The sequence below is a fragment of the Mugil cephalus genome, chromosome 8, assembly GCF_022458985.1.
Source record: "Mugil cephalus isolate CIBA_MC_2020 chromosome 8, CIBA_Mcephalus_1.1, whole genome shotgun sequence".
NCBI classification, from domain to species: domain Eukaryota; kingdom Metazoa; phylum Chordata; class Actinopteri; order Mugiliformes; family Mugilidae; genus Mugil; species Mugil cephalus.
In genome coordinates this window covers 25,273,845-25,345,364 of record NC_061777.1, presented here as the reverse complement: position 1 = coordinate 25,345,364, position 71,520 = coordinate 25,273,845, and the positions used below count along the sequence as shown (strand labels likewise).

At 41.6% G+C, this 71,520-nt stretch overlaps 4 protein-coding genes across 5 annotated transcripts; 3 read left to right on the top strand and 1 right to left on the bottom strand.

Moving 5' to 3' along the window:
• The first annotated feature begins 7,082 nt into the window (after positions 1-7,082).
• On the top strand, positions 7,083-10,938 carry si:dkey-90l8.3 (LIM domain transcription factor LMO4-B). Its single transcript, XM_047592711.1, has 5 exons — positions 7,083-7,447; positions 8,132-8,373; positions 8,505-8,601; positions 8,916-9,074; positions 9,731-10,938. The coding sequence occupies exons 2-5, from the start codon at positions 8,156-8,158 to the stop codon at positions 9,737-9,739; spliced, it is 483 nt and encodes a 160-aa protein (XP_047448667.1). The 5' UTR covers positions 7,083-7,447; positions 8,132-8,155; the 3' UTR covers positions 9,740-10,938.
• Positions 10,939-40,083: 29,145 nt separating this feature from the next.
• Positions 40,084-42,738, top strand: bcl2l16 (BCL2 like 16). The gene is made up of 3 exons (XM_047591524.1): positions 40,084-40,215; positions 40,304-40,902; positions 41,940-42,738. The coding sequence occupies exons 2-3, from the start codon at positions 40,420-40,422 to the stop codon at positions 42,066-42,068; spliced, it is 612 nt and encodes a 203-aa protein (XP_047447480.1). The 5' UTR covers positions 40,084-40,215; positions 40,304-40,419; the 3' UTR covers positions 42,069-42,738.
• tubb2b (tubulin, beta 2b) lies at positions 42,592-45,234 on the bottom strand. Its single transcript, XM_047591522.1, has 4 exons — positions 45,076-45,234; positions 44,071-44,179; positions 43,871-43,981; positions 42,592-43,741 (listed from the first exon to the last, which is right to left on the bottom strand). Exons 1-4 carry the CDS (start codon positions 45,130-45,132, stop codon positions 42,678-42,680), a joined length of 1,341 nt encoding a protein of 446 aa, XP_047447478.1. The 5' UTR covers positions 45,133-45,234; the 3' UTR covers positions 42,592-42,677.
• Positions 45,235-54,056: 8,822 nt separating this feature from the next.
• On the top strand, positions 54,057-62,856 carry LOC125012358 (folylpolyglutamate synthase, mitochondrial-like). Of its 2 annotated transcripts, none has more exons than XM_047592276.1 (15): positions 54,057-54,287; positions 54,405-54,533; positions 55,837-55,890; positions 55,983-56,047; positions 56,954-57,068; positions 57,799-57,876; positions 57,953-58,014; positions 58,099-58,201; positions 58,399-58,476; positions 58,891-59,047; positions 59,270-59,350; positions 60,380-60,527; positions 61,253-61,325; positions 61,413-61,467; positions 62,237-62,856. In XM_047592276.1, exons 1-15 carry the CDS (start codon positions 54,240-54,242, stop codon positions 62,563-62,565), a joined length of 1,575 nt encoding a protein of 524 aa, XP_047448232.1. In that variant the 5' UTR covers positions 54,057-54,239; the 3' UTR covers positions 62,566-62,856. The 2 variants fall into 2 exon arrangements, with proteins under 2 accessions (XP_047448232.1, XP_047448231.1); XM_047592275.1 differs by having other exon boundaries at positions 54,061-54,287; positions 61,250-61,325.
• Positions 62,857-71,520: the final 8,664 nt, after the last annotated feature.

Sequence of the window (71,520 nt, the reverse complement as noted above, 5' to 3'; positions counted from 1 at the left end):
TATTAGTGATATCAAGTATTTATTTATAAGGACTAATTCCTAAGCCCTGAGGTGCATACACTAAAGACAGAGAATAAATCACTTCAAACGGAATGATTGCTGCACATCACAGTGAGGGGGCTTTGTTGTAAATGTGACTCTCTTGGCATCCTGCGGTGCTCTGATGCTCCACAGAGGTTTATATTGGCCGGTAACCCAGACTGGAAGGTACAGGTGTTGTCCAGCCTCGCAGTGAGCTGTGACTTTCAGCATGGCCTTGACGGAGGAACAGGAAATATGTCGGAAATCAACAGGGCCTCAGAGAGAGCTGGAGGTCGGCCCAGTCCTCCACTCCAACCTCGGCAGAGGAAACCCCCCCAGCCTGAATCACACTGCAGAGCACTTTGAAAAGGGATGTGCTGAAGTGGGTTCTTCTCAACACAATGTGGGATAATAACACTTATAATAACACTTGTCTCCATGTGAGTTGTTATCAAATTGTTGTGCTCAGGGTGACGGTGTGGAACATGACTCATCCTATTTTAAGAGTGTCACAGCAACATCTTCTATGGAACTAAAGTCAACATTTCCACAAAGGATTGTTGAGGGTTCACAGTCGAGCAAACACTGTGACGTCAAAGGGTCGCCTCTGTTAAAACTACTTCTACAACTGTGTCTGGTTCTGCTGCTGGTATAGTAGTGGTGACAGATCTTCAAAAGGTTGGCCGCAATACTGGGCACAAACATTATGATGGGTTTAATTAATATAATTTAAAGGTATACATACCTCAGATAACACTATATTATTTTAATTATTTGTTTGTACACAAAAAATAATAATAATAAAACAATATTATTTTATTTAAAGGAATCCAGCCAATATATAGAGGAATTTGTTAGTTTTCGGGGACCGGAGCTCAGATTATAATATTCAGTGTCTCTGTAAAAGTGGGAGACCAACAGGGTTTCCTGGATATGTAATGTCATCAAATATTGTAGTTTCAAATTAAAAGATGCATTTTTTTCAATTAAGCAGTAAAAGCATGGATTTTATATCACTGCATTTCAATTAAAAAAAATAGATAAATGAATTGTTGCCATATGGCAACACCGTGCAATATAGAGTGTTAAATGTATGACGCCCCCCTTTAAAGGCCTCACCTGGAGGATTTGTGGGCTCTTTATGTGCTGCCTTATGGTGATACCAAAAAGACACATGATTGTTTCTTTATCTGACACTGGCGCCCTCCTGTGGTTAAATTGATGGATTGTAAAACCTTCAACCTGGACATGGACACAGAACATTGTATCCAGACCAGTCTAACCTGTGTCAGTGCTCATACAACCACATGCTAAACCTTCATCAACATACAAGTAACAGACTCAATCAAACTGTTTGAATTATATAGTGGAAATAGATAATGAATGAACTTGTTATATCATCCCTCCCTTCATTCTGTTTCCTGTGCTACCTGTGTGTTTGTCTAACCTCTCTCTCTCTGTTGCAGTTCTCAAGCTGTTTCTTGCCTTCTTCTTGGGTCTTTCATTGCAGGAACCAGAGGAGCCATCTACATTTATACATGTCCTTCTCATCCTCCCTCTATTTCCTCAACCAATAAACTACCTTGGTTAATAAGGTGTGCGTTAATGTCATGGACATGTGATTTAGAAAAGAAAATCAAAAGATAATATGACACATACACCAATCAGCCACAACATTAAAATCAGAGGTACCTGAAGCATGTCTAGAAGTTCCACCTACCTGCCATATCTGGTGGACATCAGACCTGAACTGCAAACTCAGACTGATAGAAGGGCAACAACGCCAGCAGGAGGAGGAAATGCTCCATTACATCCCTAAGACCATGGCGACAACATCCACAATGAAGGCTGCAGCAAACAAGATGCAGGAGCCAGGAAACATCAGACCTGGAGCAATGTTTACGTGAAGGAGGCCCTCGAGGAGAAGGTGGAGCAGGAGGAAAAATTAACAAATGGGTTAATGGACAGACTGGAACATCTGGAGAAGCAGCTGGAGGAGTAACAGAAAGAAAAGAAAAACATCTCTGAAGAAGTGATTCCTCAGCATGTTCAAGAGAACTGGAAGGACCCAGCCCCCGTCTGACCTCTGACCTCTGCTACACCTACAGTCCAACCCAACCTTCCTCCTCCAACCCATCCCTCCCTCCCCTTTAAATCCTCCATCTCTCTTCCCCTAACCCAAACCCCTCTTATGCTTTTTGTTGTTGTTTTTGTTTTGTTGTTGTGTTTTTTGTTTGTTTGTTGTTTAAAAAGTGGCATGGCGGTATAGTGGCAGACATTGTGTCAAGGACATACATGTCACCACTTACCCTATTCCAAGTTCCCCCTGTCTTGGTTTTGTTTTGTTTTTTCTTGTTTTTTGTTGTGGTCTTGTGTTGTAGTATGAATATGAGTATGCATGGTGTAAAAATGTAATATATATACAAAATATAAATATATAAAATATGTTTTGTTCTTTTTCTGAATCAGCAATGAAAAATATATATGTAACACATTCATGGTTTATTATACCTTTACATAGTATATATCTTACTTATTATATTATTATATATGTATGGAATTATTTGTTTTGTTATTTTTTTGATTTTGTGCCTCTTCAATCATATGTCTAAAACCAGTAAGAAGGGCATAGAATACCAAAAATATGCACTAATCTGTGAGTGTGTGTCTCAAACTTCCATCGTGTGTGATCAGCTTGTCACCCTACTGTACTTCTAGCTGAGTTCCAGTAGAGGACAGTGTCCTGTAACGGTAAAAGGAGTAGACACTGTACATATGTAGGATCAGTTTGTCTTTCGGAATTGTAGCCAAAATGTACTTACATCAACCAAGCATAACATTATGACCATGTTCCTAATATTGTGTAGGTGTCTTTTGTGCCTCCAAAACAGTTGTGAGTCATCAGAGAATGGACATGGGTCTTCTGAGGGTGTCCTGTGGTGTCTGGAAACACAATGTTGTTAGTGGGGGGCCTTTGGTCCTATGGGTTGAGGGGAGGGTCCTCTGTGGATCATCCCACAGATACTTGATCAGTTTGGGATCTAGTGAGTTTGGAGGCCAGGTCAACGCTTTGTGCTGTTTTTTTTGAGTTGTTCTTGTTTTTTTGTGTGTGTGTGTGTGTGTGTCAGGCTGCATCCTGTTGGGGATGGCTGATGCCATCAAGGAGTGCCATTGCTATAGGGTGGAGGTGTCCGGTCTGGTCTAGGTGGGTGGTCTAAGTCAGGGGTTCTCAAACTTTTTGGAGCCAGGGACCCCTTACAAGGGAGAAAACCTTTGAGGACCCCCTCATACTCCTCACGCCAATTAAACATATGTTTAGTACCATTTGTGACTCCAGATGCCATGGGAATTGTTTGTTTTACGACATTTTGTCCTCACAACATTTATCATTTTCAAGTTATAGATCTTGAAGGTTTTCAGAAATTGAACAGCGTCAAAACTGGCACAGTCAAAATGGGCACAGTCAAAATGGATCAGTTCATTTCAAACTACTTTAAAGCACACTTAAGTGCTCCAGCTTCAACATAATGTATTGCTCCTTATTCAAATTATTGGAAGATAACTGAACAACAACATTCCTCACCCTTTCGTGAGGAATAAAAATCTTTAGTTTTGTCTTTGCCCTCTAGATACTTTGTAATGAGATGTGGTTTTAGCTTGGCAGGCTGGAGTGAAGCGACACATACAGGAAAGTGACGTTTGACAGATTAACGTGGTGTCACAATCATATCAGACTTTTTATTGACCCAAAGCTGATGTAGGAGGGAGTAGTTGGTTTGATAGTTTTGTTTTATTGGTTGCGGCGGTCCACACATGTAATTATGCACTTCTTTAATGAAACGGCATAACAGGAAGAATTTATTACAAATGATTTTCTGGACCCCCAAGCTATGGGTCAGGGACCCCAGTTCGAGAACAATGGGTCTAAGTAACATCTACACAAATGAATGCCAGGTCCAAAAGTTTCCCAGCAAAACGCTGAATTGTCACAAGATGGTCAGTGTCGGCTGAGAAGGCTCAGGAAGCTTTGGTCCCTGCCTCTGGTTCCTTTAAAGAAAGGTTTTAGAAGAAGGCAAGAAACAGCTTGAGAACTGCAACAGAGAGAGAGGGGTTAGACAAACCTTTGTAGGTAGCACAGGAAACAGAATGAAATGAGGAATGATATAACAAGTTCATTCATTGTCTATTTCTACTATACAATTCAAACAGTTTGTTTTATTGAGTCTGTTACTTGTATGTTGATGAAGGTTTAGCATGTGGTTGTATGAGCACTGACACAGGTTAGACTGCTCTGGATACAATGTTCTGTGTCCATGTCCAGGTTGAAGGTTTTACAATCCATCAATTTAACCACAGGAGGGCGCCAGTGTCAGATAAAGAAACAATCATCATTTTCAATTGTAAGGTTGGAAAATATAATCCTCTGAGAGCTGGTTGAAGCTCATTCTGCTACAGAGGCAGTGTCTTTTTGGTATCACCATAAGGCAGCACATAAAGAGCCCACAAATCCTCCAGATGAGGCCTTTAAAGGGGGGCATGATACATTTAACACTCTATTGCATGGTGTCGCCATATGGCAACAATTCATTTATCTATGTTTTTTTTTTTTTTTTAATTGAAAGGCAGTGATATAAAATCCATGCTTTTACTGTTTAATTGAGAAAATTTTAAACTACAAATATCTGATGACATTACATATTCAGGAAATCCTGTTGATCCCCCACTTTTCAAGAGACACTGAATATTATAATCTGAGCTCAGGTCCCTGAAAACTGACAAATAAAAAATAATCTTTTTTTTCCTTTAAAGCGTTGCCGGGGGTACGCTACCTTTTATTTTTTTTTAATCAATTCCAGTTATGAAGTGTAATTGATTATTCACAGTACTCTACTTCAGTCTACTTTCATTTAAAAGGGAAATCTGTTTTATCATTTCACACACATTTAAGACAGTTAACACCGTTATGCATATGGATTAAATACTGTGACAGTATATAGAGTATATCTAGTAAAGAAAATACAATGTTATTAATGACATTGTCACCGTTTCAACATCTAGCTCTGCAAGTTCGATTCATTTAGTGTTGTTTTCAGCAAAAGCATGTTTTTAAAGAAAAAAAATGTTTTTTGGCACTTTCTTTTGTCTTATTTACCAACCAACCACCAAGATTACAAGAAGTAATAAAATATCATATAACCAATGGTTGATGCAGTAGTTGCAATAGTTCCATTTGCAGGTGCTGCAGCAGCAGGGTTAACAGTAAAGTCAAAATCAAAAGATACAGATTTATATGTGAAATATAAAGACATTATTTAAGAAATACATTTTTTTTTTTCAACAACAGAACAGCAACTCACTCACTGATCCTAGAGGATCCTAAACTGACAGTTGGAGAGGAATCCGAAGAACCTGTCACAGCTCAGTAAAAACAGGTTGGACCTGAATGCATGACTCTTATCTTCAAATATTTCACAATTAGTTAAAACAAGGCAGGCAGAAAATGGCAGGAAGGTTCTCTCTCGGGCTAACAGGGAACAAGGAAATAAAAGACGCCTAAAAGGGGCTTTATAGTGTAGAAACCCAAACAGCTAGGTGGCAATCTGGCTGGGACTGAATGAAATTGGACTAGAATAAATAGTGCAGAGTTAATGGGACAATGGGGAACGGGTGTGAGGGAGGCCAAACATGTGTGCAGTACAGGTTTGGGTTGTGGTCAGGCTTCAGTTTAGGAATTCAAACGTGAACTAATGCAATGAGTTTTTGGCAGTATAATCTTTAGCTCTTGTTGTGCTGCCTGTGGCTTATGGAACAGGAGTTCAGTAAAGTGATTAAAATGCTTTGGTGAAATGTACCTTGAGAGTGATACTAAGTACTGATTTCTACCTCAGAGATTTAATGCACGCAAAATTGAAGTTGACATGATCATCATGCAGTGGTTTAATATGACTGAAAACCGTCCATAGTTTTCTACTCTGTGGGCCCAAAAAGCATGAAAAAACCTGCAGAAACTAATGTGATTTGTGTTTTCAGAATGTGCCACAGTGACCAAGAGATGATGTGAGCCCATCCAGTGTCAAACATTCAGTTCTCTCAGAGCACATAACGGTCGGCTCAAAGTCTTTTTAGTTGATGATGGAACACGTTCACACGGTTTGTTCAAAATGTCTATTTGTACTATGGACTGTCTTATTGATGTGTTATCACACGGATTTAAGGAGAAACACATTTGCACAACAAAATTCATCTTGAATTTTATTCTTCAACAGAAATGATGCTGTAAAGATTATTTCTCCAGCCAGACATGTAACAACTGAGAAAAAAAAAAAAAAAAACTGTTGTAATGCACAGAATTAATTCATCTAAAATGCTAAAATGTCATATTTGAATCATCATGAACATCTTTTAAATATAAACTAAAACAACACATTGTATTTGTATCATATGTTACTTTTTCATCAGTCCTGCTGTCAGGCTGCAAGTGATGAGCATCCCAGCACAAATCAAATATATTTAAATTGGAATAACTGGAGAATTTAAATTGGCCCTCCTTAAAATTCAGGTGCAGAAATGCAAATGGCTCATTGGTGAGAAATAAAATAGTTCATTTACATCTGACTTAAAATGACAGGGTTGAAACAACTTAACAAACTTTTGTTGGATTAATCCTAATTCAGTTGTTTGTTAAAATTTGAATCAATTCATTTTTTTTTATTGAATCTCAGAGTATTCTACATGACAAGTAACATGCACGTTATTAATGTCTTGCAGTGACTGAAGCGGATTTGAAGTGAAATTTATTTCTGAGTAATGACACGAATATTTCCGAACACAGTAGTAGTATTTTTTTTCTCCCCAGCCATTTCAATGGCAGTATTTAGACTCTCAGTGAAATCCTGTGGCGAGCTTAAGGAATGTGAATGTGCATATTAATAAGCCACTATAAACTCATAAATCATTTTGACTGCGGACACGCCCCCTCTCTTCTCCTATTGGCTGCCGACCGCCTCTTGTCGGCTGCGCCCCCCTCCCCCTTTCCTCCTCCTCTCTGTAATTTAAATAGACCCTTGCGCAATTTGATGAATAGAGTCGCTGTCAAAAGACAGAGGGAGAGAGGACGAGTCGTTGACAGACTTATGTGACAGAGAGGAAGAGGAGAAGAAGAAGAAAAAGAAGAGGAGCCGCGGTGCGCCTCACCTCGCGTCTAGTTATTTTCCCCCCGCGGTGCTGGTGGATGTCGAGGAGAGTTTTGCTCAACTAGTACGGTCAAGGCGGCTTATGAATGTTGTGTTGCTTTAGACTGGAAGGCTATGGAGACCGGTACGCGTCACGTTTAAGTGCGGCTTTACAACTGCTGAAGAAGTTCCTGTGAATATTTTTTCCCCACCTCAAAGTTCTTGGCAGGAGGACCAGCATTTGTCTCGGCCAGGTAACGTACCTCTCCTTTTTTTCCGTCTGGTTTCCGCTGCGCGCGCGCATTTTCCGAGTGTCTCTTTCCTGTGAGCTCGTGCTCCTAAACACTGTGTTTCGGAAGCGATTATTCACTGAGGAATTATCAGCCAATGAATGCGGAAGAAGAAGGAAAAAAATAATACATTTAGAAACATTTTAATGCTTCGTTGGCTCATTATTGGCACTCTTCCAAAATTCCCCTCCTCCCCAAATTCACACACACACACACACACGCACGCATGCACGCACGCACACACACACACACACACACACACACACACACTGATGATACCTGTAAAAACACTTCCTTTGTCGGCCTACTTATCGAATTGATTGTATCTCATTTTTTAAAATATATATTAATGCTAAAACAAAAAACTTTAAGGAACAAACTTATACCGTTGTTTTTTTTTATTTTACCCTCTGCTTACTGTGTCCTGAAAAGTGTTGTTAGACAAAATTATTCCTAATATAGATTGTTTTGTAAAGATCAATCTGCATTTACTGATGCCACACATTCCGAAGGAAGATGTATTTCAAATGTTGCAAGCACAATTTTAATGTTTTCTGATAAGGTGATTATTCCAGGTATGTAGTAGAGTTTCTGTGCTGTAAATGTGGTCAGTGGAACACCTGTCGAACCTCTGCATCCTGTGTGCAGGAACCTTCGAGGGCCCACATCAGCATGGTGAACAGCCAAACGTCAGGTGTACCGACGGCCCCTGTTAGGTCCTGTGCAGGATGCGGGGGGAAGATAGCCGACCGCTTCCTGCTCTTCTCCATGGAGCGCTACTGGCACACGCGCTGCCTCAAGTGCTCTTGCTGCCAAGCCCAGCTGGGGGACATTGGCACCACCTGCTACAGCAAAGGGGGCATGATTCTGTGTCGGAGTGACTACATCAGGTGAGGAGGAGGAAGAGGTGGGAAGGGGAGGAACGGGGAGGGCAGAAGGAGGAGGGGAAGCTGCTGCTTTCAGGTTGTAAAGGCTGCGTAGGCTGAGGAATCTCTGTTGTTTTTTTGTTTTTTTTTCGCAGGCTGTTCGGGCACAGCGGGGCGTGCAGTGCCTGCGGCCAGTCGATCCCAGCCAACGAAATGGTGATGAGGGCACAGGGAAATGTTTACCACCTCAAGGTAAACCCTCAGCTCTCACGTCACTCTGCTTTGTCTCCTGCTGCTTGTTTGACAGAAACATCTGGGATTTGATGGGGGGAGAGAGAGAGTGAGATGGCAAGACGTGTCAGGAGACGAAGCAGTTGCACCTCCTTTTTTTTTTGTCTCATGTGCTCGCTCAAACTTTTAGATCTATTTTTAAAAAGCAAATTATACTGCAGTGTGGCTGTTTTTTAAGCTTCATTTAAGATGATGTTATTTTTTTTTTTTTATTATTCTGCTTATGAGGTTTTAATTTACTTAAATCTCTGTTTTTGATCTTCACTTCTCTGCAGTGTTTCAGCTGCGCCACCTGTAGAAACAGACTAATGCCCGGCGACCGCTTCCACTATATCAACGGTACAATCTTCTGTGAGCACGACAGACCCGGCGCTGCCTTGCTCAACAGCCACCTGCCTGCACTTCAGAGCAGCTCTGTGCTGACAGACCAGAAGGTGAATGATGGTCCTGCTGACACACTACAACGCAGTACTTGTAGCAGAGTGTAAACTTTCCTCACACGAACATCACTGCACTCTAACCTAAATTTTAAAATCAGGATGGGTTATTGATATGAATCGAAGCAGTGCCGTGGTTGCTTTGGCACCTTTCTGTGCTACGTAATACCACTACTCATTTTAATTTTCAACTGAAAGTAAGAATGCTAGACCCAAAAAGTAACTGGCCCTCAACCAGATGCAATAATAAAATATTACATATTAAAAATAATGTAATTCCCTTCTGCTGCATAATGAGCATTAAATACATTTTATTGTTTGTGTTTGTTAAACATCATTTTGAATCCAGGTGTTTTTAGAAGGAGTTTGGAAGGAATCTCTGAAAAATTTCGCTCAAAAATTGAATATAAATCTTTTTTTAAGAACTGAAATGATACCTTGGAACTGGTCTGGAAAAATCTTAACTTTGAAAAGCTACTGACACCTTAATGTAAGCAGTTATTTTATGTTGTTTCGGGATTTCCTAATTTGGAATAAATAGCATTACTGTCTGAGCTTTAAGGACTTTAAACAAATAACACATGTGAATGAGACGGAAGCAGAGACATAACCTGTAACACGTGTCGTGACCTTCTGTCTGGTCCTGTCTGCAGGTGTGCTGAGTGGCACGAGTGCTGCGTGAACTCGACTTCCCCCTTCTCTTCGGCCCGCTCCTCCTTTCCCACGACCGTCGCCATTGTTGTTGTGGAGTCTCATCGCCGCCCCACCTGCTCTGACCCTTCTCAGAGGACACCGTCCCTCATTCCAGATGTCCCTTCCCTCGTCACATCAAGAGACTTTCTGTACCGCATACGAAGTTAATGTTGTGGTCTGTACAAAGACTTAAAGAATATGTGTGGACTGCACTGGCAAAAGGCTCCTACAGGACTATGAGGATGCTGGAGGAAAACAATGACGAAAGCCAGTGTCAACTGGGGAGAGCGACTGAAAGATGCTTGAACGAACATTTGATGGACTGCTGTAAAATTACTGTCAAAGCTTTGCTTCCGTCCTGTGGCAATATTTCCTCCAAGCATCAGTGTTTTTAATGAACTCCCGCTCCCACTTGTATATGTTTCAACACACGGAGGACTGATGGTAAAATTGATGGATGTGGGGCCAAAAATTAAATTCAGAGTAGCGAAAACTGCTAAGTTTAAAAACCAGCATCTGACACTTTTGAAGCACTCAAGGAAAAACAAAAACCTGTTGCAGTTTTGTAAAAAAAATTCTCACATGCTCTGCACAACGAAGTGATTCAGTGACAGTTTTGTTGTTTTTCTGCTGTAGAGGTTTATTTCTGTTATCAGATGCCTGTTCAGTGTGTGGAAGGAAAAAAAAAAAACTTTTGTGGGGTTAAAAACAAAAATCCTATTAAAACGATTTTCCTGTAACATGTCACGAAGCGAGCTGAAGATCGTTCTGAAGGCCCTTAGTGGCATTAGTGTGGCGCTGCGTAGAATGGTACCTAACATGGTGGATCTTACTGGCTCTCTCACTTTCTTTAGCCGTGTATGGTGAAAACATGCCTGATTACCCTGAGGAATGGAATTAGGGGCTTGAGCTCTGACCATTTACAGAAGCAATTAAACATGAGCCCTGTATCTGTGCTGCTGGAGCTCCTGGGAGGCTGAACTTGGGGCATATCCCGTGGCTGACTGGCTCAGTGGCTGCCTGCCTTCCTCTAATAAAGCCTAATCTGAAAGCGGCTAATTAAAGGGGAGTGGCCCCCTCTACATCCAGAGCATTTGAAACAATCTGATGTATTTACTGTTTACCGTGTTCCAATTAAAGCTCCCACACAGCCTGGGTTTGTTTCCCACCGTAGCTCTTTGTTCTTCACCACTCTGCATGGCTTCTGAAAATTATTTTCCTGAGCTGCATCTAATTTGTTCTAACTCGGCGCGCCTTTTTAATACTACGTTGCAAACTTTTAAGTCACAGCACACCATCGGAGGTTGGGAGTTAATCTTGGTGTGATAGCGGCGGTGGAGTACACAGTGTGCAGGAAGCAGAAGATAGCATCTGCTCTACTTTCACACCTTGCCTGGGAGCATGGCAGCCATCAAACTTGCACCTTAATGCGCTTAGCTATTTCAAAACGTCCCACTTGTCATGGTAGGTGCTGATACTGCATCAATTATTTATTCCACGTCTGATCAAGGAGCGTCACGCAAATTCATTAGCGTATGCAAATGATCACAATTACAATTATCTTTGTATCGTGATGGTGAAGAAATAAAACCTCGGCACATTCCCGAGTCCCACCGCACCACAAGTTACACTTTGCATTCAAACTAATCAAGCCTCATCTGCCTTTTCCTAATTAGCCAGAACGTTTTCAGATGCCAATTAGCAGGTCTCATGAAAAGGCTCTTTGCCATGAGGCGTTGTCTTTTATCAGGGCTTCTGCAGGTGTGTGGCTCACCATGTAGCCTGTGTCATAGGAAAGTGTTTATTCCTGCTAATTAATCATATTAACACATGCAGATGAGTGTAATTGCCAGAGCTCCTCCATCTCACACTGTGTGAAGACACAAGAAGACGCCAGGATATTTTTACATGCTCATGATGAAAGGGAAAGAGACCCGCGAAGCCTCCTTCTAGGCCAGACACTTCCTCTGATATGCATCCAAGATGGCTGCCTTCCTTGATTCTTGATTTGCCGGTGTTTCAGCCAGAAGCTCTTAACGACCAGGCCTTTCCATTTGTGTAGAGGACAGGCAGGGTCTGGAACCAGGCAATGTGCCGGCGTGGGCCGACACATCTCTGTGACAGTCCAGCACGCTTGTGTCACCAGATGTGAACTAAAGTGTGAGCAGCAGGGGAATAAAGGGGCCTGCTTCCCACTTTGGTTAACCGTTAATCTTACAGCGTCTTTATTTAAAAAGTATTAACTGCTAAATGCTCATTACTTTAGTGTTGTTTGAGATATCTGGTCATGACATGGTGCACTGCAGTTAGCATTTTAGCTTTTAAAGGCACTTTGAAAATGTGACATAAATTCGCAGAGTGCCCGAGTAGTCATTCGTCTCTTCTACATAACATGAAATTCATAGGTCACATTTTTAATCGCTGCTTGGCCTCGCTGAGGTCCTCATCTCCTCCAAATCCTTTGTTACATTCGTATTCCATCATGTTCTGGTGGTAGATGATGAATAAATTAGAGCACATAAGGAAGTATTTTCGGAGGGCTGGAAGCGGCGTCATTTCTCACGAGAATTACTTTGATGAGGGCAAATGGCAATCGGTGGGTAACGCCCTTCCAGTGACAACGGCGCACAGTTTAGAGAGTTGAAAGCTTGCAAATATAACAGCGGTGAAAGTGAATTAAGAAGTGGTTTCAGCTATGAAGGCTATCATTACTCATGCTCTGCTTGTCCCCAAAAAAAGCAGAAATGTAAAGTAAGTCGTGTCATCTCTTGATGATTTTTACTCCAGACAAAAGCTAAGGCTAGCTGTATAAACTTACCACTGCACACTGTAATTCTTCACATTTTAATTCTTTTCTTTTTGTATGCAAAAATGTCACTTTGAAAATGGCCCCTTGAGCAAAGCTTGTGTGCTTTAATCTGACGCCAACAGTGCCGAAATCAGATCGAAGAAACAAATGTTTCGATGTGACATCATTGTAGCAGGCTGATGAGCTGAGGATGAATGATGCAACCGAGGTACAGTTCTAGATGAATGCTGATAGACAGGTCTCGTCCACCCTCAGGCACTGAGCTTAACATAAGCAGGCCGCTGTAAAACCGCCATCTGGTTGTCACCCATTTTCAAATTCCAAGCATGTAAATTCAGTGGTAGCGTGCTGAACAATGTCTATGGCATTTAGCTGTGCTGACAGTCCTTAACGGAAGCTGCTCGGGCTGCCAGAGCTATTTATGGTAGCCTCCAATCCCCAAGCACCAGACGATGGTTCAGAACCAAATACAGCGACTTGCCACACACACCTAATTTGCCATAACCATGATTTTGAGTTAAAGTCGCTGCCCACCATACGCTGTATTGTACGGGAATGAAACATGAGACAGTGCTGGAACATGTAGGATGTGAGGCATCTTGCAGCCATAACTCAGTGCTTCAGCGGGGGAGTAGAGGAGCATAATGACAAAGAGAACGACTTTACAACTCCGAGCCTCATTCAGGAATGTCAGGGAGGGGAGAGGGAGAAAAGTTCTCCTGGCCAATCGGAACGCTTTGAATAATTAAAGTGATCGGCTTAATTAGCTCAATTACGTTAATTTGACCACGGAACACGGCCATATGGTGAAAGGAAACAAAAGAGGGGGGAACTAATTAAAAGTAAAATAATGAGGATTTTAATTAACTGGCTCCCCAGACAGCGGAGCGCAGGGATCAGGAGCCTGCTACCATAATTAAAGTGCTGTAACGCTGGCAACATCTCTCCTCTCTTTCTTATATCTGTGAGGGCTCTATCCATCTAATTAAATCTGTAAATAAATTAGCAACATTGAGGGTTCCTGCTTGACTTAACACCGCCTGCAATCCAACCCCCCACCTTCCCAATAACACGCTCACCTTACTTTCAGCACACTGCGCCACCCATATGTAGGCAAAGGTTGAGCTGAGGTCTGTCATTAACAGAGGGATGTGGGTAGAGGATGGTGTGTGTGCTTCACTCTATCATGTTTGTGCAGGCTGGTGGTCGTGTTTGCTCCCGCTCATAACCCCCGGATTCTGTTTTAAAGCTCTATCAGTCGGGAACTCTGGCTGACACAGATCAAGAGGGGGCGGAAGGTGTCGGCGGCATCACCTTCATGTGTTCCACATGTCCAGGCTGCAACCAGCTGCCATGTATGTTCAATGCGTACCCCCTGGGCTTCCATTGCCTGTCCCTAATATATTGCACCCCTATGTTTATCCTCCTATCCTTCGGAAACTCCGTGGCTCTCGTCTCATCGGGCCCCCGGCTTGCTCATTTTCTCCAAGCATAGCCACATTCAACCAGCAGCAGCCCATGCCCTGTGGAAGCAGGGGCTTTTTCATTAAAATGCATTCAGATTGACAAGAGACTTATTTGCATATTAAATTAACAGGCACTTAAGAGTTCTGAGCGAACTGTTACACTGCCAGCTCTGAGTAAATGAGGAGCGAGAGAGCGCTCGACTGTCATTACCCACGGCTGTCAGCGTCGGACACGGTTGAGGAATGGTGTGTAGAGATGGAGAGACACACAGAGAGAGATAAATGTGACAGAGGTAAAAAAAAAACAAGAAAGTGTAACCCCCCCCCCCCTCCCAATTTGTGCTGTTGCAACTGCGTTCTACAAAGGCAGGATCAATGGGGGTAAGGAGGGAAAAATGGTTTAACGTTTCCAGGCAATAATTTTCTTAACACCCTCCCAGTGGATAAAAACTATTAATGCTGCACTCTGCCTTTGAATAAATTGATAATAACATTTGGACTTGAATGCATTGCCAATGGTCATCTGGAGCATTGCATGAAAGGGAGTGAGTTTTAAGGGAAACTCTAAGAGCTCCTATTAGCTGGAAGGCTAGGAACCTGCAGTTCAAATGTCCAACTTTTCCTTTAGTGTGTTGGGCTGACCCTGATGTTGCCTCATCTGGCTGTGTCTGGGCCAAAAAGTTGCTAAGAAGTAGCTAAGAAATACTGTATGTTCTGTTAGCAGGGATGTTAACTTCTATTAGCTGAGAGGCTAGGAAGCTAGGCCAATCTACAATTAGCTGGGAGGTTAGGAGGCTAGGAAGAACTACTACTACTACCACTACTACTACTGCTACTCCCAAGTAATATTAGCTGGGAGGCTAGGAAGCTATGATAAGCTACTATTAGCAGGAGGCTAGGAAACAAGGAAGAACTACTGAGAGAATAATTAAAGGTAGGAAGAGCCACAAACTGTGCTACGACAACCTCTTCTGAGTCATGTTGATCAGTTGATCTACAGTTTGTTCATTCTAGCTGATCATGCTGCTGTGGAAATACTTGTGGCCTGGTGACCATGACACACCAAGGTTTTTGTGTTTGGTGTATCATGGCCCTCAGCGAACCAAGTTTGGCAAAGTTCCTGTTTTGTTTATGCTTTATTGTTAAAATTCATATATAAGACATTAAATCACATTTTAATACAGTCAAGCATAGCATTGGTTAATGCCAATTAACCAATTAAATTCACTAAGAGGAAAAAAACATCATGGCTGGTAGCCTACTGAGATTTCTTAATAGCAAGACTATTCCCATCATAAATTATTAAGTAATTTCACTCCATCATAATGGACATTTCTTCGATAAAAGCAATGTAAAATCAGCTACCCAAATTTGGTTTAATTTTAGCTAAGGCATGTTAAAAGATGCTAGCTCTCACTTCATAAAACCTCTTGACTTTAGCTGTGAAGTTGTGCCTTCCCTATATTAAGATACTGGCGTGATAGCTTGCTAAATTGTTATCCTTGGTGGTTGCTACTGCACAAGATGATTGTCACCAAATATACCACAGAGCTGTCAAGGTAAGTATAAACAGGTCTTTTTTTTCAAAGTATCATGTTACGGGTTAATTCTGGTTTGTTTCTACCTTGGATTTGATAAAGTATGGATTCGAATCCATCCCTGACAGCTGTATTGACAGAGATATACAAAGCACGTATACTGCCTGCTATAAAAGAATATTCTTTGCAGCAGTTTAGCTGTTTATTTAATATGTGTGAAGCTGTGAATGTCTTTCCATTTAGTGCGTGTTAATGCTGGGAGGGTGGTAGCAAGCAAGATATCCAACACATAAAATTACTTTACTACTACTTTAAAATGTTTTCTTTACTTTCTGCACCTTGTCTTGTTTTGTAATAGATACTGTGAATTAAGGTAGTAGTTAATCCACCGATGGATACTGTCATTCTAAACACTTGACCTACAGATACATCGAGAAATGTTCAGATTACGAATTAGATGTGGATATAACTTCAATCACAATAGTCTACACTGAGCACACCCACTTGGTTTAAACAAAAGAGCAACTTCATTTCTTGACTATTGCTTTTCTTGCTGCGCTAATTTAATTTTTGGCTGCATACAGGAACACAGGTCTCCACCAGCTCCTGAGCTTAATGCTTAAATTCCTTTACCAGGCCTTCTGGCTGATGGGGATTGTGGATGGATGGATGGATGGATAGATAGATAGATAGATAGATAGATAGATAGATAGATAGATAGATAGATAGATAGATAGATAGATAGATAGATAGATAGATAGATAGATAGATAGATAGATGTAATTAATGTTTTTCCATAGTTAAGGTGCTATTAATTCAAATTCTAATTGCTCTTTTTAAATAGTGATATCTGTGTAACATTCAGAGTTGTTAAACAAGAAAAGCCAATTGTGCCATTTGAATTACGTTAAAGATTATCAAAACACCTCTAACATGGAAGTTGTGGAGATGTGCTTACATGCAGTCATCTATGAATATATCTGTTGTTGATGATGCTTTATGTAGGTCAAGAGCTGATCAGTTAAACCCAAAAAACCCCCCAAAAAACTAATTCCGGTTTGAGTCAACAATAACAATGCAGCAGGCCTGCCACGAACAGTGCTCCTAAATGTCAATGCAAAGCAATATGCATCAACAATTAACTGCCTGATTTCCATGGTTAAAGTGTGATCCATTCCGATTTAAAAATCAGTTTTAAACCTTTCTGGAAAGGATATTTTCCAGAACTTGTTACGATGACCTATTCTTTATCAATCTCTGCTCATTTGTTTCTGTTTTCTTCATTTGGTCATTTGGGACTAAATGGGAATTGTGACATTACAAAGGCATATTACTGCTTGCTTCAAGGTAACATCTTTACTATCATCACATGTGAGATTCTGCTGGCCGCAGCATTACTGCAGCTTGTTCACTTCCCGATTTCCCAAAATATAAATAAGTTCAAAATAACTGAATGTGTGTGTGTCACTTGTGCTTTAAAAAAAATGTGCGACATTAGAGGGAACTTGTGTTAATGCATGAATTTTTACAACCTCAATATGAATACAGCTTTTCAACAGCATCAAGCAGCCACTGATTTACAGTCATTTTTGTTTGGTGAGGTGGACTGAAATCAACCTGTACTAGAAAATATACATATAAAATGTGAATGTGCTCAAATATGGTTAACAGCAATATAATAGTATAGACTTGCAGTGAAGGAGTAGTCCTTTAAAGGGCAAGCCACAAACCACAGGGAATTACCACTTTAACACATACAGAAGATTGTCCCCACTTCTCAGCATCAAAAATATGTATCTTTTATCACAAAGCATATAAATCTTTCATACTGGTGGCACCTCTCCTCTGTGTGATTATGGTGACGATGTTTCAAGCAGTACCTGTGCTAGGTGAGCACACAGGGGTGTTGTATCAATACCAACCTTAGCAGGCTGTGGGAGAAAACCTGAGGGAGGGCTTCTCACCACAGAGACTAACCGACAGCTGCAAGGTAACAGCAGAAGGCTGTTTGCAAAGTGATTGAAGCATCAGTTTACACCGCTTTTCCCTCGAGTATTTTGCTGATAGAAAAAAACACAGCATCAGCTTAATCTCCAGCATGATGATGGTAGATATACTTTGTCCTCCTCTGCAATTTCACAGGAACGACACTGAACAGTTTGAGCACGTGTTTATCTTTCAAAAAAAAAGTAAGTGTTCTGGTTTCCATTCTGTTCTGACAAAATTGAGCATAACATATTAAAAGAGGGCGGGCAATTGTCATCTAAATAAATAAATAAAAGATTCTTGAAAAAAGCATAGTTTTACAGCAAGTTCCCTCTAGTTCTGCGGGAGAAGCTGCCAGAAACATCTTCCTGTAAATCAGTCGAGAAACTTTTTACAACCTTGTCTCAACTTTGCTTCTGTGTTTGATTGATTGCCATCATCTCTCTGATTGTCATTTTATTATGTGTTCATTTTATAACTGTTCTCTGTGATTTATAATCGCTTTGTTTTATCTCCTCGGTTTTTATCTATTTGTCATTTTGTTTTATTGCTTTTACTTGTCTCTAAATGTACTTTTATGAATTAAGTTATTTTTCACCATAATATGGGGGAAACAAGTGGAACTCTCTGCGCTTACAGAGCATATTTTCACTGTAATGAAATATACATAGACATAAATTGCTGGTTTGAATTATATTTGTTCTCATATACAGTATCTCGTGGATTATGTATCAATAAGCCAATTTGTTGGAATAGAAAAATCTAACTTTTATTTACTTGTGAACCTGTAAAATTCACTCTTTCAGTTGAACAATTATTCTTAAGGTGAAAATAGAAATTAAATGGGTTGATTCTGGTCCTTACAGGAAGAATTAATCTTGTAAACGAGCTTAGGATCATCCACCAACAGTCAAATAAGTCTTGCAGAGGGACGTTGAACCTATCGGGAACCCTTAGATCGCCATAAAACGACCCCCAATAACATCTGTCTTTAGTTAAAATACCTAATTTGGCACATTATTAACTTTTCCCTGACTTCTAGCAGCTGTGTAAATTATGATTCTTGTCCGTCAAAGGTGGAGGTAGAGTGAAGTCATTGTACATGCTGAATAACTACAATGCCCCCCATTTCTCTTCTGCATGTAGTTAGCATTGTAACAGTGACTAAATGAATTGCTTTTGCTAACTATTTTGGGTAACACTGAAAAATTCAGTCTTGTGATTACAATTTTGTCCCTAAACTTGGAGAGACTGATGTTATTGGATGATTCTGGGCTGAATTCACGTTTGTTTCAAATGCTTATTGGATTTATACAGACAACTCTGTCCAGTTGATTGGATTTCACAACGGCCACAGCGACAACAGGGATGAGCAGAATCAATGCTTCTACTAAAAGAGCACTATAGTGGACAAAAGTCATGACAAATTTGTGGTAAATGGTTTGCTGGTGCTTTGGAGGCTTGTACTAAATAAAAGAGAAGTAACATCACACATTGTATTTGCAGATTACCGTTTCTATCCTTTCAAGATATTCGGCCATCGAGGTTTTTTAGAGTGACCTTATTTGGACGAGAGGGAGGAGCTGGACCTGACAAGTCATTCCATATAGACCCGCCGCAGAAAACACCGAAAAGGTTGCTTTCATGAAAGTATTTGCAATCTTTGAACTGGGACTCTATTGGAGCCAGAGATTTTTTTGGAGCCAGCACCCAGCAACTATCAACGGCAGTTCACCTCTAGTTAGAAATGTTAGACCTCCGTTTGTCTTCCTCACATCAACAGTTTATGTAGTTGTTGACACCATGATTGTCACCACAGCAACCCATGTACCCATATTGGTCGGCGATGTCTAGACAAGTTTGATCTGATCACTTGCACAGTTTGGACTGCTTATCTTAAACAACTGAAATGAGGAACAACTCTCGAGTGTAATTCCTGTCGACCTTTCCTTAGCTCTTCTCAGGTCCTCCCTTGTAATCTTATTTTTTCCCAGGTACAGTCACAGTCCTTCCCAGCAGGGCCACTGAGCATCACCATCATCATTAGAGGAAGAGCCGCCAAACTGTTGTCAGATGAGCGTCTGGGGATTGAGCTCTCCTGTTTTGTCTTGAGACAGTTTTTACGAGTGGAGAACTGGGAAAGGCCAGGCCCTCATCAACCCCCCACTCCACTAAACCAGGTGGAACACACGTGCATTCATTAGCGCCCTTTAATGAGGAGCAGATGCAACAATGCTGCCTCTCACTCTCTCACTCTCACACAGAAAGGGCTGTGCATAAAGACACACTCCCAATCCGAAAACACACAGATATTAAGGACGATCACGGCAGTGATGTTAACATGTATTCATGCTCATGTACGCACACATCCCCTGGCAGCCATTCATACAGACAGACGTTCACACATTAAAATAAATAGGTCCTCACACATGAAAATACACCCCCAACCTTGTGACACACACATTGGCCCATTCAGTCCTGTCATGGGAGGAGGAGGGGGTCTTTCACAGCTCAGACCTGTGGGCCTCATTTGTCCAATTTAGATGAATGACTGAGATCATATATCATTCCCCGTATGTCAGACTATTTTTATCCTAAAGGAAGTCAATGCAAAAGAGCTGCGGGATCCGGGAAAAAAATGCCCCGTCTGTCGTTTTGGGTTGAGCTTTTACTGGCGTGAGAGGCTGAACTTCTCATCGTTGACAACAAAAGCAGATGGGGTGTTCAGTCTCTGGCTGAAGGAAACATGCGCAAACTGCTGATGGACATATTGTTCTCGTTATGTCACAGCAGCCCTTTCAAAGCCTGTTCACAAAACTTTAAAGCCCAGTTTAAAGACCGGTTGCTAGATGGATAGTCTAACATAGTAGTCGAAAGAAACTCAAGTTTTGTCTGAAATCCCACTTATTTGCTTGTTCATTACTTCTTGCATAATGCACAGTAAGTAGTAGTTGTACTCAGTTTACTTCGCAGTCTTAGATCCCCCAGCCACACTAACAGCTCTGTAGTCTTTGCATATGCATTCCCCAAATGGATCTTGTGTAAAATCATCTCATGTTGTGAGAACACAATGACAACAGGGCAACTGTCATTTTGGTTTATTGTGTTCACTTGTCTCAAAATAATTTTTCACTCATTATAATATGTTTGAAAATAAGTGGAATTATCTGTACCTACAACACAGCAAATTTCCATTGTAATGAATTATGTATAAAATGTTGGTTTGAGTAATATTTGTATTATGTAGTAGTATTTGTAGTATGTCAATTTGCTGTAATAGACAAAATGTACTTTTAATTAATTGTGATTTTTTCAAGTCCCCCTTTTAGTTCATCAGTGATTCTCCATGTGGAAGTAGACAGCATTTGGGCAGATTTTGATACAATATCAATTACGCTGAACCTATCAGAAACAATTCCCCGACATCTGTCTTTAGTTAAAATATCTAATTTGTCATATTTGTGGCATACTGTGCCTTGACTTCTATCACAGTCACCGTCTAGCAGCCACCAGAGCCAACCGTTTAACAAACTAAAACACAACTAACTAAAAAAAAAAATGTCTGTAAATGTAAAAAATGGTAATGTATAATAAAAGAATGAGGCTGTATCCTGCTTTTCTCCCTCAATCTCTATCTATGTCTATCTCAAAACCACTCAGAGTTCAATGTCTTGCTTAAGGAAACTTCGGCATGTGGTCCATGTATCGAGGATCAAACTGCTAACCCTCTGGTTCATCAACCCACTCTGTATATGTACTGAGCAGCAGCTTCCATAAATACTTTCCTCTGACATATTATAAAATTAATCAAACATTTCCACCTTGTCCAGTCAGGTAGACCTGTACCACAAGAGGGCACCATGTGGAGTTCACCATTGAACTTGGTAAACACGACAAGGAAGTACTGGTTCGGCTAACTTAACTGCTAACTTAACTTTGCTAATTAGCAAATATTAACATTTCCAGAATACTAACTTGCTAAAATTAGAGAGCTCTGTGATGTACGGTGGTGGCTGAACGCACTGTGCTAACATTTCGAGAGGCAAACAAAGCAATCACTACCATTTGAAGCAGTTCCCACATTCAGCTGTTTATCTGAGCTATATCAACCACGTGGAGAATGTGCAAATCAGGTCAAAAACTATACGATAACTGCAGTAATTGCACATTAACATGAGCTTCCAACAGACTGCTTTCCACTGGAGTGCCTGCTTTAAAACTACTATCCCCCTATTGCCCATTAAAGTTAACTCACAACATCCCATGCCTTGTTCCCTAATTGAGGCCTCTGAACTGGGGGTGGTGTGGGGCAGGTGGGGCTTCTCACTTCTACCGCCACGCTGGGTTACTCTGTGTGAGACTGCACTGAAGCTAAGCTGGCTGAAACCTCGGGCCTCAGACTCTGGAGTTTTAGTTTGTTTGTTGCAGCATGCCTTTTCCAGACGTCCCCGCCAACCTAACGTGCCCAATGACGGCGAGGTTAAAGTTATCTAACCTTCTTAATGTTTGCACAATCATTTTGATATCAGGCCATAAATTATCAGACTGGTGTGTGAATTCAAGAACAACCTTAGCACCTCCCAGATTCACACAGAATTTTATAAGTCAACACCATTTCAACACCTGGGGACCAGTTAGGGAGCTGACACTTGCTGGTGTTTCATAATTGTCAAGCACTAAATGACATTTACATATGTGTTTTATTACATAACAAATCAGCCAGTGGGTCTGGTGTGTTGAAGATAGAAGCATGATGAAGGGAATCAATGGACAGCGTTGAGCAGCAGGAACAGAGCTATAATTGCAGATGGGAAGCAGACTTTTGATGGCACATTTTGTTGTGTTGTTTCCATCTTAGTCCAGACAGATTAAGGATCAGCCTGATTGTTCTGAAAAGACATGGTTGATATATCTTGATCTGATCCAGACCTTTCTGGTTTTTATAGTCGTTTCTGCTGTTCCTCAGTTTGTGCTGCCTGTCACATGAGCACAACCTCATATACTTCATTTCACTCTAGCCACAGTCAACACGTACCTGGTTTAAGTCAGACGTGGACCACTTATCCACGAAAACAGAAAAATGCTGCAATGCCACAGGCTTTTTTTCCCCCTTTTATAAAACAAATATCACTTTGAAGAAATCATTTATTTGACCCCATTCTTTGGATTACACGTCGGATACAAGGACAATTTAACACTCCACCTACAACCTGCAACCAGCCAGCTATCTGTGCAATTCTGTTGAAGCACGGGGCCATGCCGATCAAACGGAGTGCAGCTGAAATGTCAGTGTGTGCCTCGTATGTGTGTGTATTTGAGGTTTGGCATTTCAGACAGAGATATCATTGCAGAGCAGGGTGAGAGGTGTGCAGAGCTGGTTCAGGGAGGGGGGTGGGGGCGGGTGTTCAGTCTCACCCTGAGAGTGGTGGACTAATGTGGTTTTCCTCGCTCAGGCAGGGCCTGCTGCCAGACAACGCTGGGCGAAATGCTGGGATGCAGGCTAGGAGTTCAAGTCCCCGTGGCTCTGCTGGGCGCCTGGTCCTCAGTCCCCCGCTTGATAAGCGCCATCGCTTCTGCCCTCCTCGGTTGAACCTCCCCCAGTTGGAAATGCCAGCGCAGGGCTGAGGGCAGAGCTCACCCCAACGCAGCCTCACCTCGATGAACCACAGGGCACCTACGCTTCTTATCAGCAGCCATACACCTGCACAGCCACGACAATAGGGTGTGTGTCTGTGTGGTGGTAGATGGGAGGGGGAACACAGGCAGCCTGACAGAGGAAAGCCTCCTGGATAAAGTGGCCCCCTCACTGGTTTGTTGAACTCTTGGATATGAAGGAGGACATCTTTTCCACAGAATCAAAAACAGCAACAAAAAAACAGGTCGACAGTTTGAGGTTTGTCATCTCGCTGCCTCTGACTGTATCTGTCGCTTTCTCTTTGCCGAGGACGTCTGCAAAAGTTCTGCCAGATAAGAGATCAGGCCAACAGCCCTCCACCAATCTCTGGCCTCATCTTTTGCTCTGTTTGCTTACTCTGCTGGTCGTGACCTCAGAAATGGTGGGAGGGTAGGGTTGAAACAGAGCCCCATTTTTAGGCTGGTAGGTCAGAGCTATGATGGATTTTTCTAATAAAACGAGCGTATTTGTCTCTGTGCGTTAGGCCTGTCAGACTTGCGCTCTAATGGTCTGTGCAACCACGCTGCCTCGAGGAGGTTAAGTTGATCTATTTTGGATTTAAGTGGGCTGCTAAATGCCTCTTTGCATGAGTGTGCGTACGCGTGCACGCGAGCGCGGGTGTATCGGGTGTATGCGCAGTAGCACACTTTTGTGTATGTTTTCTATAATTGTGTAAGCCAATGAGGAACTGATAAGCCTTGTGGAGCCAGACGGCAGACACTTAAAGATGTCTGCATTGATAATAAACGAGGAGTTTAGCGTAGGCAACCTCTCCTCCAAACACACACACACATGAAACACTCACGGTATGGTTTCTAACCTGAGCTCCTACAGTGAACTGTATACACAGACGCATGTGTCTGAATAAACATTCCTTCAAGAAGGCAGGTAAACAGATTAATCTCTTGGCTGCTGGGATGGTGGGTGAAGCTCAGGTTGAATCCCGGCCTAGGTGATGTTATCAGGGCGCCATTTGTCGTCATGACTCTCGCAGCACAGTGGTGCTGCATTCTTGCTCTCAGGCGACCGCAGCCTGTAGAGGAAATGTGCTGTAGGTTTCCAGTTTGATGCAAATATCCATGTTGGGAGAGGAAGTTGGGCTGATTCCCTGAGATCAAAGCCAGGCAGTGTTGAAGCGAGCTTATCTAACCACTAAGCTAAAAACAGCAATGATCTCAGTGCTCATTGAATTGAATCCTCCATGCCTGCACTGTGCGCGACTGTGGCCTTGAAGGAAAGTGGATGCAGAAAAGAGGTTAAAAGCTAATTGATTGTATGTTGTCAGAGTGCATGAATCGTGTCTCCGTCTGCATGCACGTATCCATAATCACGAGTGCCTGTGAGCGTGTGTGCACCGTGTCCCTAGCCCCCATCCCTCCTGTCTGTGTTTTTGAACTTGGAGATGAAGCCATCTGCACCGCTCTCTGGAGACACCGGGCTCCCTCGTCTCTCCTCCATTTTCTGCTCCCGCTGTAATGGGAAAATTGCTCCGTCTTTCCGCTCTAGTTGGGATTGGCAGCGCTGATAAGCATTGCAGGGACAATTAGAGGTAGGGGTTTTCATTGAGAGGCTTTCAAATGACGCTGAGTTGTCATTGGTGGCTGATACACCCAGGACGTAGCATTGCGCTGATGATTACTCCCTCCAAGCTGAGAGAGCACCCCCGCCTGGAGGTAAGGCCCGCTGTTTGGGTGCAGCAACAACCTTCCTAAAGCGCGACAATCTTTTCATAGTAATTGCATTGATCTGAACATTGTTCACCCTCAGTATGTACTCAGACAATGGATGTGCGCAGCAGCTGGTCTTCCTTTTTGTGTTCCCTTTCATGTGGTTGTCTTGTGATGCTGGTTGCACACAATGAAGACAACAAAAAGGCCCTTTTTCCACCAAGTCTCGGCTTTGTTTCCAAGTGTATGATGAGGCTGTTATTATCTCAGCAGGAACCAACCAGTATAGCTTTACCTTACCGTTCTCCTTCTTCCAGAGATGCGGATGAATTAGGGAAATATCTCGCTGTGCTGCAGTCCCTCAACTAATTATTATTGAAAGGTCTGATATGACTTGGAGGTAGGCAGGCAGCGAGAGGCTGGAACTGGTATTCAGGCAGAAATATGAAGGTGTGGAAGGGGCTGGGGGCATTGTTTATGAGCTGAGTGAAGTGGACCATCACAGAGGGAGTCAAGCAAAGGCCAAGTAAGTGATGTAGGGAACGATTAGAGGAGAGTGAGAGGGGGAGTGGAAGGGGGTTGAGGAGCAAGAGCAACATTCCTGCATAGGACTTGATCTCTCTTTTTCAGTAACAGGACACTCTTGTCTCTGCACGTTGCCCGTATCCAGTTAAAGGCCGTCCAGCTGCCTTCAGGTTTGTGTTTTCCTGTTCAGCAGTAACGCTGGAAGTGGCGACGTTTCACATCTGTTTCTAGTGTGCGTAATTCTCAGTCCTTTACCAAGTCCGAGCTATGATGAGGTCACACAGCACGTACACACTCTGAGTTATTCAGCACATTCAGTCTCTGTTCCTGCTTCCTCACGCAGCCGAAGTCGAGGAAGTATCAAAACTCCAGCTCATTTTCTTGGCGGCTTGGGTAAAAGTTAAAATAGTAATAATGCTAGGTGAGTCAGTGGCGTTCTGTTCACAACACACTGCTAATTGGCTATAAACGAGCCCATCTGGTTTGATTTGCTGCTGGGTGCGGCAGCACGATAGCAGCTCCCTCCCCGCTAAGCTCCCCTAGCTCCCTGCTCAGCCCTGTGGCCCCGCTAATAAGAGACCACCAATGCTGAACCCATAACGTGAAACCTGAACTACACCTCTCCACAGCAACTCATGAAAACTGTAGGCGCGGCTTATTCCTAAGCCTTCCCTTAATGTCTGCATTATAAATAAACCCCTGGCTGAGGCCCTCATTGAGAAGGGGCTGACAGTCGAGCCATAGATTGAGAAAATTAAATATTAGCGTGCAGACAGAATTTTGTCAGGAAGGTTTCACTTCCTAACAACACAATATGATGACTCAGGACAAACTGACAACAGTAAGGATGTGTCATGCACTATAGAATTGGTACAATTAATACTGATATGTCTGTACAAGCTCAGGCCTTGGAGCAGTCATTCCTTGTTCATTTCACTCTGCAAAACGGGATCAGTTTTTTATTTCACAGTAGTGGAAGACTGTGACTTTAACAGTGCAATGATGTTGAGCAGACCAGACAGTAAAGGTTATAAGTACACAGACATCACTTCATTGTAAACTTCTGATTGAGTTTTGTACTAATCTCCCAGATCTAAGTTCTGATCTGGGCGGCAGAAACTCAGGAGGTTGAGTGGTCGTACAATAAGTGAAAGGTTGGCAGTTCGATTCTGCTCTATTCCTAGTCTGTCTGTGGTGTTCTTGGGCAAGACACTGTGTGAGTCAATCAATAACATATCCAAAGTGACTTGGACCAAATGCTATATCAAACTGATGCATTATTATTATTAATATTAAGTAGTTCCTGTAGGTGTGAGTTTCCAAGACCTTAACTCCTGTTGCTGTAGAGGATACTGATGCAAAATAATGATCTTGGATCTTTGAAATCACTAAATGAGGTGAGTTGGTTTAATGTGACACACATATATATTTGAACCATAACTGTGTTTAACATATATTGCTCTTACTATTTAAATACAGCCATGATAATTAGTATTTTTGAGTTGACGGTTTCCAAATATAGTGTTAACTCTCTTAGTGTGTTTCACATAAAAAAACGACAACATAAAAACTGAAAGCATACTGCATGTATGTGACAACACACATATTTATGTACCTCGACATATACAAAGTCTACACCATAATCACCTATCAGAGAATGGACATGGGTCTTCTGAGGGTGTCCTGTGGTGTCTGGCAACACAATTTGTTAGTGGGGTCCTTTAGGTCCTATGGGTTGAGGGGAGGGGCCTCTTTGGATCATCCCACATTTACTTGATCAGTTTGGGATGTAGGGGATTTGGAGACGAGGTCAACACCTTGCGATGCTCTTAATGTTTACTGAGGTTTTCCTAAAGTATTTCTGTCTGTATGTCTGTGTCAGGCTGCATCCTGCTGGGGATGGCTGCTGCCATCAAGGAGTGTCAGTACTATGGGGTGCCCATGCCAGGTTCAAAAATGTCCCAGCAGAACATTGCAGTGTCAAAAGATGGTCAATGTTATTTACTTCTCCTGTGAATGGTCATAATGTAATTTAAGCTGAAGTAGACTATTCTAAATGTTAGTTTTAGATAATAAAGAAAACATGATTAACTTAGTAACAAACTAACAATAACATAAAAAAGTTCAGCAATGGAGGAAGCAAAACTGAAAAAACTGTTACTTAAAACCAATTATCGTGCAGGCAAAATGTAGCAATTATATTTAAGCTTCGCCTTTTCTCCCATAACCATTTACCATCAAACAAATAAAGTTACATTTCCAAAGTCACAAACTCCATTAACCTTTGCTTAGTTTAAACTCAAATAATGGTAAATTTGAGCGGTTCCACTCTGTGGGGTCCAGACCTGTTGGCACCACTTTCCAACCTTTGCCTCTGATCAGTCCCAGCACATCCTGTCGGCTCTGTTTGCACAGCTTGCTGCTCAACGCTCACACTAATACAATACTTTATCTCGGAGCAGAGCAAATTATCTCAACCTATCATAATGCGAAGTGGCCGCAGCTGGATGGTCAAATAGGGGAACCTGACGGCTGCTCAGTCTGCCCACGACTGGATTTGGAGCAACTTTAAAGTCTGGGTCAGATAGTGAGTTCTCTGATAGGTAAACTGTCTGGGTGGCCAACCCTGGACACTTACAGTAGCTTAGTGTTTCTGATATCATTACACTGTCCGCACTCCCAGAGATTATTTGGGTTATACAGATATCAGTCTGTTGAGCATGGCCAGTTTGACTTGAAAGTGGATCGTCATGGCCCCCATTAACCCCCTGTTCCCTTCAGCTTCTGTGCAGTGTGTAGTGTTTTTCTCCACTGGGATACTAGCAACTATTGTGGAGTTCATGTCCTGGAGTTTTGGTGGACGGTATTAGATTAATTTGTATATTAGGGGAGTGGTTCAGATAAAATTCATTTTGTGCCTGTTTTACAGTAGAGGTCAGTAAGTTGTGCAATTGCCAGGAATTTACACGTGAAGTTAGCCAAACCCTTTGGGAGGTCGTTAGAAATGTGTACATTTTGGGATAATAATGTTTGTAGGTTTATGATTGTGAATTGAACTAATTATATTAGAATTGCAATAGCTCTGGTCCTCCCGCAGTCCAAAGATATGCTTATTAACTGGTGATTCTAAAATTGGCTGTAGGTGTGAATGTGAGTATGAGTATGAACAGTTGTTTGTCTTTTTGTGTTTGCCTTGTGATAGACTGACGACCTGTCCAGGGTGTACCCCACATTTCGCCCACTGACAGCTGGGATAGGCTCCAGACCCCTCATGACCCTCAGGATAAACGGTAATAGATAATGAATGAATGGGAGCCTTTGCTGTGGTGCCCTGTAATCCCACAGGGCAAAAAATAAAATAAAATAAAATAAAATAATGGTCTTGAGGCTATGTATTTAAGAAAGGCTCTAAAGATTAGGTATTGAAGCAGATGGTTCATGAATGAATCTTCTCAGTGGATGACAACTTGACAACTCAGGATGAATATTCAGTGAAGCTTTAAGGAATGTTTTTTTACCCTCACACAATACCAAACTTAGTCAACATGTCTGTGACACTGATCATCACAAATGCAGTGTGCAAACAATGCACACTTCTATATGTCCTCCTCACGTGTTTTTTCTTTTGTTCTTCACGCAAATTGTAAATGACAGCAATGACCGTCACTGGACTGATGTATAAGCTCTGATATGTGTCAGTCAAGTCACAGCAAGAATTTCAGACTCCAATTTGACACAGTGACCTGATCAGGTAATTGAAATTACAAGTGAGCACCATCTGAGCAAATGGATGACCTCGACCTTTGTGTGGTCTCTTGATACCTCAGTCTGTAAGGCTCATCATCCAAGGAGGTCCAGGAAAAACTTGATGGCAAGACCAACAATGAGACAACAGTGGAAAAACCCAGTTTCTGGCTCCCAAGAAAAACAAACTGGTCAAGTCAGTGGAGAAGGTGGAATTTGTATTTTCCATAACCGCTGGACTAGTCACAAGGTCTGGGTTCTGGCTCGGGCCTTTCTGGCTCGGGCCTTTCTGGGTGGAGTTTGCATGTTCTGACTGCTCAGTGGGTTTTCTCCGGGTACTCCGGTTTCCTCCCACCTCCAAAGTCATGCTTGTTAGGTCAATTGGCGACTCTAAATCGATCCTAGGTGTGAGTGTGAGTGTGAATGGTTGTTTGTCTCTGTGTTAGCCCTGCGATAGACTGGAGACCTCTCCAGGGTGTACCCCGCCTCTATCCTGAGGACAGCTGGGATAGACTCCAGCAACCCCTGTGACCCTAGTGAGGATAAGACGAAGTAGAAGATGAGATGAGATTTGGTAGTCACAATCAGTCAGGGGCAGCTGTGGCTCAGTAGGTAAAGTAGATTGTCCATGACCAAAGAGTTAGCGATTCAGTCTCCAATGCATGGACCACATGCTGCAGTGTCCTTGATCAAGACACAGATCCCCCTCTGACTGTGAAGTGCTTTTAGTAAGTTGTGCAATCTCAAGGAATAAAACCTTTGGGACGTCATCGGGAGTTGTACTTATTGTATATTTTAGGAGGATGATGTTCGTAAGTTTGTTGTTGAGAAGCTGAATGATATATTAGAACAGCAAGAGCCTTGGTCCTCCCGCAGTCCAAAGATGTGCTTGTTAATTTCACTGCAGATTATAAGAAGGCCATAGATGTGATCGCAAGTTTTTGGAAATCACAATCAGTCAAGGCAACTGTGGCCCAGTAAAGTGTGTTGTCCCTGAACCAAAGGGTTGGATGTTCGGTCCTCAGTGGGCCACATACCAAACAATGCTTGATCAAGACACTGATGTCACACATACTGGAAATTGCTGTTAGTGCCACATAAAAACAGGACAGTTTACATTCCGGTAAAGCACTTGGCTGCATTTCTACAAACACAAATAAGTGTTACCACTGTTGTCTTCTATGGACATCCAGGTGTTTTTGAGTTCACCAGTGGGTTGTTTGTTTGTTTTCTTTGTTTTTTTTTCAAAATGTACCCAACTGTTGATTTGGCCAGGATAGTCTGTTGAACTCCCAATGAGATCTTCTTTGACTACATATTGTGGATTCACAGCAACAGCTTCCAAATTCAAATGCGAAACCTGCAGTCGGCTCCAGACTTTTTGCCTGGTTAAATTATTTGTGATTTTTGAAGGAATAGAATCAGAATCAGCTTTAATGGCCAGGTATGTGTTCACATACAAGTAATTTGACTCGATTTGCTCAGTGGTACAAGAAAAATAAAAACAACACTTAAATAAGCATAAGTGTAGCCCAAAGAGGTGGCTACATATTAAAGAGCTGTAATTCTTAAACCCTTCCTCCAGTTTGGATGTAAATACCCTCAGATTACAGCTGAGAGTCTGCACTTGAGGCCCACATTGGGTATATAACTGTATCTTGAACATGTTTTGGTAAACAGCTAAAATAACAAAACTTGTTCAATTATATATGGACCGGACTGTATACTTACATGAATGCTACAACATTGAGGTGTTACAATATGTAATCTCAACCATGAGTGAGTGACACCGCATGAGCGGCTGAGGTCAAAGCTCATGCTGGGATAATGTAGAAAGCCCTAAGACCAGGTGAATGAGATAAGCCTCCGCTAACAACTCTGGGTGTGTGACAGGTGTTAGATTGGGAAAATGGGAGAAGCAATTTCATTCCCACTCATTTTGGTAATAGCCGTAGTGCTGCGGAATGTTTCCACTAATGCATCACTTGCAGGTAACTGACTGTCAAAAATAGATTTTTAATCTCATTATCTCCAAAGCAGCTAGGCAGGTGGAGAGTGCGTGTGTGTGAGAAGCAAAGCTGCAGAGAGCATGTGTGTGCGACTGTTCATAAACGAGTGTTTTGAGAGGGGGAAGAGACAATGGTAGGACGTTTAGGTATGCACCCTCGCTTCCTCCCACCCCCGGGTGCTCTAATTGAGAGGAGGCTTTTGTTATATAAACAAGAGATACAGCTGAAGTTGGAAATTAAATATTTGGAGAGCATGCTGCATGCTTTTGAAAGTGATATATATTCCAGTGAGTGAACGCTGGTGTCAGAGGGGTGCCACTGAAGAGGTGGTTATTGGCATTGAGAGCCTGCTCTCTGCACCGGAGAGTCAATTCTCACCTCGCCTCTCCTTCACAACAATGAACACAACAGCCTCTAAAGCTCTATTTCTGTATGCTCCAACTGGATCACGCCGCTGATTGTTCTGCATCTCAGTAGGATGTTAAAGTGGTAATCTGTAAGTTCCTTGTTATTTTCCTTTTTTTTTACTTTGTCTCCATGTTTGGTGCTAAGCGCTCATTACTGCAGATTTTGCTCCGCACATTCCAGAGATCAATCAGTGCGTCTCGTGCTCCGACGTCTTTTTGCTCTGATTTTTGAAGTGGAGTTTCTCTAAGTGGCACGCCTTTGTGTCTGCAGCTGTGTGGCTAATGCGGCTCATTCTACTTTGTGTTTCATACGAGGTAGAAAGTTGGAAAGTCTATCTTCCTGTGAGGAAAAGTATAAAGGAGTAGGAAGCCTGAATTCCAAGTTGTGAGGACAGGGAACATTTCCTGAGCACAGACAAAGTATATAATTACTGCTGAGATGGGAAGATGAGATCCTGTTAGGTGTTATCATGTTTTGATTGCAACAAGCTTTTAAGGAAAAAATAACTATTTGAACTAATCACAAAGGGAGATCAGAGCATGGAAGTTCATTTCACATCTTAGCCACTGTCCACCTCCAAGCTGTCTTTGACACTTCCACCCACATATCATATAGAGCAGGGATCTTCAATGTTTTTCAGGCCAAGACCCCCCAAACTGACGGAGAGATTAAATAGGGACCCCCTACCTACTATATGTGTTTTATATTTAACTCGACCTAATATTCTATTTATAAATATACATTATTATCATCATTTTGCATTCAATAGTAAGCTATTCAAATAATACACAGGTTCAAATATATATATATTTGTATTTCAATTGTAACCTCGTGTTTTAAGTTGAAACTGTCAGTCTGTCAATTATATATACATAAAATTAAAAATATATATAAAAAATGTCTGATCAACCAAAGATTTTGCGACCCCCCCTTGGAGTACCTCCGCAGACCCCATAGAGATTGTGGACCCCCTGTTGATATAGAAGCACTTTGGTCATTTTCTTCTTGGTATGTTGGAGCCCAAATTCGCCATATTTGGATGAGTGGTCAGAGCTGCAAAAAAGGAAGGGGTGGAGCAAACCAAGAACTTGAGGTCACACAGGAGAGTCTTATCAACCACAAGGTAGCCATGACCCAAACACTATGCTTTATCAGTATAACACAGCACCTTATTTCACCAAGGTTATCTTTAAGCAGTCAGAATAAGACCAACAACACCTATGCAACATATGAGAATTTGGAGGCCAGGACAACACCTTGTGCTGTTTTTCATGTTTTTGAGTTGTTCCTAAAGCATTTTATGTGTGTCTGTAATTGGGACTAGGAACACTTAAAATTAGGGATGTCTCGCTCAAATTTTTTCCCCCAGATCCCATCATTCAACATGGAGTATCAAGCGATGTGAGTCCTGATCAGATCTCAAACAAAGAAAATGTCACCCCGTGGGGATTCAGAAAAGCTTTCCTCATCTTGTATTCTCCTTGAGACTGTGTCAAGCTAACTTTTCTCTTCTTTAAAGCTTTCGCCTGAGTGGACTATACGGATTCCGTTTTACAATGTTTTTTGTAGGCTGTTGTTGAATCAAGTCAGTAGTATTGAATGACGATCTCCTGTAACCACCTCACCAAACAACCACAGTGCACAGTTTACAAATTGTTATCTGACTGACTTCACTTTCCAGGGTAAAGAACGTCCTCACAGCAGATGTGTTTAGTCACGTGATTTTGGTTCTCCTTTTTGTGGGATTTTTGACCGCTTTAACGCTGGCCAACTGCGATTAAAACAGAAGAAGGAGAAGCAGAAGAAGGTTAAGAAGTTTTGATGGCGGTTTTTAGTTACAGCAGAGCTAAAAGAAGTAACTAACAAAGATCAGCCAAGCTGGATCCGATCAAATCATTTTAAAAATGCCTGGATCAGCAACAATTGAGAGAATTCTACTTCAAAACAATCAGACAGCACACTAAAGAGAATAGTGATCAATATGAACAAAAAACAAGAATAGTTCTACTGATTAGATCTTTAAACCTTGATATCAACTATTTTATGCTTTAGTTCCAACCTAATGTGCTTTTAAAAAAACATGCATTTTTTGTCTTCAGCAGTATTTCTAGATACAGTGCACAGATGCAAAATAAAGAAAGTCAGATGTTTAAGCTTTGGTTTCTTCAAGCATTCCTGTAGCTGCTAGTCAGTTGTGCATATTTGAAGATACTGTCATGTTACAGAAAGAGAAGGAGGTTGTTTATTTGTCACTAACAAAACACTGCAATTAAAGAGACATATTTGAAAGGGGAGCAGTTTTAATTCGAGATGCGGAACCACGAGAGCATTTACTTCTGAATTCATTGATCAGTATGCCCATGCACCCATAGAACGGAATAATACTGCTTTACAATAGCCACATCTGCAGATACCGCCGCTATCTAAAAAGCTTGAACGGTGCAGCAGAGGGTAAATGGGAGCTGGAGAGTCTGGTGTGAATCGATAAAAGCCATCAAACACCTGAGGGGTCCCCCAATTTTCCCACAAACCACTCCACCCCCTGGGCAGGGGGGAAACAATGGTGGAGCATCAATACCTGCAATTGGGAGAAGGCAGGGCAGGAGACAGCGGGCAAAACACACAAGTGGTTCGCCTCTCCTCCAGACAGCAAATGGGCGCGCAATCGTTTGCATCAATTCAGTCCAGTGGGAGACGGAGTCCGGGATGGGGAAGGGGTGCCATTAGGAGTGTATTGGTACAGAAGGTGGGCGCCAGGGACGAAGAAGGGGTGTGGAGGTTTTAAAGCAGGTAGAGATGGAGACACAGAGGGATATAGGTGTTTTCAATTACCCACAAATTCAGAGCAATTTCCTCTTCTTTCTGACCACACCTCCCACTGCGAGGTTGATGGGAATCCTGAACAAAGAGGCGTGGAGATCGCGATTGTTTGACTGCAGGTTGGTGGGGAGGAGCAGGAGGTGGTCGGTTTTCATCCGTCTGCTTTGTTCAACCTTTCTCTGTCACCTTGTAGCTTTTATTGGAGCCTTTTTTTTTCTTCTCTTTTTTTGCAGTGGGTAGGAACTTCAAAGTACATTTCAACTTCTGTGTAGATTTTGATAAGCCACTTCCTGAGAGGGAGAGATACTCTTGTGCTGCTTAAAGATAACAGACAAACACCATTCATACACCATTCTGCAGGACAGGACCATGCTGTTTCTGTTATGCAAAGTGGTTAAATTTGCTCCGTGGCAACGGCACACCTTATATCACTGATCACTCTCAGCTACCGTTAAAAACTCCCAAACCTGCCATTTGTGTACTTCTATTAGCAGAGAAAAGAGGATTTGTGATGCTTTGGATTAAATTATAGCAGATACTTTGTGTGTGTACTGTGAGGGGTCCTGGAGCGAAATGCAACACAAACACATGAGAAAAACAAAACCACAGTCTTCATCAGGAGCAGAGGACTGAGGCCTGTGAATGTCAGTTCACTTAGATATGAACTGATTCAGTTTCTGGTGTATAAATATGAGAATATACTTTCCATAAACTGTTCACACCTATGTTCACATATTCAGAACATTTCTTTTGATTTTTGATTACCTGAGAGTATCATTTTGCTTTATAAATGCTTTTAAAATAAACGTTGGAAGCTGACCTGTGTAGCAGAAATATAATCCACAGAACCTTAATGTTAATGTTACACTCCATGTTTGGACAGTGCAAATGAGAGATACAAATTCAAAAAACAGAAGAGGCTTCTTGTTGTGTTTAATGCAATTATGCCAATTCCATTCCAATTTCAATTCCATACATGTAAATAATTTAAAGCTAGCTTAACCACGTGAAACCGCACATATGCTGCTGGAGTCTGATGCTGCAGACTGTATGCGAGTATAGTTGGCATTCAGCAGGAATTGTGCATGTGGTGTTCCATCTTCTCTTTGTGACAATTGCTGCTTTCAAATGGAACGTGCGGACTACTGTTCATAACATGGAATACCATGTACTTATGCTTGATGTTCACACTGTAACACTGACTGTAAGCTGGGAGAAAACCGCTGCAGGCCACCAAGCAGAAGCAGTTTTAGCCTTAGCACCAACACAACCTGCTGGGCCAGTGGCTGATACTAAGCTTTGGACCCTGACTTCCTCCATGGACCACATCACCCCAGTTCTACAGCAGCTCCATACAATTAAAATAGAATTAAAATAATTTCATATTGAGTATGAGATCCTATTATTTACCTGTAAGGCTCTTCACAACCAAGCTCCATCATTTCTGTCTGAACCTCTCTAAATACACACACCCTTCGTACTCTCAGGTCCTACTCGGCTATTAAACTTACTGCACCACCTGCCTGAGTCTATCTGCTTATCAATTTAACCTATTTTCCCTTTTTCTTATTTTTTTATATATTTTTAAATCTGCTTTTATTTTTATTGCATTGTTTGCTTTATTCCTATGTTTTATTGCACGTTGCTGTATTTTGTCAGTGACCATACATGCTTTGAAAGGCACACAAAATAAAATGGATTATTATTATTATTGTTATTGTTATTTATTCAGGCTAACATTTAGCCTGAATAAAGCCTCTAGTGAGGGTTAGAGTCAAAGCTAACAGCAGAGCAGAAAATAATAGTGTATAATTAGGACATGACGCCATTATGATACTTACTCTGTTGTTAGCTTGCTAACTATAACCATCAGTAGCTTCTAGTGCATAGGTCTTCAACAGGGGCTGCAGGGGGGTTGCAAAGTCTGTGGCTGATATATATATAGATATAGATAGATAGATAGATAGATAGATAGATAGATAGATAGATAGATAGATAGATAGATAGATAGATAGATAGATAGATAGATAGATAGATAGATAGATAGATAGATAGATAGATAGATAGATAGATAGATAATTAATTAATTAATTTTCCCCCACACATTTAAATTTCTTTATATACACATTTACATGAATCCAACATATTTTAGTAAAGGAATAACTGGAGGCAGAAGACATTATCTTTCAGTCACCACCCTCCTGTTGCACATATTAATACATACATAATATTTGAACCTGTGTATTATTTGAATAACTTAAAGCTGAATGCAAAATGATAATAATAATAATAATGATGTATATTCATAAATAAATAAATACATAAATAGCACTAGGTCAGGTTTAATATAGAACACATATAGAATGTAGGGCCCCTACTTAATCTCTCCATCAGTTTGGGGGTCCTTGGCCTGAAAAATGTTGAAGACCCCTTGAGGCTTACTGTTAGACGTTGTTGCTATAGAGCTAGCAGCAGTAGTCTTCTAATGATTTACTGTCAATGTAATCTTTAAATGCCAGAAACTTTGTGCATATGTCTTTCCATGTTGTAACAACAATTGTGCTCACAAGTTAAATTTAGTTCTATAAAGGTTTCTTTGTAGTTTTATATGTAGGGCTTTGTATAAGTGAAATGCTGATAGACCAATGGTTTTATCTCGGCCTATAGGCCTATAGGTAATGTTATGCCATTAACATTACCTATAGGCCATTCATTTTCTTTGTTGTTTGCTCGTTAACTGTAAGTCTCAGTACATTTTGGAGGTTAAGTTGGTGCCTTGGTGGCTAACTGTTGCAATAATGCAGTTCTCTAGCGGTGACCCACTCGTGACTTATGGTCAATGTTACGTCCTGAACGCCAAACATTTGAAGTGCACAGCATACTACTTTGTAACCAGAAGTTCACAAATTCCAGTGTTTGGTTTATGGCTAAATAGGCAAATGTTTGTATGCACCTATGCTACAGTAAGATGGCAAACATGGCAAACTTAATACCTGCTACATAAACAATGTTACTATAGTTTAGCCACTGTGAGACTTCCTCCCCTATGCACTAACTGTGTCAGACCTAGAATCTCTCTACAGGAGACAGGAAGTCACCCCCCCCTCCACAGATGTTGCCACACAAACACATGAGAGGCCCGATAGGAGGCTTTATCAACCATGTCACTTCCTCTCTTCCTCCTAAGAACCAGAGTAGCAAGGTAGCCATTTTACATACTCACGCTGATAGTATATCTGAAGTAGTGTGTGTGTGTGTGTGTGTGTGTGTGTGTGTGTGTGTGTGTGGAGGAGGTTGGTCGGGGTTATTTCTGGATGATTAGCCGTATCTTCCCTCATGCACATTCACAATGTATGCTGTGCCAGATGGCCAGAGAACACAGAGCTGCTAATGGTACCACTTGATCATGTCTTTACTTCGCTATAAATCAGTAAATTAACAACGAACATAAATGCCATACATAGAGCATTTGATTGAGCCCCATGTGACATAAAAAAAGCCATTTCATAAAGGAAGAGCAAACACTTAAAGGACAATGTAGATTTGGCTATGCGTGCCTGAGTGTTAGATCCTGGGATGGATCTCATGGGGAATCATCCACAATTTAAACACGTTTACTTGAATTTAATTAGAATGGCTCTTCATATTTGCATTTGCATACATTTTTAGATTATAGAGAGGTAAAGAGTGTGGTGTAGGTTAATTAGGCGGCATGGCCCAATTCCCAAAATGCTTTTATTTTGCTTATTATAAACAAGCAGTTATGAGTTCAAATCCAAGGGAGAGCCTTCAAATTCCATGTTGGCCTCAGCCACATGCACGATGGTAAATGAGAGGGAGTGTAGTAACACATTAGTGCTCCCATGTGGTGAAATACCAGCCACGCTCCGCTTTTTAAAGGGTTAGTCCAGTCAAGAAGATTATACTAAAATGTCTGACATTTTTGTGCCACATACAACATTGAAAAATGATACTGACATTTTACTTTGAAATATGTTCAGTTCAAGGCTTTGGCTCTCTAGAAATTAAAAAAGCTGGATTTGAACATATATTTTGTAGTTCACAGGAGTCCCAGTAAGGACATGAACAATACCAATGCAATGAAACTGAAACAGGTGAATGGAACACAGCGATGTGCTGTTGTTCAGTGAGTCCTGGCATTTATGTTGATATTCATTTGATACGTACCACCATCTGAATGAACATTGTTGCAGACCAATCACACCCTTATGGTAACAGCAAGGGGGTGTTCCCAACATCCTGGTGCCATATGTTCCCCACATAAGCGATGCACAGGCACGCAGCCATCCATGTGATGTAAAAGAAAATGTGATTTATCAGAACATGCCACTTTCTTCCATTGCTTTGTGGTCCAGTTGTGACTCTCACATGTTCATTGCAGCCACTTGGCAGTGGACAGTGGTCAGCAGGTACATCAGCTACACAGTCCCATATAAAATACACTGTGTATGTGAACACCTTTCTATCAGAACCAGCATTATACATTTTAGAAATTTCACCTGTCTTTCTTTCTTTACTTTTCATAGATACTGACCACTGTGGACCAGAAACACCCAACAACAGTGGGCTCCCTTCTTGAACCGCCTACCGCGTGATGTAGCAGACTTAGTACGTAGAGACCGCTGCAATGTGGATTGGTGCCCCCCTCTGTATCTCCCTTATGCTTAGTCTCAAGTGTTGATTTTGTTTTATTGATATGACTGCACAGTCCCTGTTCCATGTATAATGTCTAAACTGTAAACTGTCTTAGAACTTTCCATGTAAGGTCCGTTATAGTACTGCTACTCTTGTGTTTGTTTTATTTCTACATGTATATATTTTTTTTTATTTATTTTAGTTTATTTTTTTGCCTCTCTTTCTATATGTCATTCAGTCTATGGGATATGTTTTTACTTGCCTCTGCTGTCATGTATGTTCTCTGTTCTGTGTCTGTTTAAAAATGAATAAAATGTCCACTTGTCAATTTTTTGCTGCTTTTAACATCAACTTTGAGGACAAAATGGTCATTTGCTGCCTAATATATCCTATATCCTGAGACAATGAAATAATCTGCATTATCACTTGATTAGTGACTATGACCAGTTAAGGCCAATATTTCTCTATTAATAGTTCTCTATTAAAAGTCCTGTAGCCCACTTAGCAACTATCTATATTTGCCAAAATGTTATGTCGGTGTACACTGCAGCTTACCCCTTAATAACCCTAAGACAATACTATGCCACTGAAATCTGAAATTTAGACTTTCCTTAACAACTGCTTCCGTATATGCCCACCAAGCTTGTACTAGTCAACTGATTTGAGCATCCAAATTATGCTTCCAAATTTCAAATCATTTTTCGCAAAAGTCATAAACACAAATAAATGAAAAGAAATTAAGCTTTCATTGTATAAAAGACATAAGAAAAAGAGGTTTCTTGTAAGGCTACACATCTGATAATACCTCTTTTAGTGCCCTGTTTGTTTGGGATTGTCTTTTGCTTTAAAGCTAACCTGTCTGTCGGTGAGGTCCTCTGCGCTCTTTAATTAGCCCTGCTGCTCGCATTGGAATGGGGATGTGGGTGAGGGCAGCTATGATTGTGCATTTGAGGTTGGAGATCAGTGTCAGTTTCCAACAAGGGCTCTATATTTAGCTGGTGGGGGGGACTGGGTGACCCAGCCTGACTGCTAGCATATACAGACACACTCTCCTCTGGTCCCCAAAACTCCTTTCTCTGCTGCTGTCTTTATTTTTACTTTATTTTTGCGTGAAAATCCTTTTTATCGTTTTTCAAAGAAAAGGTGAGTCATTGAATCTTTATTTTCTGAACTGACACCGGAAGTACACGTGTTTATTCTTCTAATTTTTGCACTGACATTATCCCTGCAGCTCTGTGACAGACTGATGGCTTTGAGAATGGCTGTGCTGCTTGGCTTTGGAGCTGTCCTCTGTGGTGTAATGAGAATACAGCTTGGTGATTAGTGCAGTGGCAGTCAGAGGCAGCCATGTGTCAGTCAGAAATGCCGGAGGCCAGACTGGGCCTGGACAGTCCCGACCTGCTCGTGAGAGAGGCTTTTCTAATGGCCCATGACTACATAGACTATGTAACCAGAGGTGGGGCAGATGGGGATATGGGTCCTGCCCCTACAGCCTGCACGGCAGCCCTGCGCCACGCCGGGGACGAGCTCCTTATCCGCTTCCCCATCTTCTTCAGACGCTGGCCTCGCATCTTCCAGGACGTGACGAAGAACACGGCGTGCCCCATGCTCGTGAGCATCCTCGATGAGCACTTCTTCCCCCCCGTCCCCAGGGGGCAGCGTAGGGACCTGGCCTGGAGCGCTGTGCTGTCAGTGTATGTGCTGGCTGGCCAGATGGCTCTGCACTGCCACGAGAGGGACATGGTGGAGGTCCTCCCCCAGCTGAAGGAGTGTGTGGGGGCCTATGTGGAGAAGGTCATCTGCCCTGAGATACAGGACAAGGGAGGATGGGTACGTGAACATTTACAATTCTGCTTTAGATAGAAAGAAGGAGTGAGCTAACACCCACAACACAACTCTGTCAAACAACAGTGACACCCTCTTCTTTTCCAGGAGCTCTACACTGACTTAATATTGCACTTCATTGAGCTCAAGGATGTGCAAGACACAGATCCTAAAAGAAAGACTAGTTAAAAACTGAGGCAGAATGAAATACACTGATTTAATCCCAAGACCCCCAAAACCCTGGATCCTACACTTCCCATGATGCCATTTGATATCACCAGAGCCTGGTAAATGCCGGCTCCTTGTAAACTCCATGGCCCTGATTTGTCAGACTGTTTGTTCAAAATGCTTATTCTACTGTACAAGACTCCTTCTTCCTTTCTGTTTAGTGCTCTTAGCTATTATTAAACAGCCCCAAACATGTAAAATTAATGGAGCCCCCCTTTTAACGCCAGCCCTGCCCACTGGAACCAATTATTTTTGACAAATCCAGAGTTTGTGAAGCTCGGGGTTGCTCACAGAGAGTGCAATGTTAGATGTTTGTTCTGGTTAGATCCCCTCTCCGTTACTTCCCATGCAAAGCTGCCTGAGTTGAATTAACTTGCCGGGGGGGGCCTGAGGCAGAATTTAGCTGTGGGACTCCACTGAACCTCATCTCCCCTCCACTCTGTACATTTTCTTTGTGAAACCTGTTGCTCACTGCAGCACCATCGGATTTACCTGGAGAGTTTTCTGCATCAGTGAGGCTGGGGTAATGTGTTTAAGATGCATTTTTTGAGGTATATGCATCATTTAAGACATAATAAGCCTTTCATTTTCCCACAGTGGGGAAAGATAGGTGCCTATCATTTCAGTTCATATTGTACTGTAGTGAAACATATTTCAGTTACACAAATGACGACACTGAATTTGGACCTTTGAAGTTTTGGGGTCTGGGATCCACTTGACAGAGCTGCGGGTCCAACTAAGTCTGAATGCTGCACATTGGAAAACATTAAATGTACTTAATGTGAAATTTTCCTCTGCTTCTTTATCTCTGACAGAGCGGCTTCATATCACGCTTTGGAGAGAAGCAAAACTTGGAGGGGCAAGTGAAGAAAGTGTGCTGTTGGACACTCACGGCATTAGCCACAAGCATCCTCTTCTACAGCCTGTGGAAAAGAATGGCTTAGCAAACACTGCCATCTTGTGACTTTAAGCGGTTACTGTTCAGATGCATGCTGTCACATGAAAGATGTCTGCACGGGTGTTATAGTGCGTTTTTTTCTGTTGGAACTTCTCAAACACATCGACGTGGCTCACACAGAACATCTAGTGTTCTAGTCGTCACATGTGCATCCCTGTGACCCATTTAAGCCACTCTAATAGTCACATGCTGGTTAAAGTTGACGGCTAGTGATGTCAGTGCAGCAGTATGTGAACTCTAACCTGGTATTATTACACCATTGTAGTCAGGATTAGAGCACATTGACCAGTCTTTTGAAAAAGTATTCATGGATAATTTATGCATTCGCAATTAAATGCAGTTTTGTTTTTTTAAGTTAAAACTTAAAAGAAGCACTGCTTATGAGTATGCAGACATGAGTACTAGGATATGATATTCATGATAAGATGATCAGCTATGCACTTTATATACAGTGCACAAATAAACTCCTTAAATCTGCATTAGGTCATTAAAGCCAGGGAGACGTCAAATATGCAGTGAGCTTTTTATTCAGGACACTTACACAGAACTTGGAAAAACACAAAAATGAACAGCAGAAGTTTTAGAGACAAGTAGATTAAGGCAGGTCCTCGTCGCCTTCCTCCTCCTCAAACTCGCCCTCCTCCTCAGCGGTGGCGTCCTGGTACTGCTGGTACTCAGACACCAGGTCGTTCATGTTGCTCTCTGCCTCGGTGAACTCCATCTCATCCATACCTTCACCGGTGTACCAGTGGAGGAAAGCCTTGCGCCTGAACATGGCTGTGAACTGCTCGGAGATGCGCTTGAACAGCTCCTGGATGGCAGTGCTGTTGCCGATGAAGGTGGCGGCCATCTTGAGACCACGGGGAGGAATGTCACACACAGCGGTCTTGACGTTGTTGGGGATCCATTCAACAAAGTAGCTGCTGTTCTTGTTCTGCACGTTCAGCATCTGCTCGTCCACCTCCTTCATGGACATGCGACCACGGAAGATGGCGGCCACTGTCAGGTAGCGGCCGTGACGTGGGTCGCAGGCAGCCATCATGTTCTTGGCGTCGAACATCTGCTGGGTGAGCTCTGGCACAGTGAGTGATCTGTACTGCTGGCTACCTCTGCTTGTGAGGGGAGCAAAGCCTGGCATAAAGAAGTGGAGACGGGGGAATGGCACCATATTTACAGCCAGCTTACGCAGGTCAGCATTGAGCTGTCCAGGGAACCTGAGGCAGGTGGTGACGCCACTCATGGTTGCAGAAACCAAGTGGTTGAGGTCACCGTATGAGGGGGTTGTTAGTTTAAGGGTGCGGAAGCAGATATCATAAAGGGCCTCATTATCGATGCAATAGGTCTCATCTGTGTTCTCTACAAGCTGGTGGACTGATAATGTGGCATTGTAGGGCTCAACAACGGTGTCTGATACTTTGGGTGAAGGCACCACGCTGAAGGTGTTCATAATACGGTCGGGATATTCTTCACGGATTTTGCTGATGAGCAGGGTGCCCATACCAGAGCCCGTACCGCCACCAAGGGAATGTGTTAGCTGGAAGCCCTGAAGGCAGTCACAGCTCTCTGCCTCCTTCCTCACTACATCCAGGACAGAGTCCACCAGCTCTGCACCCTCCGTGTAGTGGCCCTTGGCCCAGTTGTTACCAGCACCACTCTGGCCTGCAAGTCAAGAATCTAGGTTTAAGTCAACAGTAAAACATGTGACATGAAGAAATAAATTAAAAATGTATATATATATAAAAAAAAATTTGATTTATGCATCTCAATCCAAACTCAAAATAAACCCACCGAAAACGAAGTTATCTGGCCTGAAGACCTGGCCAAAAGGTCCGGACCTCACAGAGTCCATGGTGCCTGGCTCCAGATCCACGAGCACAGCGCGGGGCACATATTTGCCACCTATAAAAAGAAAACAGGGGTGAGGTTTATATTTTAAAAAAACAAAAGAAAAATGTTTTTGTGCAAATAATCACTTTTGTCTAACGTACCTGAGGCTTCATTGTAGTAGACATTGATCCTGTCCAGCTGCAGGTCACTGTCTCCATGGTAAGTACCAGTTGGGTCAATACCATGCTCATCACTAATCACCTCCCAAAACTGTAAGAAAAAAAAGAATGTATACTTGTTTTAGATAAACAAGACTCCATGACAAGCCAGGAAGCATTAAGGCTATGTTTAACCTGTTTATTCATGTTATATACACAATGTATATTTCCAAGAAAACATTTAAATACAGTGTTACTATTCAAAAGTTGTATTCATTTTCCCGCCGTGCTTCCATGGGCGCGCGCGGCCTGACCCCCTATTGGTCGTTATGAATTTTAAATTTCCTCTTGCGTCACTAACCGCCCTCTTCAGGCAAAAGCCAGGCGCCATTCAATAGAGACTGCCAAGTAGGCCTCAATGAGCGAGGTGGTTTCGGATTTGGAAAAAAAAAATAAAAAAAAAATTAAAAAAAAAAGATACAATGCATATATAAAATAAAATCGCTAAAAAAGCTCTTATCCATATACAAACCACATATTCTGTAATTTACTTATACGATTCAAAGGGGTTGAGTTTATTGTTACCACTCATTCGCATCACTTCCTTTTTTCGCATTGCAGTAACATTCGCTGAAACATTGAACATATTGAGGTACGTAAATCTATCCATTAATAATTACCGTTACGAGTAAATACGTTCACATTTCCCCTTACGCGTTTGCTATAACAAAAACAAAATAAGTGGACAAACAAAAAAAAATGTTTTATTAAATTTATTCGCCAACACGTCGACATATTACTGTTCTAAAGACGTCCTTAAGTAAAACTGCAGCTAAATTCAACGTTAGATAGGGGTATTTCATAAGTAGGCCAAGCTGATGTTCCCAGGGTGTGGTTTCTGGGACAAAGCACCGGCATTCAATAGCAATGAAAACGTTGTTCCTCTAAATGAAAAATAAAAAAAAAATCTCCGTTTAGCAATCTAAAAGCAAAGACAGTTTTACTAACCTTGGCACCAATCTGGTTTCCGCACTGACCAGCCTGGAGATGAACAATTTCCCTCATATTTACTGGAGGTAGGCGACTACTTCAACGAATGACTTTGGCTTTCTTAAAGTGCGTGCCCGATGCGTCAACTCTTTACTTTATACTGATACAGGATCCGTCCCATACCCTTTAGCTTCTACTCCTATTGGCTATTGCGGGCACGCATGCTTAACGGACAGAAATTTAAACCAATCACATGTTTGAATGCTTATCCGTTATTGGCCCAATCCGTCTGTCAATCACTTTCATCTCAAACGTGTGACTAACGTCTAATCTGTAGACGTTGCCCTACTTCCCTCGTGATGGCGGAAGAAAAAAATGATATCGACGTAGAGAATTTATTTTGCATCTTTCAGCCGTCCGTGAACACACGTTCAAAACAGCTGAACGTTTTTATGTGGGCAGTCGTTTGAAAATTGTTTCGTTTGTACAAATTATGCAACTGTAATTCTAGTCGAGGGTGGCTATTTAGCCATAGTCCACGTGGCTGATAAACGGAGCACAATGGTCCAGTTTAGCAGAAGTTTCACTGGCGGAAACTGTCGCAACATGACGGCCATGACTGATTCTGAGTCATGTGTTTTTTAGGCTAGAACGTCTACAGCTTTTCAGGCGAACTGGCCACAACATTAGCTCACTGCAGAGATTAGTTCCCCTTTCACTGATTCGGTCTGATAAGGACCTGGTATGTAGGATGGGCACTGTCATTCTTGGCCTTTAAATTACATAGCTGTGTGTGCGTGTGTAAAATATTTTGCCTGTATATGTTTTTTACATTTTAGTTAAGAATACACCAAATAGTAGGTGGATTTATTAATAAAGCAGACAATCAAATACTGCGTACAGTCCTCACATGATGGAGAAGTGATTCATTATAAAGCACCACATCCACATTGCCTTACCTCTAAAATTGGGAACATGCACATTACAACAAATGTATATGGAATTTCCTGAAGCATGGATGTCATATTTTATTGGTCTGAAATGGCCTCGGTGTGGTTAAACAGCAAAACAAAACAAAAATAGTCATTTGTTTTCACCATACTGGTTGCTTTAAAGCACAGTCGCGAAATGAGGGCACATGGTCTTATTAATAGTTAATCTGAATGCCAGGGAAGAATGACGCCAACACTCTTGCTTGGTACAATTGCCACAGGCATATCTGTGAAGACTGAGGGGGACATGTCATGCTCCTTGGAGGTTTGTCTGTGCATTAGTAGGCTTTAGACTTTCCATGGAACTCCCAAGCCTTTAGCACAGTAAAAATGCATACTGTACATTTTTATGTAGATTAGTTCTTGTGTGGACTGGTAAAGTCTCATTAAATCTAAATTATGAATTCACTGAGCCTAAGCATGGATGCTTTTACATCCAGCACACCCATGTTATACATGACACACACTATGTAGGTCATGCTTGTCCCTACTGTGTGTGCATTGTAATCTGAAACACAAAAGCCTATGTGTTTTGCAGTGTTATGTGACAGAGATGGTAGGAAATGAGAATCTAGTTTTCCTTCAGTGCACTGGACTTTGTAATTGCAGGTGGACAGGAAGAAATTTAGGTTGACTGGCCTGGAGGTTCTCCAGAGCAGGACCACGCGTTCCCCACCAGCTTATAGGCTCACTGGAACCAAAGAAAGAATGTGCTCTATTTACACAAGCTTTTTCACATTTAAGAAAGACCACAAGAGGTTTGTTGGTCGAGTATTAACGTTGGGAAAATGATATTACACCCAACAGTTTTCAGACTCAGTCAAAGTCACGTCCCCTCATAACATCAAAAGTCATTTAAAACAAATCAATTTCATCCCTGTTTCAATACTTCAGAGTAGAGTCACTACTACTACTACTACTACTACTACTAGGATACTTCCTGGGTTCCTTTAGGTTTACTGGGCACGGTCAGCTGGGAGGAGACCTTGAGATAGATCCAGATCTGGATCTATGCCGAGGTCTGTGGGGATATATGGTCTGGGAACGTCTCAGGATCCCTCCAGAGGAACTGGAATGCGTTGCTGGGGAGATGGATGTCTAGAATTCTTTGCTTAGCCTGTTGCCACCATGTCCCGCCCACCCATAAGAGGATGAAAATTCATGGGTAGATGGAATATTATTTGGATAATGCAAATTTACTGTCAGCGACTGTAGTTTTAACTGAAATGTTTTGCACATTTGGCCATATTTGTCACAATGTGCTTCTGAATATACACCTACACGATCTACTGATGTAACAAGAGAGGAGCAACCCACAAAAGCCTTAAGTCTGAGAATTCACCGCCCCTATGAACAAAGCTTCTATGTTATGTTAGCAATTGAGGACAGTGTATATTCCGCAGTTTTTTTTTTGGTTTTGTTTTTTTGAGACCAGAATGTATTATATGTTTTTCTTTTGTTAGCCAAGGCCCAACCCAGTGAGTTAAAATGCAACAATGACTTGTTGTTCCAGTTCATCCCAGAAGTGTTGGATGGGTTTGAGCTCCAAGCTCCGTGCCAATTTAATTATTCTACACCTGAAAATAATTTCTTTATGCATCCGGCATAAAGAATTGCGGAAGTCAGTGCCTAAAATATTACTGCTGTAGCATCACTTTCTTTTTGTTTGTGGGAAACATAATAGCCTCAGCCACAGAATACCTCAAGTATGTCCACAGACATTTTGAACATTCTCTTCATTAACATTTAAATACAAAAGGGGGAGACGGATCCAGAACATACATAATCGGGGACAGGCTGATTTAGCATTGGCTGAAATATCCAATTTGTCCAAGTAAGATGGTGAACACTATAGCTGCAGTCAGCATTGTCACTGTTAACATAAAACAAATCTTCACAAATTCAGCTTCGCCCTCAGGAGCTCATCGAGATTCTCTTTGATCTCAGTCAGTTTTGTTCCTATGCAGTCGTGTTTCCTTTGTGCTTCCACCGATCAATTATTCATTGATCTTCTTCTTTGGGAGGATACACTGTGTGCATTGAGTGGTTTGCAGAGACAGCTTGTGTCAGGTCAGCTGGAGCTTAATGCATGAAAAAAAAAAAAACATTTCAGGGTGGTGGGAGGAAACTTTTTTTGTTTGATGCTTTTTATGAGTAGAATGATGATGCAGCACTTCCTGCAGCATGCTTACAGTAGAGTAGCAGGCCATGTCTCTCTGTGAAGCCCCTGCTAAACAGTGCACTGATTCTCGTGACTCAGCACCTCTCAGGGCACTGCAGCAATAAGCACTCAGCTTCCAGTAGCCAGATCAATATTATGAGAAGGAAACAGATGCTGCTGGGATGGACACGCCCATGGAGGTTATAATGCTTTAACAAGATTAGATGCAGAGTCACTGATGTAATATGAACATAAAGTATGTGCAATTAGAAAATTATAGTGAAGATTATGATAACATGATTTCTTTTTCTGGTTCCTCATGCTGCAGCATTTTGGATTAGTCGACATTTCAACTGGATTTGGATCGATCCTGGAATTAAAATGGTGGTAGTCCAGTTTAGAAGGAACAAATGCATGCACATTTCTGACAGTAATGCGCGGAATGAATGAATGAATGAATGAATGAAGTAGCACTGAAGGCAAAGGAAATAACTCTAGTAAATGTTTAGATAGAGAATTTCTGAGGTTTTAAACTACATTGACTTTAGTTCTGTCTGAAAAATGAAACAATGAACTAAAAACATACATTTCGACAGTGTGTCTAAATAGTTTCCATGAACAATGAAAATGATGAACCCTATGAAGTTTGCCTACTGGATTACTATAATATGATTTCATAGATATATCTAGAGCCTTACGATGGACTGGAGACCTGTCCAGGGTGTACCCCGCCTCTCGCCCACTGACAGCTGGGATAGGCTCCAGCAACCCCCGCGACCCTAGTGAGGATAAGTGGTAGTAGAAGATGAGATGAGATGAGATGAGATGAGATGAGATGAGATACATCCAGCTGGGCGTTGCCTCAATAGCACTCCACATTTATGCAGTACTTCCTAATAAAATTACCTGAAGGACTGAGGTGTAATATGAAATTGTCTGTCTTTGCACAGAATCCCGTGGAACACATTACTTAATATTGCATTACTTTCATGTGTCTGGGAGAGGCATTGTTAGCATAACCAAACTGGAGTCTGGAATCCAAAGTTAATTAAGGATAGTGTTTTGAATTATCCAACAGAAAGAAATGTCAGATGAAAATCTAGACAAAAAAAAGAAGAAAATCTATACAGTTTCAACATAACTACGGAGACATACAGTAGAATACTTTAAATGCCTTTTGAGGGCAACACTTTATCATATGGGACAATGCTCTGTTATGCGGATATTGTGGGAAACAGGCTATCATGGTGGACAAGTGTTAGACAGGAGCAGCTGAGCTCATGTACAGTAGAGCCACTGATTCACTCCCATCTCAGGTTTCCCCCTCCCCACTGCGGCAGCATTCAAGCAGACTCATGCTCTGTAGCAAGCCACAGCCCTTTCAGGCCACAGACATGCATTAGACCCCATCAAAGTGTGTCAGGGCAAACTGTGTTTGTTGGACTGCTGGTCACACCCTGAGCTAGCTTTGTAAAAAAGACCCTGGGAAATTCAATGGATCAGCTGGGAAAGAAAAAGAGAATGGCTACACCTTTTAAAGAGACGTGTGATTGAAGCGCTGATATTTTTGGATTGAGGCCACTGATAGATGATTATTTAAAAACCATGCTTAGATGTGCAAGAGATAAAAATATTCCATTGTGCTATGAAACACGTTGCATTCAAAATTGTTTTACACAAAACACAAGAATAACGTGTCCTAGGAATATTGTGCTCCACAGCACTAGATTTTAATACATGAAAGCTAAGCTCACACTAAACCAGAGTAGCAGTATTTGCCATACCAGCCTCCATCTCAACTAGATATCAGGTGGGTGTGTATCTAAGTCACATTTAAGTCAGGATTCAAATAGTAAATCTATTTTTGTAATTTATTTGTATTTATGTAAACTATTATTTTTTTGAGCACGGAGAAGAAACCAAAACTAACAGAAATGGCTTCTGCTTTTCATCCTTCCTTAAATATAACTCAAAGTCATTGGTAATGGTTTTTGGGGTGAAATTCTGCTCCTCTCTTCGGTAGGAAGGCCTTAATACATGCCCTCTCTTCCTTGACTTCGCATCCTCCCTACGTGTGTGTAGCCTTTGTGTTCAGAATGTATGAATAAGACTTGAGGACCTCCCTTTAAAAGCAGTTAATGTAGATTATAAGTAAATGTAAAGGACGTCATGAAGTTAGACAAGATATCTGTATAATTAAGGCCACATAAGGCATAAACATATATTTGAAGTTGAAGAAAGAATGCCTTTTTTGCCCTTTCTTCGAACAATGTGATGGGGGAAGTGCAGCCTTCCATTGATTTTCCACATGCAGTGTGTGCCTTTAAGAGGGCTGTGTCTGCTTGGCTGCTCTCCAGGGAGTTGAGTCAGGAAGTCTATTTGATGCTAATACAGCCCGACAGTCACCGGCTAGCCATGCACAGCCACAGCCCCACCACGCAACCATGGTCCAGGGGAAGTCCGCAGTGCATCGGCCCACCCTGCTCACATATCATGTTACAGAAAATACAACATACAGTCATAATGTTGGGGTGTTGCTGCTCAGCCAGCTGCCTTCACTAAAGGCAGAGTCTATTTCTATACTACCACATACTGCTGTTGTTTTTACAAGCTCACATTTGCTGCATCCAACCAGCCCACATTTATAAATCCTTTCATTCTCATTACTGGTTGTTATTAGTAAAATCCCTGGCGGCCTGTAAAGGCTTTGTGACTGCACTGCAGAGGAAAATGACTCCCATCCGGTTGAGATGGGGGAGGGACCTGGTCCTGAAAGGAAGAGGCTTTATGGGAAATGTGGTTTCATTGAGAGTCAGACAGGACAGAAAATGCATTCTCACTCTTCTCTCTGCAGCGCTGAAATTAGATGTCTGTGAGACTCAAGAGGCCCAAATATTTCCACCTGAATATCAAAAGCAGTAAATCTGTTTGTTTGCTCCCAAAGCATTGCAGGCTCGCCTTTATGCATCTGTATGAGAAACGCAGGGTGACACAGCAGTATTAGAACAGGCAGACAGGAGACAGTACAGCAACCAACATGTATGCAATATGAAAAAATAAGAATAAGAATTAAATAATGTATGAATACATTGATCCGTACTGACGTGTAAATACTGAATATGAAAATACACAGTATCTCCTGTAAATGGTGCAAAGGCTGTGGAAGGAGCATGGAGGACTAGGCTTCTACTACATAGCATGTTCCTGCTCCTTTTCCATCCTCCCCCATCTTCCTGTGAGCGTCTCCTGCCTGTAATTGCATATTCCAGATCTGCGGAGCTGTATACTACTCAGCTGTGGTCCTTGTCTAACCAACCTGCCCAGACTCTATGACTTATAGTTATCCATTCTTACCTGAATGCATCGTTCTCTTACCTTACCTCTTACTGTTCGATTCCTCTGATATTATAATGACCAATTCACCTGTAAGACACCACTGTTGTCACCGACAGTTTTATGTCCCTGTGCTCTTGTGCTGTTCATCCCTATAACAGTAACTCTATGAGCTCTGTATACCCACTAAAGCTTTTAAATGTCTCTAGTCCAGCACACTTCAGCTACATCATGTAGCTTATCTCTTATCTTATCTCTATCATGTTTACATGCTGCATGTATCCTTTATTCAAATGTAGGTATGTATGGAACATCTCCTTCCTCCTTTCCTTCTCTCGTCTCTCTTTTCGTGTCTCTACCTGGATGAACTAAAGCAGATGCGTCCTCCCTTATAAGCTGACTTCTGCTCAAGGTTTCTTCCTGTCATAGTGCTTGCTCTAGGGCTTTCAGGCCCTGCATTCTGTAAATGAGACAGCTTGTATTGTTATTGGTGCCACATATATGCCTGTCTTAAAACTCTGGTCGTACTCTTATGTCAGAATTTGTCCTCTACTTCCTCTTTCTTCCTTTCTTTACACTATGATCTAATTATTTAGATTATGCTATCTATGCCTTGGCTATATTTCACTGAATCCGTACAGGCTATGTTGCATGTATACCTTGCGTGTTATTTTTGTTGGCACCACTAAACCATTGCAGAAGAATAATGCCAGTGGATGAACAGACAGGGATTAAGAAAGACACGAACTACTGTATTATTAAAGTCAAATCAAAGAGTTGTCCATTCTATTAGGACTTACTGAACTTAAACATGCAGCTAGAAAGAATGCATTCACATACAAAACCCAGTGCAGGTGCTGATACAAGGGATAAAACCACAACAAAAAGGGGAAGTCCATTCTGCTTTGGTGCTTTATTCAGCTGAAAGTATTTGTACTGTGGAAGAGTGTACTTCAGAGGAAGCGTAAAACAGTTGCGTTTCCTCAGCAGTCGATGAGATGGAGCCAAACTTCTTACAAAAGACAGTGGTTCTCAGAAGCTTCATTCACAAGGGGGCGCTCTATGCCAGTCAGTGACATGGCAGATGCTGTGTCCAGTGCCATCCCAGTCCTCATACCTGGACAGTGGACAGTAGGCAAAACAGGGAGACAGAGAACACATTCATTCTTATTGCTACAGTTTCCTCCTGTTTTTATTATGGCTACTCACCACTTCCCTTTTTACACACTGGCTATATGTTGCCAAATTACTGTTAAGTTGCAGTGAACTTATAAGTATGTCATTTAATTAAATTTAATAAATAACCAGTCTGTACAAGTCTATGCATTACTTTCATATTATCTCAAATCTGGCTTATTACAGACTTTATTTAAAATAACCTTTGCACACTTAATGCAGTTCGAGCTCTAATACTATACCTTGAGCTAAAAGACAAGTGTAAATAAAAATGGAGCAATAAAAGCTTCATTTAACCAGATGTTCTGTAGCGAGCCTTGTGACTCCAGAGTCTCTTCTGTTGTGTTGGGCTGACACCTAGTGGTAAGTCTTTAGAATAGTTTTCCCTCATTTTGATGCACCCACGAGACCATGAGATCATGCCATTTATTTTGAACACCTGTACTCCTGCATGTTTATGCATTAATGCGTTTGCTCAGTCCTGTGGTACAGGACCTGCAGGAACAGGTGAGGATCATTCCAGACGGTTGTTGCTGTTGGGGTAGCTCTGTTTTTTGGCTCACTTTGAGCCCATTAATAGCAGTCAGTCATGTTCTGTATGTATTTGTTAATATTGGGCATACCCTTATAGGTATAGTTGATCTTCGTCTGACTATTTCCAGCAGGATAATGCACGTGTCACCAGCTTTGCCAAAAGGGCATATGTAATGCTGTACTTCCTGAGGAGGCTGAAGCCTGGGTACTGCATTCCTCACGTCATTCTACGGGTGTGTGGTGGAGAGCATCCTCACAACACACTGTAACTATTACATGATAAGAGGTCCATTTGTACGTAACAGCTTCTTTATACCCTTGTATCATCCCAAAAGATCACTTTGATCTCAAGTGCAGGTCTACTTGTGGTTCCTAGAGTTTCTAAAAGTGTAATGGGAGGTAGAGCCTTCAGCTATCAGTTTGCATTATTATTGACATTACATAAATAAAATTGCATTAAACTGAAAACTATTCTCTTGGCTGGTATGTTTCATTATTATGTTTGTTTACTGTTCCCTATCTACCTTCTAATTTTATAACTGACACGGAAAAAACTCCAACCAGTCCTTTCAGTCGGTATCATCACTTTAAACTGCTTCATTGCACTTTTGGTTTTAATCTAAAGATGTACTCATGTATTCATCAGGATATCTGTTTTCAGTTGCTTTAATTAAACTGATTGTCAGTGCTAGCACTCTTTTTCTGATTGTGTCTTTCCTTTGGCAGCCTGCTGTTATGAGGTTGTGAAGCCACATGTCCTGTGCAAACAGCGGCCTCGTGTTGACAAAAAGAAAAAAAAGAAAAAAAGTGGGTGGTGACAAGAACCTGATTGGACTAGTATGCTATCTCTCATGTTCAGCCTGTCACAATGCCAGTATCTATTGCTGGTTAAGTTATTAGAGTCATAAAGTTATTTTTGCCAGCATATCAGTCTACATCTGCTTTTCATGGCGTGGTGACAGCCTTCATTGGTCGGGATTGCTGCCATGGTACTGGGTCAAACTGCTGCCGTGAACCGGACCAAGACTTTTCATGTGAGTATAATTAAGCATGTGAGCTTCTTTGTTTTAGTCTCATGCTCACTTTCTTTCTTACATGCTAGAATTTGGCTGGATTGGAGAGTGTTGTTGTGTGTCTTTTTGTGTTGTCAGGGAGCTTTGTGCATCCTGAACAGCCTGCAGAATCACACTGCAGTTTTGGAAAGGCTGCACGAACGTCAGAAGAATCCAGGCCTGCAGCTCCAGGCCATGAAGGGATTCCTCCACCGCACCGGCTTGACTGTATGTACAATACACAATATACAGTAGTAATTATTCTATCATCATACACATGCATTTACTGTCATCATAATCTGTAATTCTGAGGTAAGCGTTACTATTAATGTGTTACATTTTGAGAGTAGCTTACAGAGTTACTGTGAATGTTAGAATCTCAGGAATCTTGTGTTTCCACCTTTCATCATGCCAGTGGAAAAAAGAAATGAAACAAGCAGCGTACATAGATAGACTGTGTTGACGACCTTTTGAGCTGTGGAAAGTAACACCTAAATTCGTGACTTGTAGTATTAATAAAATGGGAAACTTTCCATTAGGAAACATCATATGCAAACAGAAACAAATGCAAACAAAAGTTCTGACACATCTTATGATCATCAGTTGTTCTTGTGCTTTGGTATGTAAAGGGTTTGTAGCTGTCGAATGTAGTAATGTAGTGAAGTACAAATAATAACCTGATGCTAAAGGTGCCTTACAGCATGGATTTTCCTCTTGATGCACTGACTCTTATATTTTCATTTGACTTCAGTGTGGATGATATTAAGCTCTGCCTACGACAAATGTAGAACACACACCAAATAATGACCTAGCTAAAGTGAACTAAAGTGAATTACGCCTGACTGCCATGTTAACATGCTACCTGCCTGTGGGTGGATTATTAAGTGGTCTGGGATAGACCTTTAAGGTGGTGTTTTAGAAGCAGTAGAAGGATCTGAGGGGCTGCAGATCTTCTGACCATTCATGTGGATGTTTCTTTGACGTGTACCACCTACCTACCTAAGTATGCTTGCAGTCCACCTACTTAAGCATCTTAACAAAAAACAGCAAAGTTAACCAAAAAAAAACCAGCAAAGTTAAAGTGGTTCAGGAATAGTTTGAGGCACAAGACAACAGGTTCAAGTTGTTGACTTGGCCTCCAAATGACTCAGATATCAATCCAACTGAGCATCAGTGGGATGTGCAGGACAAAAAAGCTTGATCCATGGAGGCCCCACTTTTCTATGAGCAGGATGTGAAGGATGTGCTGCTAACATCTTGGTGCTAGACACTAGAGCACACCTTCAGACATCTAGAGGGGTCCATGCCTCGACGGGTCAGGACTGTTTTGGCTGCAAAGTGGAGACCCACACAATGTTAGGTGGTCATAATGACATGGCTGTTAATGTCCAGTGTTCTACAATGATACTACAGCAGTTGGTCCTCTACATAATTAAGGTGGCGAAGCAATAAATCATCATTCACTGTCAGAGGTGCTTTTAAACAAACACTGAGATCTGTTTTTTAAAATCTGGATGTGTCATTTATTCAGGTGTGTGAACTGGACAAACTCAACATCATTCACGTTAGCGGGACAAAAGGAAAGGTATGGCATGGTCTTCACAGAGTTCAGATTAAAAAAATAAAAGGTGTCCACTGTGGACAATATCAACAATATTTTGTTGTTGTTGTTGCCAGGGTTCAACATGTGCTTTTACTGAAAGAGTGCTCAGGAGTCATGGCTTTCGGACAGGATTTTACAGGTATGACAATGAGTTTTCGTTTTGAGTTACTACAGACATATGTGAGGCAAAATCTCTACACCCACAACTGAAATGCCAATGTCCATATTTACTTTGCTATAACAACACTGTGTCAATTAGGAACAATAAAACCGTTTCTGTTTCTATATTTTATCCAGTAAATTTAGTACAAGAGGACAAGGAGATTTAGAAAAATAGAGCCATGACTAGTTTTTGTCAAGATTCATACTTCTAAGTATGTATCTGTGCTGTAGATGCAAGACCCTACAACACTTCAAATGTACAGTATGTATTTACTTGTTAAAATGATCCTAACTGGTTGTATTATAAAAGAACAACTCATGCCCACTCATGCAAGTGCTTCAAATGTTGTTATATTAAGAACAAGTGGCACCATTCTCCCAAAATAATCACTTTTACAGATAATAAATCAAGGTAGGTCCACGGTTGAAAATTTAGAATGTTTTCTTTCACAACAGCTATTTGTTCTCATACACAGGGATCAGTTTCTAGATGTAAACATGTCTGAAAGTCATTTTTCAGTTTCTAGTCTGGACTTTGCTGCTTGTTTTTCAGTTGATAAATGGTTAACTCACGCTGCCATTTCAAGCCCGACGACCTGTGTGAGAGATAGTACGAGGTTATCTCTGGTTTCTTTTCTCGGTTGTGCATTGACACACATGCATTTGTCTTACTGCTGCACAGTATTATAATATATGGCTGTAATGTTATCTGAAGCAGATGCCATCAGGAAGTGAAACAAGAAAGTTATTCTCATAGCAAGGAATGCGCAGATGTAATTGAGACCTTCACTAAGACCTTTGAATGGATCTAAGCCACTGGTCAGGCCATGCTGTTTGTGTGGAGTTTCAGCAGGAGAAATAACTGTGACCTCTTTGCCCTTAGCTCTCCACACTTGGTTCATGTCAGAGAGAGAATACGAATTAACGGCTGGCCAATCAGCACGGAGCTTTTCACAAAGTACTTCTGGGAGGCCTACGAGCAGCTAGTGGACACAAAGGTAGGCTTTATACTATCCATCTGACTATAATTGAGCATGAAATGGGTCATTTAGGTTGTAACTCTTATGTCCGGTCACCATTTCTGGTTCGTATCTGGGATGTTTTGTACACGAACGTAAGGGTTTCAACATAAACACCTCATGGTCAGACCAGCCAGTTCAGCTTTGCTTCAGTTTCCCATTCTATCTCAGTAGAGATGGTTAGAAGACCTACTAGCATGAAGGTGTTAGCATTTAGCTCAAAGCCCCAAGCCACAGACTTGTAGATTTAAAGTGGAGCTACCATTGTCATTGGTTTAATCTAACAGCTCATTAGTTTGAGCTTTCTGACAGAGTGTAGAAGACATTTAAATGGTCTGTTGTGATTTTGATTAGCTTTATCGATTTGTTTCCTGTAAATATCTTACCTACACCTTCTAAACTGTGACTCTGTAGACTAATTAAGTCCAGCAGGCACCAGCACAAAACACTGTAACACGTCCTGATGTAGCCATTGGATGACTGCTTATCTACTTATCGTTTTGCTAATTTAAGACGAATCTTTGAACATGGAGTTCAGGTAATACATTTTTCAGATGGTCTCCCTCGTAACAGGTTTAGTGGCAGCTCTTCTGTTGTAGAAGTGTTTTGAATTTCTTTACCATCAGATGGAAATATGTCTATGATGAAGTCACAGGAACGACTTGTATGTCTGGACACTTTTCAATACTCATATTTGATGCATCCACAGGATGTGAACAGAGGCACCCTGCCCTCCTATTTCCAGTTCCTGACTCTTCTGGCTTTCCATGTGTTCCTGCAGGAGCGAGTAAGCTCACAAACACACATGCACAGACACTCACACACACTAAGCATTGATCTCAAAGGCATTTCTGTAAAACCAGGTGGATTTAGCTGTGATTGAAGTCGGGATTGGAGGCCAGTACGACTGCACAAACATAATCAGGTAATGACTTTTTATGTGCATATCCCATTACAAATACATTTTCTGTTCTGTCTGCAGAAGCTAAACATTATGTGTGATTTACAGGAAGCCGTGGGTGTGTGGGGTCACATCTCTTGGTTTGGATCACTGCAGTTTGCTGGGAGATACGATGGAGAAGATTGCGTGGCAGAAGGCTGGGATATTCAAGGTTCTGTCTCTGGAATAGTATTTCATATTATTCATATTGACAGCTTTATTTTTTATGGATTTATTAGGCTTATTACTACACTGTTATTTATCTGACAGTGTGTGTGTGTGTGTGACCATTTATTAATAATCAAAAATCAAAAGCATACAGGAACAGTATTCGTGAAAACAAACTGATTTTGACCAATCTGTCCTCAGCCAGGTGTCCTTGCTTTTACCGTCCAACAGACACCAAACTCTCTGAGAGTCCTGCAGAGCCGTGCTGAAGAGACGGGGGTGAGGAGGACGACACAGTCCCGCATTTGCCTCTACTTAGAAATCTGAAGTTAATCCCGTCCTGCAGAAGCTGTTTTGAGACATTTTCCACATAATTTAATGTTTCTCTTTTTAAGATCTGCTTAAGATCTTTTTTTAGGCATCACATTGACTCAAGATAATATTTTCAAATCATGCATTGCTAGGTTTTCTTTTGGGACACAGTTTGATTCAGAAACTATTTTTGATTTGTTTTGCAGTAAACCTAATAAAAATATTGAATTAGATCATAACTTCAAGTTCATATGTACAGTTTTATACTGTACACATGAAATCAAGTTTCTGCTGGAGGACAGAGTTAATATTCATTTGAATTCACAATGAGATAAAGGCCTCAAAATCTACCTGTGACTCATTCACGTCTGTCCTCTGTAGTGCCCCTTGCAGGTCTGTCCTGAGTTGGATCAGTACGAGGATATGGTCGGTCCTGTACGTCTGGGACTGGCAGGAAAACACCAGCGCTTAAATGCATCACTTGCCCTGCAGCTCAGTTTCAGCTGGCTGCAGCGCCACGAGACTGAGAAGAAAGGAGGTACACTATCTGGATCTGGGGACATCTGAATGCATGAGGATCCACATGCATGCAATGTTACCCAGCTATGTTTGTACTCTCTCAGAGTACAAACATAGCTGGAAATATACAGGCATGTATTGTGTTTGAGAAAAAGAAACACTGCACAACAGTTGTATTTCTGTTACGTGCACTGCAGTCAGAGAAGACATGCTATGAGCAAATTTATATGCTTCTTTGCAGATATTCCCAGTTTGACTCAAACGGCCTGCACACTGAACTCCCAGGCGCCCACTTTCAAGCCCACTGCAGCCATGCTGAAAGGCGAGTTCAAACATGTAATCATCTGCTGACTAAAATGTCAGGTTTGCCTGCTCTAAGACAAAACGCACAGAAGTAGGTAACTGCACCAGTGTTTCAGAGAACACAGCCTACGGTGATAGCACATCAAAAATAATTCCAAAATGTTTGAGTCGGGTAGATTTGAGGTGGCAAGCCGGCCAAGCAGTGGCCCACTTCTTTAATGTTGGCAGACATAGGGCTGTCGTTGGTATAGATGATGAAATGAGAAGCACGGTAAAAATAATGCTGGAACTTGTCACGTAGGTAAGGCAAGGCAAGTTTATTTATATCGCACATTTCAACAGGAATGTGATTCAAAGTGCTTCACAAAGACATTAAAGCATCATGACAAACAGGAGTTCATTAAAACGTATCATTAAAACCAGACGTTAATAAAATCACAAATAAAAGTTACAGTGCAGCACAAAATTGCTGCAAAATGGTCAAAGGTAGCTGAGAACAGGTGAGATTTCTGGGAGTTTGTTCCAGATATGTGGAGCATAGAAGCTGAAAGCACCTTCTCTGTGTTTAGTACTGATTCTGGGACCTGACAGAAGTAATCTGGCCGACTCATACTGAGTCAGGAGGTCACTGATGTATTTTGGTTCTAAACCATTCAAAGCTTTACAGATCAGAGGCAGTACTTTAAAACCTATCTTCTGGCAGACAGTGTACTGACCTTAGAACTGGAGTGATATGATCTACTTTCTTGGTGAAGACTCGAGCAGCAGAGATCTGAATCAGCTGCAGTTGTCTTATCGATGTTTTACTAATTGTTATAGTTAATACTGCCCACTTTAAGGCCAGGAACTAGAGAGGTGACAAACCATGGAGTCAGTGCCTAATGGTCATCCCACACAATCCCTCCCCACATCATCACGATCATAGAAAGTATAGACAGTGCTTACAGATACACACTTTCATTCCAGCACTTTGCCCCTTTGTGCAATCGGATATTTTGTTTGACCACTGAGGGCTTCATTTGACTTTCTTCCCCCTTCTCCCTTCCAGGTTTATGGGAGACAGAGTGGTTAGGACGAAACCAGACGCTGAGGCAGGGCTCTGTCACATATTACCTGGATGGAGCCCACACCACAGCCAGCGTGGAGGCCTGCATCGACTGGTTCAGAGAGGAGACGCTTCAGAGAGACCACTCTCAGTACGGCCGCACACAACACCACGTACAAAGTATCTAATAGCCTTTATGGTTGAAGCATTAACACTTGATTAGACAGTGGTTACCCAGGTCATATGTTTAAAAGCCCACTCTACACTGCCTTTCTTAATTTAACACAAACTTTAAATGAAGAAAACACCCGGTAGAACAGGTGCTCCACAAACTGAGGCTACAATCCTGCAGCCTGTGTCATTCCCCGAAAGTCACTCTGCCTCTCTCTCACCCGTCAATTTAAACTACTAAGTCTCAGTTAGCTCAGAATACAAAGAAGTACAAAATGGAAGTGAGACAGAGGCATGGCATTGATGTTCTCAGTCATAGCTACAGTCCTGATTTCATCTTCCCAGTTATTTTGTTAGAAATTACTTGATTTCCGGGTCCAAATATTTAAAAAAAAAATAAATATATGATCATCTATGTAACCTACAGAATCCTGATAATGTTTTAGAGCATGCATGATGCATGTTCTGTGGGAGGATTTCATCACTGACAGTCACCTTCAGTGTCCTGCTATAAAGAAATTTTGACATGCAGTATATGTGACTTTAAATTGCCCAAAACCTTCGTCCACTTTCCGCACAGACCATGTCTTCATTCATTTTCATGTCATGTTTTCATGTTTTTTCATACTAAAAAACTGAATTAAAACACTTAAATCCGACTCTTCAAAGAAATCATTTACTAGATCTGCTTTTGTCTTGCAGAAGCCCTGGACTTAAAATCCTGCTGTTTAACACAACAGGAGAGAGGGACTCTGCTGCTTTACTCCGACTGTTGGCTGTAATTATGACACACAATACAATGCTCTTTAATAAGCAACACCACTGCCTGTGTGTGTGCCATCAAACTATTCTGTGTTACTTGCAGCTGTGCCGGTTTGACTACGCGCTCTTCTGCCCCAACATTACTGAAGCCTCTGCAGGTGAGAGAAAATGACAGTAAAGCAATGATATTCCACTAAACTCCAAGATGGTATTATTGCACCGGTATCCAGCAGACCTCACCCTGGGGGTTGGAGGGTGTGGGGAGTCTTAGGCCGGTCCCCAGAGGGTCTGCAGGGGCCCGCAATAAAAATGAATAAAAATAAATAAATAAATAAAATAGTCTCATAAGATATTTGCCTCCCCCATCCATCCTCCTCCCCCTCCATTATAGTGATTATTATCATTATAATTATTATTGTTTTGCATATGTCTGTTTGTTTTGTTGTTTATTATTATTATTATTTTAAATAATTATTGATGGAAGCTTTATATTACTTTATATATTCTTGCTATAATATGACATGTAATAATGATTTTTGAATTATTACTGTTCATTATTTATTATTATTTAATTGGTATGTAATAATGATTTAGTAATAATAATAATTATTCTTACTTTATTATTGTATTCATGATTTACTGGTGTATGAGATTTTGTTACCTTGGCTCACAGACACATGGTTTGTTATCACACATATTGACATTACATATATTTACAGAATATAAAATATTAATGCTGGAATGACTTACAAAAAGTTAAAAAGAAGTTAAATATAAGATAAATATACTGAATGATTGAACCCTGAATGTGAAATCTGAAAAGAAATTCTGGGACTCAGAAGCCATCATGTTTGTGAATATTTCATGTTCGTTGTTGTTGTCAGTCACGTCTTTCTCATATTTGTGTGTCTTCCCTGTGCTCTGCAGCTCAGAACAGTATCAGTGTGCACCAGATTTTGGCCCGCTGCAGAGAAAATCAAATTATCTGGCAGAGCTTGAGTGCAACAGAAGAAGTGCGTCAGCGCCACCTGGTGACCAGCTCTGGCAATCACAGCCTGGTGTTCCCCTGCATCCTGAGCGCCCTCCAGTGGATCAACGGGAGAAAACAGCCAGCGTCGGCCCCTCCTCAGTGTAATGGGCCTCCTGACAGGCTGAGAGCAGAGGCCGGGACCACCTCTGTGCTGGTGACTGGCAGCCTGTACCTGGTGGGGGGAGTGCTGAAGCATCTGGAACCTTCCCTCAACACTGCAGATTAAGAAATGATCCAATGTGTCCCCGGTTCTGTTTACTTCTTGTTAGGACTTTTAAATGTTGATGCTGTCACTGCTCAGTTTACACTTTTTATTTTATGGTTAACATTTCATATTTATATTTTGAGTGACTTGTGTTCTGCCTTTTCTGCTCATTAGTTTTCTTATCAATGCCTTAACGTGTTTCTGCTGTTTTATACGTTTGATAATTCCACTGTACGTTTGATGAGTTTAGTTGATCTGTTGCTGTTGGTGATATACCAAACAACAATTATAATGTGAGCAAACTATAGAACAGACATGCCCAAGAAAATCATTCCTTCATAAGCTTTTAGCTCTTACTGCTTAGAGCTACTTAGAGGACCACCGTGGGGCTGACGCCCATCCCAGCTCTAACCAGATGAGAGGTGGGATACCTCCAGTCAACCACAGGACTAACACAGAGAGACAACCATTCATGCTCATATGCACCTACAGTACGGCCAATTTAGAATCACCAGCACATGGACAACACAGGGAGAAGGCCCCGTGGTTAAAACTCAAAACCTTTGTGTTGTGAGGCAGAACAGTGCTGACTGCTGCCACAACATTAAAACCACGAGAAGTGAAGTAAAATCTTTGCTGGGAAATCCTTGAACCTGGCATTCATTCATGTGGACGTTTCTAGACATGTACCACTCACCTAGACCAGACCAGACACCTGGTCTGGTCTAGGTGACAATGACAATGGCAGCAGTCATCCCCAGCAGTATGCAGCCTGACACACAGACACACAGACACACACACACACACACACACTGTAGGAACAACTAAAAAATCCCAGGTGGTCATAATGTTATGCCTGATTGGTGTATATGCCTGTCGCCTAAATGCACAGTGCACTCACGTTGCAGCAGTGCGAGGCATAGACTGGGTGACACACAGCAAACCTGGGGCAGGAGAGGGTTTCAGCGAATGAAACTAATTGCTGTCTGGGAACATATAAAGCTGCCTGCCAAGAGTTGGAAAAATCATATCACAGTGCTCCCCTGGAGGGATAGCGCAGCCAGTGAGCCAGAACATATTACTTTTTTTTTTTTTTTTTGACAAACTGAGATGCAGAGATCGGAGTTACAATACAGATGACTGAAAGCTGGATCAGACCAAGACATGAGACACGAGACAAATCCACAACAAACTACAGAGCTCATATTGAAGTCAAACCGCAGCAGCAGCGGAGATAAACATGTCTGTCTGGGCCGTGTTCACTCCCCTGCTGTGAATTCCTGGTAGTAATGTCAGAGCTAAGCTGACAGTCAGACACAATCTTAAAAGCTAAATGAAATGTAACATTTTACTTTTCTATATTACAGGAGGAAGTTTGCTTTGATCTCTTTTGGCTTTGTTCAAATCCGTTTCATTACTTGAGCATTTGAGCGCCAGACTGGGTTTGGGTGATGAACGGGTTAACGGAGGATGTTTTGGAAGGTCGCGGGGGCCCACTGGGGGGGCCACTGCTGGGAGCTGCTGTCTTTCAGGCTTATTAGCCTCTCGTCAAGATTACAGCAGACAGAAGGCCAGAGGACAGGACGACAAACTGAGGCCTGACAATCTCCTCCACAGAAAATGTCATTAGAGGAAAGGTACGCTGTTTTTATGTACATTTAGTTTGGAGAGTACAGTTTTAGCAACAGCTGTCAACATTTCCCTCATACATTCAAGTCCAGCATGGGAGACATTTTAAAAAGAAAAATGGGAGAACAAAGACCCTCACACTGACAGGCAGAGGGAAAAACACCGCAAATCAGTTTATTCTGCTTATCAGGTATTAGCCACAGCCGAAGCAATTAGTGAAATCACAACAGAGATTTGCCTCGGTGAGCCACAGCCGAGCATCAGCATTTCTCCCTGAATGAGAAACCTGAGGGATTTGATCATGTATCTAGTACCACTGCTCCCTAAGGTGCTTGAACTGACCAGAATCCTCTTACTGGGACTCTCAGTATCCTCACTAATTACCCAGCGGAGGTAAACCTGTCATGGTGGTGTATTTATCACAGACGGGTCTCACGGATTCAGCTGTCGCGTAGTAAACCTCTGATTAAATTTGTTTGGCAACGTGTAACCCCAACATTGATGCAGTCAAGCTGTGGACTGTGCTGATGATTAGTAAGAGAAAAGGAGGGTTGGCTGTGATTTCAATTTCAATGCCTTTCATACGTGCATGAAGTTTGGAAACTTCACATAATGATCTGGAGTTTTCACTCATATTCATGGTCCCTGGAAGAAACCTTCAAAGGACTCTAGTAAACAACTGAAAAAGGAAAGACTGGCCTTATTTACTCTGGATATAAAGGCTATTGTTCTACTCATCTCCCCATGGCAGCTTGGTAACAGATTCAACATTAACAGGAACTACTGACACATTATTTCACTGCTGTTATACCTATATATTCATTAGGCACATAATGAACTAAGGGAAAATAATTTGAATCAGCTAAGTGATTTACTTCTACTTTGATAAAGAAATTCAACTATTCCACCAGGTTCTTGAAAGTTTTCTGGGATTGGATGTTCAGTCAACACACATAAAAGAAACTGTTTTTGCTAAATACAAAGCTGAGTAGCTCCAGGCACCTGAACACGGATGTCAGTAATGGTGGATTGGTTGTTAAATGGAGTTTGAATGCCTCCCCATCTAAAGCTCCAGCAGCATTCTTTGTTGGCAGAATCTAAAAAAAAAAGGGGGCAGAGTGAGGGGGTGAAGTTAAGGGTCACAAGGCAATTGGAGCTCTTTTGAGATGCCTTTGTTGAAAAGGGTCAGACAGGAATGGATGTTAAAATGTGAGTGGGGAGGGGAATGTGAGCGTGGATGCACAGGGGGAGTGTGACATAGAGTAAGGATGGGATGGAGCACCCACAGCCAAAATACGTCTGAAACCTTATAAGGAGGCTCGTAAATTAACAGCCGGCCCCTCCTGTCGCTGGGGTTTTTCCTTAGAAAAACCGAAACTGTTCAAACCCGATTTTGAAATACAGTACATACCAAATTCACTTGAGCTAATTTAGCTGAGCATTAGATATCGCTTCAGTTAGACATGCTGTTGAGGTGTTGTTCTGACGCGTTCATCGCCTTGTTAAGCGAGTGTTAATAGATGCACCGCAGTGGTCAATCATGAGCTGTTATAAACTCCTGTTACCATTCAAAAGCAGAATTAGCATTAGGTGCCCATTAGCAGAGCAGCTGCTGTTCTTCTCGCAGCTTGTAAAATGCCACCAACAGTGTTTCCTCCGCAACTGCTTTGTATCTGTGGAAACCAAACAAGAAGAGGTACAGACACCAGAGCAAGAGTGCTGTACACCTGAGCCAGGAGAAGCAGTTTAAAGGAATGTGAATATTTTTGTCAACCTTAAAAAATGTCAAATAAAAAGTAGGTTGTTCTGAATATTTTAAAGATAAGTCTGGCACTAACTGAACACATCCCATTTTTCAGCAGTATCCAACCTTTATACGTTATTCAAATGGCATGAAATGCATTTGCCTCACAGCATGTACGATGCAGCTCACTAATGTGTTTTTTCAGATGAATTTAGCTCTTTGACGCAGAGGAATAAGATCTTTGACATTGAATTCATTAATAGTTTAGTTTGAAAGTTGGGGTTAGTTGCTTGAAAAAACATAGTCACATATATATATGTTTTCTTTGTTTAACATTTGCCAGTAGCTTGATTTAGTTGTTGATGATGAATAACTGATGAATAAGTGTTTTTTGTGTTATTTTGTAAGAAGTAACTCAATTTTATGTTGATAAGATTTCCTTTTTTAAAAATTACCATAATAAAAAATATTTTTCCAATTATATTTTCATGGATAGTGTGGTGACATGAAAGAACCTATGGGTACTTTGCTCTCATGCTCTGGCTTTCACAGGAAATCACATTGCAAAAGGCCTGCTTTAAGTACAAGTGATACACCACCGAAAGTCCGGGGTTCGAGTGCAGCTCGGACCTTTCTGGATGGAGTTTGCATGTTCTCCATGTGTCTGCATGAGTTTTCTCCAGGTACTCTGCTTTCCTCCCATCTACAGACATGCTCGTTAGGCTAATTGGTGTCCCAAAATTGAGGTGTGAGAGTGAATGGCTGTTTGTTTGTGTTTGTTAGCCCTGTGATAGGCTGGAGACCCGTCCAGAGGGTACCCCGCCTCTCACCTGATGTCAGCTGGGATAGACTCCAGCAACCCCTGTGACCCTAGTGAGGATAAGCGGTAGTAGAAGATGAGATGAGAGGAGAGGAGATGAGAATACCATCTCTGAATGCACAACACGTTGAACCTTGAAGAAGAAGATACAGCAGCAGAAGACCACACCAGGTGCCACTCCTGTCAGCTGAACCAGAAACTGAGACTACAGTTCACAAAGGCTCACAAAAATTGGAAACGTTGCCCGATCTGACGAGTCTCGATTTCACCTGTGTCATTTGGATGACAGGGTCAGAAGGTGTTGTAAACAACATGAACGTATGGATCCATCCTGCTATGTATCAACAGTTCAGGCTGGTGGTGGTGTAATGGTGTGGGGGATATTTTCTTGGCACACATTGGCCCCTTAGTACAAACTGAGCATGGTTTAAATGCCACAGTCATGACCATGTGTTTCATATAAGGTCCAAATGGGGCCTAAACTGAACAGTCAATTGGAGCGATCTCTACCAATGACTCAATGTGCTGAAGTGCATGAAAAGCTTCCAACTTAAGTCTGATCAGTGAAAATGGTCAGGGACACACCAGAATCGCTCAGGCGCCTTAACTTCTTTCTGCCTCTGTTTGGACTGGTCTCATCACGGTAAAATGAAGTCCCAGGTTTTTTCCATTACGTCCTTAACAGTGTGCTGGTTTGGTTACTGGACAATGTCGATGTGAAATTACTTCCCTAAGCTTATTAAACCTGATACTCATTTTACCTTTGAACTGTGAAAGGACTAGACCACAGACATCTCCAAACCAGAAAATGTCTGACTCTCGGTTTGGTGTCACTGGAGGACTGGACTAGACTTGGACTTGGATTTGGTTCCAAAGACATACGTAACTTGGGCTTGGCCTCTGACACTTGACTCAAATTTAGTTTAAAAGTCTTAGGAGACCTGTGTGGTCCCAGGCTTTTCATGACCAAGAGGAATGTTGCTTTGGTTTTCTGGTGGCCAGTGTTTGGCCCCATCTGTTTTTACTGCACGATATGAAATGACTTTCTTAGACTCAGTCACGATATTCACTTCATTTTCATACTGTGAAGACATTTGCACACGTTGGCTGCTGTGATAAGTGAAGCTTGTAACTTGGTGACTAATGAGCAATCACAAAACAATAGAAACATGTCTGAAGTTTTCTCAGTTTCTCTTCTACAGTCAGGAAACAGCATCTGATATTCCTGTCTTTCACCACAGCTTCAGACGTTTGTGATGTTGTTAACGCGTGAACCAAACCTTCCTGTTGCACTTAGTGTGAGTGCTGCCACATTACCATACAGTGCAGGTGTAAAGGAGAAGGGAGCGGTGGCATCCTGTTAGAATCTGCAATTTTCCAGGCGTGAAGCTTCTAATTGCTTGTGACAGCATTGTGTATCGAAAGCGTGTTTGTTTACTCACAGACCACTCTCATGCAGCTTCCAGCAGATCACTCAGATCGTTCCTCCGTATGGCACTAGGAGTAAGCTGTAAATACCGACACACAGGAACAGATTGCCTTGTTGTCTGGTAATCTGGGAAGTATTTGTTTATAGACGCAATGACCCCCTGTTCCTGGATGAAACTGGATTTATCTGTCCGACTGCTCTCACAGGAATACAAGGTTAACATGTTCATCGCTTTGTCAGTGAACACAAATACTCTCATGTAACTCAGTACACTATTTAAATTAGTGTTCTTCTTTATTACCTCAAAATATCTCATAATTTTATATATATATATATATTTATGATAAGATCACTCAGATACATATATAAAACATATATATACAGATTTATGATAATTGTTCTTTGCTGTTCTTACATTTAAAATATACTGTTATATGGGGTTCCACAGGGTTCAATTTTGGGGCCCCTGCTATTCTCTTTGTATCTACTCCCTTTGGGCTCCATCTTGAGGAAACATGGTATCTCCTTCCATTGCTATGCTGATGACGGTCAGGTATACCATTGAAGAAGAAGGATGCCTTTTCAGACTTTTGAGGACACTAAAACCTGGATGGCCTTGAACTTTTAAAATTTTAATGAAAAGAAAACAGAGATGATGGTGTTTGGTCCCAGTAACTCTTGTGACCCCCCTACTACTGACTTGGGCCCCTTGGCATTTTATGTGAAGCCGGTAGATTCAAATCTAGGATTTAAGATGGGCAGTGACTTTAAACTGGATCGTCAAATTGGTGCAGTAGTTACGTCCAGCTTTTTTCACCTAAGGCAGCTGACAAAGGTGAAGCCTTTTCTTGCACATCAGCACCTTGAGATAATAATCCATGCCTTCATTACATCTCAGCTGGATTACTGTAATGCACCTTATTTTGGGGTCAGCCAGTCCTCCCTTGCACCCCTCCAGTCGGCCCAGAACGCGGCAGCTTGTCTCTTAACCGGACCACGTAAGAGAGAGCACATAACCCCCATTCTGGCCTCTCTCCGCTGGCTGCCTGTGCACTTTAGGGTCCATTTTAAGATTCTTTTATTTGCTTTTAAATCTTTAAATGGTCTTGCTCTGAGCTTCTTCATCCCTATACTTGTGCTCGGTATCTCAGGTCAGCTGATTAGTTGTTTCTGGAGGTACCGAGGTCCAAGCGGAAGCTCAGAGGGGACAATCTACGACTGCACATCAGATAACCATTTTTATTCCATGACATTCAATCCAGTATGAGAGTCTGCCTTCGCTTGGTGCATTTAGCGCTTTCTATTATTATTATTATTTTCTACTGTTTTATTGTTTTTAATTGTGTTATGTTTTATTCTCTTATTTTAGCTATGTAAAGCACTTTGTCTTGGCTGTAGTTGTAGTTTAAAGTGCTATATAAATAAAGTTGAGTTGAGTTGAGTTGAATATACACTGCCTGGCCAAAAAGAAGTCACATATTTCGTTGGACTGCCGACCGCTGATCAATAACATCTTTTCCACAACCATTGATATGTCTTTCTACATGGTTGTTCAAGAAATGAGAAGCTACTCATTGTATCAGTTGGTGTTAAATAACTTTGCTCGTATCTATTTACTTAAATCCAGATGGCACTTTCTTTTTGGCCAGTGTAATACATCATAATGTTGAGATACCTAACATCTATCCATCAATCAGACTTTATTTGTATGATGCTTTTCAAAAAGTGCTTTACACTATAATCCCACCTGCAATTACCTTCAATTCCACCATCAGCAGTGACTGACTGAGATGTTATGTCTTTAGTCAGGAGACTGTTTACTAATTAGGAGACCCTTAAGTCATTTTCACTTCTTAGACTAATGCACAATAATGGCATTCTACCTAAGAGGCTTTATTAGGAGTTCTTTTACAGTAATGAGAAAATCAATTGTCAGTTGTATCCCCCTGTGCTCTTGTTTCTTCAAATCACAGTAACTTTGTGAGCACACTATGTTTCCAGTAAATGTCTCTACTAGGTATGCACCCATTCATATTTTTTTGCACCTGATGTGATACCAATCTTTTAATATTGAGTACTGGCTAATCAGAGTCTTGATCCCATCTTACATAAATAAAATTTCTTCCCATGGAGATTCAAAATGCTTCCTTTTTATTATTTATTTTCCCCTTGACCTGATGTGCACTGTGGAACTAAATTGATAAACCAATAAATATGGTTTACAAAGCTGATGAAGTTTGGAGAGGGTAGCTTGTACCTTGACTCCAGAAGCTCCAACAGACAGCAAAAACCCATTTTATCTACCCAAGAAATACCCTCTTTGTGAAGTTCATGAACTTTCCATGGTGCTCTGTCTGTATGAACTGCATGAATCTTTCTCATGTACAGGCCTATGAAAAACATTAGCTGATGGATAATAGCAACATTTAATCTCATTGATAGCATTAGGAGACTTTCTGGTTTGAGACACGTGGGAGATGATAATGATGAGATTTTGTCTCATAAGGATGAGAAAGTACCTACTCATAACCTACCCATCATGGGTTTTATCAGAAAACTGAAGAAAATTAAGTAGATTTCAAGTGAAAATCCAAATGTTTGAACCATTCTAATCAAGAGGCACGGGAACAACCGACTGTTTGATGTTAAACCCTAAAATAAAAATTACAAAATAAAATCAAATTAAAAATAAAATTACACACGACATACATCACGACAAGTGATTTTTAGATTTCCTGTATGTAATATTTAGTTTTGTACTGCAATGCAGGTCTGAGGCAGGCTGCTCCTTCTCTGTAAACAATGGAAACATGTGCTCACTGTGTAGTGACATAATAAATGTATAGTGGGTTTTGCAAATACAAGATTTAAACTAAATTGTGCCTCAGGCTGTGGGCATCCTGGGGGCTGCTCTATGTGTGGCCAACCTGGCTGGGACCCCGTTGTCAGCCTCCTGTCTCTTTCTCTATTGTGTGGCAGCTCTTAAGAAAGCCCCAGCCAGTCACTGAGGAATGTGAAAACGTGGAGCTGCTCTGACTCACTATTTTACGCATTTGCATGTTGCTCGTTGGAGGTGCTGGAGCGAGGAGGCCTGTCTCCTTTAACGCCTCCACTTCCATCGCCTCTCTCCTTCTAGTCTTGCCCCCTCCTCCCCTCCTCGCCGAGTGTTTAATTAAAACTTTTTTTCTGTTGTTGTTGTTGTAAACGCAGCAGGTTGGAGTTAAGCCTGACGCTAGGATCAGGGCCTGAGGTTGGAGTGGGGGTATATTGGGGGGGTGGGGGGTGTGCGTGGGAGTCGGTGGGGGCGAGTAAGGCATTTGCCTAGCTGCCACAGAGGCCTCGGCCAACCAGATA

Coding starts and splice junctions, on each gene's coding strand:
- si:dkey-90l8.3 (XM_047592711.1), top strand. CDS start 8,156: ATGGTGAACAGCCAAACGTCAGGTGTACCGACGGCCCCTGTTAGGTCC. Junction 8,374..8,504: donor TGTCGGAGTGACTACATCAG/GTGAGGAGGAGG, acceptor TTTTTTTCGCAG/GCTGTTCGGGCACAGCGGGG. Junction 8,602..8,915: donor GAAATGTTTACCACCTCAAG/GTAAACCCTCAG, acceptor ACTTCTCTGCAG/TGTTTCAGCTGCGCCACCTG.
- bcl2l16 (XM_047591524.1), top strand. CDS start 40,420: ATGTGTCAGTCAGAAATGCCGGAGGCCAGACTGGGCCTGGACAGTCCC. Junction 40,903..41,939: donor TACAGGACAAGGGAGGATGG/GTACGTGAACAT, acceptor TATCTCTGACAG/AGCGGCTTCATATCACGCTT.
- tubb2b (XM_047591522.1), bottom strand. CDS start 45,132: ATGAGGGAAATTGTTCATCTCCAGGCTGGTCAGTGCGGAAACCAGATT. Junction 43,982..44,070: donor CTACTACAATGAAGCCTCAG/GTACGTTAGACA, acceptor TTCTTTTTATAG/GTGGCAAATATGTGCCCCGC. Junction 43,742..43,870: donor GCCAGATAACTTCGTTTTCG/GTGGGTTTATTT, acceptor CTTGACTTGCAG/GCCAGAGTGGTGCTGGTAAC.
- LOC125012358 (XM_047592275.1), top strand. CDS start 54,240: ATGGTACTGGGTCAAACTGCTGCCGTGAACCGGACCAAGACTTTTCAT. Junction 54,534..55,836: donor TCCACCGCACCGGCTTGACT/GTATGTACAATA, acceptor TCATTTATTCAG/GTGTGTGAACTGGACAAACT. Junction 60,528..61,249: donor CTTCAGAGAGACCACTCTCA/GTACGGCCGCAC, acceptor TTTGTCTTGCAG/AAGCCCTGGACTTAAAATCC.